The following is a 72,089-nucleotide window of genomic DNA, read 5'->3' as shown; positions in this document are numbered from 1 at the left end:
CTTCTTCTTACGGTCATGAGTAATGCGCATACCCAAAATGTGATTGGCTTCACCCAAATCTTTCATGTCAAATTGACTTTTTAGCTTGGTTTTCAAGTCAGTAATGTCCTTCTTGGAATGACCATCAATAAGCATGTCATTATATATATAAAATGGAATGCCACCTGCGAGCAGACAAATTTGATAAAACCCCTATATACGGCTTATATTATGGAATATGACCCCCCTTTCTACGCTTATACGACAATCAATGCAAAAAACTATCATACCCCTATCTTACGTATAAAATTTAGGTCTCACATGATCTAACTAAGTAACCACTACTAAGGAACCACTTATGTTGATAACTAGATGTACCCTCAATGTGTCTTAGTTTGACTTTCAAACTATGTGCCCGTTCAGCCTGCACTCTAGCTACTCATCCAATTTTGACCCATCTAAATTACTCAAAAAACATGGTTATAAAGTTGTGTTAGGTTCTTTGTGTAAATTTTCATCTATACAAACTCTTTATAGCTTTCATCCCTCAACAAATGAACTATAATCACAAAACAAGCAATTGATACAAAGCAGTGTTAGTTCTTGCATGTATCTTTGTAGCTGTTGACTCATAAGTTCGAGGGTAGACTCTTTTGGGAAGCCATAATTTTGAAACACAAAAAATTCCTCTCATTTTTCCCTTTTATCACTTCTCCCCCCCCCCCCGCCCCCCCCTTCCATGAATATGATACCCCCTCCCTTATTTTTAAGCTTGGGAGATAAATTATTGGGGGCTTTCCCTAACTTATACGCTTATGTAACTTGTAAAAAAAACCCCTCCCCTGCACTTACGTGGTGTGATAAGTTTTCCATGGTGAATCCCCTGGGATGTCATCTACATAAAGGATAAGCATAATAAGCTATCCCTTGGGTTGTCTTTTCACATAAAGACATGGATCCTCATTACTACGCTTATAGCCTAGGGAACGCATAAATGCATAAAACTTTTGATACCATTGTTTGGATGATTGCTTCAAGCCATAGAGACTTTTCAAAAGCTTAGAGACCAAATGTTCCTTGCCCTTTAGCACAAATCCTTCAGGTTGTTGCATATAAATCTCTTCCTCGAGATCACCATGTAAGAAATTTGTAATGACATTCATTTGATCAAGCTCCATATCTTTAGTGGCAACCAAAGCAAGCAACATTTTGAGTGTGGTTATCTTGATCACTGGAGAAAAGATTTCCTGGAAATTGACACCATATTATTTCTTGAAACCTTTGGCCACTAAACGAGCTTTGCAATTGCCAATCTTCTTCTTGTAAACCCATTTACAAGGCAAGGGCCAAAGCATGTATTGGAGGTACCAAAAAGGGGTGTCTTGTACACTCCTTTGGTAGCACTTTACAAGCCCCATCTTCATGTGTTACATGTAAAATAAACTAGCATGTTATATGTCAATGGATATATTTTTTCATGTAGAATCTAAAAGTATAAAGTCTGACAAGTTTTGAAAGTTTTTTGCAAAAAAATTCCGGTCCCCACTTTTTTAAAGGGTACCACCAAAAGGTGCAAAAAGTGGTACCACCAATACATGCTTTTACCTGCAATACTTTTTTACCTTTTGGCAACAAAACAAGTTCCCATGTTTTGTTCTTTGCAATACTGGACAACTCCCTTTTCATAGCATGGACCCACTGGACCTTATCATTGGCTAGCATAGCCTCTTTGTAACAAGAAGGCTCACAACTATCTGTCATCAACAACAAAACAAGATCCATGCCTGGAACAAAACATTCTAGTGAATGTGAGACTCTTTGAGATTTTTGTGGATAATCAAAACTCATACTAGCTTGTGTAGTAAGTGGATCGGGAGCTGTTTGGACAGGAGGTGATACATTGGAAAACGTCACTTTACGAAATTCAACCTCTTTCACTGGCTGTCTATGCATCTTAGTTTCATTAAAGACAATATCACTGCTACGGATCATTGGTTAACTTTTTGGATCCCATAAATGATAGACAAATTGACAATCTACACCATGGCCAATGAAGATGCATTTCCTAGACTTAGGATCTAGCTTAACACGCAACTCCTTGGGTACATGTGCATGCGATTCACAGCCAAATGTGCGGAGTTTTTCATAAGACAATTTATGTCTTGACCATAACTCCAAAGGTACACGAAACTATAATGAAGCATGTAGTGATCTATCGATAAAGTACACGGTTGTGTATAATGCTTCAACCCAAAACGCTTGCGATAAATTAGCATGTGATAGCATAGACATAATCCTCTCTTGGATGGTCCTATTCATTCGTACCGCAACACTATTCTGTGCAGGGATATAAGGAGCTGTAAACTCACACTTAGTTCCCCTACTTGAACAAAAGTCAGTAAACTCTTTGGAGACATATTCTCCACCATTATCTGAGCTCCAAGCTTTCAACTTATGTTCAGATTGAGTTTCAATACTAGATAAGAACTTCTTGAAGCAAGAAAAGGTCTCATCTTTAGACTTCATGGCGTAGACCCAAACTTGCTGTGTTGCATCATCAATGAATTTGTAGCATAATAGGACACACCACCATGGTATTTAGAAGGCATAGGCCCACATAAATCACTGTGCACAAGCTCTAAGGGTTTTCTTTATTTGTCAAAAGAATGTGTACGACGTGTCCGTGTTTGCTTCCATATTGAAAGTGCTCACAAAAGGGAAAATAAAAAAATGACAAAGACAGTAAGTAGCCCAAACAAGAGAGTGTCTCCATTCCCTTCTTTGACATATGTCCTAATTGACTATGCCACAAAGCAACGGTTGGCAGCTCGGTTACTAAAAGAACACTGTTTTTATTAGATACATAAAGAGGATAAAGTGAACCAACTTTAGAACCATGGGCTATGATAAGATGACCCTTCATAACACACCAAGACTACTGATGAAAAGTGATTTTGGAACCCAAGTCATCAAGAAGTGCAATAGAAATCAGATTGTGTGTCAAGGCTCGAACATGACGCACATTATGGATGATAAACTTCACCCCATTTGCCATATCATGGCAATATCACCTACACCAACAATGTCACAAGAGTAACTGTCACCAATTGTAACAGAGCCAATGGTTTCCTCTTATGTAGTAAACCAATGCCTATGAGGTGTGACATGCAACGAAGCACTTGAATGAAGAATCTATGTATGGGATACTTTACCAGGGACAAGGAGTTCAACTAACATAAAACTCTGCAAAGATAGAGTTTCCTGTGCATCATAAAAGACATCATTATTTTTAGTTAGCATATTAATTTCTTGTGTGCATCACTGTCATTCTGAACTATGTTCAGTTCTTCAATCTTAACCGAACTCTTTAGTTTCTCCTCTGTATCATCATGATCTTTGCCTTTACCTTTTCCCTTCTCTTTGTCACGCTTCCAAGCATAACAATCATTCTTTATGTGACCAAACTTATCACAATAATGGCATTGAATGTTACGGCGACCATGAGACTTTGATCTATCCTTTGATGCATCTCTATCGCCCTCTTTCTTGGACTCATGTTGCAAAGAACGTCCCTTAAGTTCCTTATCATCCCTTTGCACATAATGAGCTTCGCCATAATGCGAACTAGTCATGGTCTTCCGATGCATCTCCTCTGACAAAAGTACACTAGTAACATCATCGTATTTTAGCTTACCATTAGGAGAAGAGTTACTCACAACTGTGCAAAAGATATCCCAAGAGGGTGGCAACGAGCAAAGCAAAAAGATTGCTTTTATCCCATCATCAATGGTCATGTGCTGTGCACAAATCTGGGCAAATTAAAATCATTGATATGGTTGGCAACGCTAGCTGACTCCTTTATACAAAGGTTGAAAAGTTTTTGCATCATGAAAACGTTATTGCTAGTAGTATCCTTTTCGTAAGTGTCGCATAATTTCTGCCATAAAGTATGAGCAGTCTCACATTCTAACACTGAAAAGCACACCGACTCACTAAGGTGCAATTTAATCGTGGACTTGCATAGTTCATCAAGCTCCTCCCACTGAAACTGAGTCATGTGCATATCTTTAGTTCTAGTTGCATAGGCAATAGACAACTTTTGCTTATTTTGGACAAGCACATCATGCATTTGGTTCTTCCAAAGTTGAAAATTAGTGCCTTCAAACTTCTTTATGTCATAAATGTCATGGTCTTTGCTAGTAGACATGGTGACAAAACTACTAAAAGATTCTGGGTAAATTTTGATAGAGTCTCCTTTGTATTTGAGACTAGGTCAACCAAAATACGAGACAAAATGACCAAGTATGTCACTTACAAAGCATAAAAGAGAGAAATGCTTCTCAAAAGCACGGTTTATAGAGACCAACTGAAGCACATACACTATCAAATTGACCATATACCGCCAACTCGACGTCAAAAGCACCTATACCACTCTATACATGTCCTATGGCAAGGCCTCGTAAGGGATGCTCTAGCTACCTGTATCATTGAAGGTATCTCCAAATTTGAGAATACCCCAACTCAATGAAAACCTTATGCTATCGACCCTCAACAATGTAGGCTATGTAGCAAACGTATAGCCAAGTCTCAAAAATGACTATCATCTGGACCAAGTCTCAAAAATGGCCGGGACTGTGGTACTAGCCAAAAGATGGGTCCACAAAAGCGTACAATGGTAGTATCCACAAAGACGTACAAGTCTATCATGAAGCTCAAATAGGCACCAAAAGCATGTGCATGCAAAGAAATAACCCTACGGGGAGTCAAATTGCTCTCAAAAGAGCTCAAACACTGTCAAAAGTGCCAACATATGCATGTACACATAAAAAACTGCTCCCACTGGAACCAGAATATCGCAAGCATTGAAACCTGTAGTCTGTGAGTCGATGCCGATGCCATAGTCAAAGCCAAAATCGAGGCCGAGAAGCACAGAGGAAGCTAACCAATCCGCTCTATGTACCTTTATATGTATCTGTATCTGTACCTGTAGTCAAAGAAGACAATGCCGTCAAACTCCCACTCTATGTGTGTGCATGAGGCCACTCTGAAAGAGGCTACACACTCCTGAATGAGCAGTGGGCTCTCGTAGATGGAAGAGACTGCAACAATGGTACCTGTAATGGCTATAGAAGCTCTGTAGCACAAACTACCAAAAGAGAGCTGAAAAATGCAGCTCCATAATCCTAGCTCGAATGAGGTTTTTGATGGCACGAATGGCTCCGAAAGGGGGGTAAAACCTCAAGACACCTACTGGAAACGCTCTTAAAATGCTGAATTTGCCGATGCCAATGTCAAAACCCTGTTTGCATTCTTGAAATTGCGGAAGCGATTTTGGGAATGAAACAACTCTCATACCAAATGAAGGAGAGGAGCCGGGAGCACAACGGAAGAGGAAGATGAATATGCACACACACTCACACACCATCATAGCCACACACACATAGGTTGGAGGGGGAGAGCCAACACACACTGTGTGCTCCCTTTCTTTCTTCTCTATCTAAAGCTTATGCACTTAGGCACAACACACACGCTACTTTGTGTTAGTGGCTCACACAAGTGTATAATTGTACACTTAGGGTTAGTAGCATTTAGTGATGGGCGGTTGGCCACATGGCCGTTAAACCTAACAAAAGATGGCACGTATGGATTTTCCTACTTTCATTGGGGTGGAAGATGGAGAGGCATGGTTGCAAGATTATGGTTTGTTTGTGCTAGAGAGAAAACTGACAAGAGAAGAAGGTGCAGCCTGAGTTTTCTTGCTCTTGGTTCATGGAAAAGCAAAAAGATGGTATTAAGGATTACGAGATGAAGAAAAGGCGGACTAGATGACTTTGAAAGCAGCTTTTTGATGCCAATATGTATCAGATGTGCAAGTGCATGAAGTAAAGCAAAAAATTGGATGCTTTAAAGCAAAAGCTTTGATGGAGATTTTCAAGCATTTGTGTAAACCCTTTGGCGACAATTGATAGAGGTAGCTGCTACACAAAATGTTGATTATTTAAAATTGAGAAAATTTAAAGATTGCTTGCATGAGGAGGTGCGAGATAAGGTAGAAGCGGATGGGCCTCTGATGTATGCTAAAGTAGTTAATTTGGCAAGAGGCCAGACCAAGAAGATCTTGAAAAAGTGGGAAGCGAGACAAAGTTTGTCAAATGGGTGGGTGCCTAGGCTAGCCAAAGTGGTGGAATTGAAGCCAAGAGTGGTGCAAAGGGAAGAACCGATGCTAGAGGAACTGAGGCTTCTATGGTTGCAAAGAGATGGAGTGGTTTTGATGCCAAAGATGCTAGTTAGGGAAGCTCCAACAATGGAAGAAGAGCAAAGGATTCTAGGTTGAGCAAAAGATGCACATGCAAACTCAAGTATGGTTGATCAAGCTCCATTGGTGTGTGCTAGAGATCAAAAGGTACAGTTTGCATATGAAGTTGAAGGCGATGAAGGTAGAGGAAATCCCATCTCTTGGGATAGAGGAAGAGGAAGCTCATACTACATGGGAAATTGATTCTTCCCACTCAAGGTATGAGGAATTTGATCTTCTGCATATAGATAAAGATATGAAAGTTGCATTGGAGGAGCAGGAAGAAGTGCACACCAATGTGCTGAATAAAATCCAAGTGGAGGAATCCAGGCCTATAGAAGTGGACATGCAGGTGAAGATGCTATGTGGTGCCATGTTGATGACTATGATTGTTAAAGTTGCAGTGGAATGTGCCACCGTGGTGCAACAGGCATGACGCGTTGCTATGAATGAAAGAGAAAGTTTGGCTACAGAAGGAGACTAGAGCAATGTGGTAAAGGATGATCATTCTCTATCTCCTTTGGCTAAAGATGGAGTGGAAAAGCAGGCAGATGTAGTTGACAAAGCAGAGGATTTGGTCGACCTTGAAGGGGCGATCAATGAAGAAGTGCTTGATGATGTTGGGATTGAGGGTGCTATAGATGTGGAGTCAGCTCCACAGCATATGGTGATAGAAGAGCCTATGGAAAAATAGGGTCCAGTGTAGCAGTAGTGTTATATGGATGATGAAGGAGATTCTGAGGTAATTTCCAAGCTTTCTAAAGAGGTACACGATTCATGGTTAAAAGGTTTGCTTGTAAGTGTAGCTGTGCAGTGCATTATCTACCAGATATGGGGTTCCCTTGAGAGAAACTCTGCTTTACATGGTCAGATGTGTTTGTTGGATCAAATGATGTGCTGATAGAGTCAGATGTGTTCATGAGGCAAGATGATGCTCAAAGAGGTGCAAAGGTGCTATGGGCTTTTTGTGTACACGAATGGCTACGTGCTTGGGTGAATCACTATTGGAGGTTGATGCAGATGGATGGAAGAGAGGCAATTTGTTTGACCCAAGTGAAGGCTATGCTATGATGTAGGGGGTGGGGCAACCCACTTGAGAATTGGCGGTAGAAGCGTGAAGAAGACATTGTACATATGATGGTAGTGTTTTTTTGGTTTGCTCACAATTTTTGCTATTTTTGCAGTTTCTAGGTAGATAAAGAAAATTTGTGGTTGAACATGAATGTTCAACAAGGGGGTTGGGCAATGTTGCTACAACCAAAAAGTTTCAATTCCAGAAATCGTGAAAAGGAGTTTCAAAAGTGCTTGTAGATGTGTGCCCGAATGTCAGAGCATGTGTGAAGGTTGAGTGCCAATGAAAGAGTTTGTGATGTGTATGATTTATGTGGCTATGCGGACCAAGGTGGACATTTGATTCTTTAAAGAAGATGTGACAAGGCTCTTGGGACATGCAAAGCAAGTGGGAAAATGAAGACCATGTGATTAGTGGTAAGAAAAGAAAGTGGATGTGTGGCTCAATTTTCTTGCATAAGGACAACGAAAAAGTCCTATTCTGTAAATTTGACAAATTTACTCGTTTTTCAGAAACGGCGTGCATGCTAGTCTAAATTAAAGGAGAACATCGTTTCAAACATTTTTGCATCGACGCATGTAAGCGAATTCGGCACCGTTTGGAAGATATTTTAATTTAAACAACTATTTTTTTAGGTTGCGTGCATGAAAGAGAAGGAGACAGAGGTCTGAGAGATCCTTCTTGTGTATGCTCCACCATAACCATTCACTTGTTGGAAAAGACGAAAGCTTCAATTGTATCGTCTCTGGTGTCGTCTCCCCCATCCCTTCTTCTCTTCTCTCCTCTTGTGCAAAAGTGTCGGTGTGTAGAGGCTGTGTATGAACCCCCCGAACCAATTGGTGTGTGTGCAAAAAGGGAGGAAGAGAGAGGTGTTGTGTGTGTGATTGAGAATTGAAAGGCAATTGTGATGATTGAGATACAATAAGTTTTGCTTTTGTGTGTGACTGTGGGTTTGGGTGTGTGCAAATGAGTGTTTGCAGTAAAGTTTTGTTGTTGGGTGTGTTTCTTTGAGTGGATCGGGTTGTTGTGATTCCATTTGTGCTATAGTGAGGTGTGTGTGTGTGTGTTGTTGGTGTATGGAAGGTATTGAATTGAATAGTGCGGATTGATTGGGCTTGTTTGGGGTGTTGCAACGAGTGTGTGCGTAGTGTTGTGTGCAAACAGCGGTTTGTATGTGGATTGTGCTGTGTTTGAGGGTGAAATCTAATGGATTGGGGTGCTGTGTATATCCTAGGCTATAGAGAGGCGTTTATTTGTGTTCCGAGTGTGTTCCTGTTTCCCCCTCTTGAACATTGTTTGTGTCCATGAACATTGCACAAACTTTCGTCTCGGACGACTCAAAATGGGAAGGGGGAAGTAACAATTACTTTGGCAGCTTATTGCAAGATCCTAAGCTGTAAGAAGTTGATAAATTATGTATATAGTGTAAAAGAATATATTGCCATTTAAATTTTTGCTTTTTATTACTTTTTATCAAGATTTATCTCTTATCAAGCATAATAATGAGCCATAGCAACATTTTTTGATAGACATTATGCCTAGAGTGAGAGTATGTATATATGAGTGTATGGAATAATTTTGGCTAATTTTTGGCCAAATAATAATATTTTTCATTAATTTTCATTTATTTTTAAGCTAACAAGGATGAAAAATTAATAAACTAAACCAAGAAAGTCATAATCAAGTTTTGAAAGAAAATGTCAAATCTACAAAGCAAGAGCTTCAAGCAAACTTATAGGTCAAAATTTGAGCCAAATATCAAAGATATGATTAAGACGACACAAAGTATCACCTAAACCAAGAAATATTTGAGCCGGATATCAAAGATATGATTGAGACAATCATAGATTTAAATTAAGAGGCTTGTCTATGATGACATGAAATGTGAGGTTGATACACCATTGTGTCGGAGGGAGCTAGATAGTCTAGATTGAAGAAGCTCTCGGTCCTTCTCAACATCCAAGCAAAGTTTGGATTGAATGACACCAACATGACAATAACTTTTTAGGTGATTGTCTATGCTATGTTAACTTTAATTGTACAATGACCATTTTTTGAAAGGTACATTATTGCTATTTTGTATGTAGGCTACCTAAGAAGAACATATTGCTAGCTAATAATGTGATGTCAGTAGTTGAGAGATAATGCAAGAAAGGTCCTTTAAAATTTAGGGATGGATTATAACTCCATGCATGCTTGACCTAGTGATTGTATTTTGTTTAGAGGGGAGTATGTAGACATAGAGAAATTCCTAAGTGTGAAGGAGATATATATCGAAAAGATCTTCGTGAAGGATAAAATGTGCCACTAAAGGTGCTCATACATTTTCCTCTTTTACCTCGCATCAAGCACTTCTTAATTACCCTAAAACTAGGTGTAAAAGATAAACTAGAATTAAATAATGTCATGCCAATGTGAAAAGTCTCTTTGAAACCCCAGTCCTCTCCAAGTACATTGTCTGCTTTGATTGCGGGTAGCATTCTGTTCAACCACATGGTCTTTGTCCTTTGCAAATCCATAGATCTAAAACATATTACAAACACATGGGCTTGTATAAACCATTTTGAATTGTGATCTCGGACTTCAGCCTTTCTGCATTCATTTTCCTTTGTATATCATCTTTGATTTTAGCTTTAAATTTGTTGTCTATGGTACATGTATAATGAGGGGCTTCCCGCTCTCGTGATCCTAAAGTTGAAACTTGTAGGTCTTGGCATCCTTTCTAGCATTAGGAAATTTTGGAGGGCCCTATTGAAGAGAGAGAAAAAGAAGGCGTAGCCAATGAGAAGCAACCTTACGTAGCGTAGAAATACATGGAAAGCAACACAAAAATGAAAGAATTTTTTTTAAAATATTTAGTTTTGTCCCATTTTTGTAAGGTAACTTCCTGCTTTCACAAAGTAGGGCCCACTGCTAGTAGCCGTCAAGTTCATGACACCTGACTACTGATTGATAGCTAGCTCTCTCCCTTCATTAAAAGATATCCACTACCTTTATGAAAGGCTTTCAAACCTCATTCTCCTTCCATTTTACCTATGGCTTTGTCTTCTACCCACCCAAGAAGTTCTAGAGGTTGCTCTACACTGTCCCCAACTAGCCTCACCATTAGTGTGCCAAGAAGACCATGTACTAGCATAAGCACTATCTCAATCTCAAACTCTCTCACTACAGATAATAGGTGGCAAGAGTAGAGGATAAGAAAAGGTTCTTGGGTTCTTATGCATCCAAGAAGGAGAAAAAGCTCGAAAGCAACAAACATATTTCGTTTTGCATGGAAAGCAAGAGTTTTGGATTTCAAAGTCGAGGTCGGTGAGAAGACTGTGAAAGAAGTCTTTGTTCAACATGTTTTCACTCACTCTTATGTGATTGCTAATGGCGGTGATGTCTCCATGGTGCATAATCCACTGTGCAATTGTAAGTTAATTATTTAGCACTCCTTTATAAATGTTATCTTAATTTCAAATGAGAATCTGTTTTTTTCTTCTCTTATCACAGGTATATAATTAGGTTATACAGATGTTTGTATTTATTTCTATTCTATTACATTCACAGATGTTTATCCTTCGTCATATGAGGAATGGGAGCCATTGGAGTGCATTATAGGTCTCTTCTCTGTGACCCATGCTCATATTGGAGTCTTGCAATATGCTCACAGAACTAGCAAAAGCCTAGCAGATGAGGGTATTTTCTTCTATGACCATTTCTACCAACTCAATCAAAGGAATCAGAGAGGAGTGTTGGTGAAGGTTCCACTACCAACCAACTGGAACTCCGTGGATTGGCCCGTTCCCGACACAACAATGAGTGAGGCATTGAGGAGCAGGCTCTATAGGGATGTTCAGAGGTCTCTCCGAAACTCTGTTCCCACTAAATGGTGAAACTTGTAAATTTTTGTCCTATTGGTCTCTTTGTTGAGTTATTTCATACCTGCAAAGTACATGTTGCTAAAACAATGTTGCTCTGCAAATCATTGATTCCCTCTTGTGTGATAAGCTTCTTGATCGAGGGTGGTATGTGAAAGAAACAGATGGCATATGTTGTGAGATCGCTCTTGACACTTTCATTGTCAAGTATATGCTTGCGACACAGACATTAATAATCTCCTTTTGGTACAAGCGTTCTCACATTGTTGAAGGTTGCTATGTGCCTATGGATCAAGAGGCAGCAAGTTTGGCAAACAATGCTGTTATAGACGTAGAAGTGGTGGACAAAGGCCTAAATCTTATGACAATAATTACAATAAGGCAGCAATGCAATCTTTTGCAACTTCGACATAACATAGTGGAGGAGACTGCCGACATTGACTCCGTAAACTTTTCTTTCTTGCTGGACGGACGAAGAGTAATGCAACGAAGGGAGAAGCATTTTTTTGTGGAGATCTCTCTAGCCATATTCAAATTGTGCCCATGTAATCATCCCTGAATGGCTTCAACGAAATGTAACATTTTCGACTAGTTTAATCTTAATATCAAGTGTTTGCTCAAGGATCACTCTCTCTCTCTCTCTCTCTCTCTCTCTCTCTCTCTCTCTCTCTCTCTCTCTCTCTCTCTCTCTCTCTCTCTCTTTGAATATTCGAAACACATAGACAGATATATAGTATCAATTTAAGGTATAATCAATGAATTACTAAGTACATTTGTAAGGACAAATTTTGATGTGCTCAATGGGATTCAGTACATTGCTTGTAGTTATGGGACCAAAATGTCCTCTAGGTAAAAATCGTGAAGATGCCCTTCAAACAAAGGTGGGGATATAATAGTGCTGGATGGAGTAAGTAAACCCTTATGTGGTGTGTCATCAATAAATAAAGTGTTGAAATCATCATAAGGTTCATTGATCTGCTCAAAGGGCTTGTAGAAAAGTGGTACATTAGCTTTAGTTGGGTGGAAATGTCCCCCAATAGTATTACAATTTCTTTGACTATACACAAAATAAAAAGCCAATCGTCGCTGAATTTTAGCCAAATTACAAACTATGGAAACAAGGGGATTTAGGTTATGTGCCTGCATTGAAGACCAGATAACAACCCTAAACCTTGGAATCAAAAAATTCAAAAATTACTTTGTGCCTGGTCGAATTAATACTCTGACATTTCCCAAGTGAAAACTACGTAAATCGAAGAACTCTGTATGTACACTGTACGGCTGTCGTAGCAGTAGCAATCCATTGAGATCCAAGATAATCAGTCTCTATAATCATTGTGTGCATACATATAAGTAGTTAGAAACAAAAATGAATTTATTATTTAAGTACAATGGATATTACCGGAACAACCATATCTACTTGAAGCAAGACTCCATACTGGTCATTTCTAATGTTGACATTTTGTTGTTGAGTGTTGATGTTTCCTTGTGTATTGCCAAGGGTATCCACCTCTTGTGCTTCTGCAGTACATGAGTCTTGTGTTTCCATGGCCGAATGGTTAACCTGTTCTGTTGTCTATTCCTGACCTTGATTTGCAATATTGGCCTCCTCCCCTAGCACTCCCTTATCCTCCTCTGCTTCGCCTAGAACCTCTGTTGCATTCTTCGTCTTCGAGGAGCATTTTACATCTGTATTTTCAGGGGCTTGGTCTACTTCACATTGCTCAACCCCAACTTCGGATTCAGCCACTCCAACTGCAAAGTTTACCGGTGTCTTTTCCTCTAATATGGGGTCAGTTTGAGGAATTTGGTTTAGGGTGTTGGAAATTGACCTGACTACCTCTTCATCGGTCATTGTTAAAGCTATAATATGGTCATCGGCTGATCTGTCTTTTGCATCTAATATTCTTGGGGTTGAAAGAGATAGTAGATGTTGAATCATTGAAGCGCGGTACCTTTGTAAATATTCCAATGTATAATTTCCAGAGCATTCTTCAAAATTAGGTTAACTTGTGGTCAATACTTTAATTAATTATAGCACCAATGTTGGACCATACCATAACAAGGAAATACCTTTGACAAAAATGGATGAAGAGCAAAAAAACTCTAGAGTATATACTTTGCACGGAGAAGACATCTCCAACCACAGGAATTTGGACCTGTTTGATAGAGGGACTTTGACAGCTTTAAAGGTGGACTTGTACAGTTCATGATTTCCATAGAGTTTTCCATAGACATGAAGTAATCTTTTTATACATCTGTAAACAGTGAAGGTTATTTATAATTAACAATATTTAGGTCATCAACCATTCCCCAAATAAACACTAAAGGTTTTATCGACACTTACACTCTTATCTCTGAATGTGTTGCTTGTATGGAGTTGATAGTCCATACCACTTGTTTGTCCAATTCTATACAAACAAGGCTCCAATGATTTGCTGATTCGTATGGCAACACCAGTGTTGTCACATGGAGCATTGGACAGTGGACAAACCATCTCTCCAATGTGCCATGATGGGTGTTCTTTATTTGAAGTGGCACAGACATTTGTGGATCTAAAATATAAATTTCATTTTGGGTTTCTTGAGGGAGCTGGCTCTTTATTAAGCTACAATCACAAACAAGGATTTAATTAGAGGCCAAATACCAACAAAGAAAGATCTTAAAGGTAGAGATAAACACTTAATTTAGACATACATAAACAATAGAGTCGGTAATTTGTGCATTTGGATCTTTCAATATCCCAATATCAACACAGTCCAGTGCTAATTGCCTACTGCCATCAGCAAGGGGAATGCTTTCTAACAGTCCCTCAGTCATGGAGTGTAATACATTGTTTCTTTCATTTAGCTCCATGGTAAATTGCCCATAATTTCTCCTTTGGGCCTCTTCATCAGCAGCAGCAGATTGTATACTCTTTAACTTCTCTGCTTCAGAGTGACGTCTTTCTTCTTGCTCAACTTTGGCTCTTGTGTTCACCTCATGAGTAACCTCATGAATCTTAACCGCTTGAACTCGACGGCCTAGTGGTATTAGCAGTATATCTTTCAGTTTGGGATCAATAAACTCATTAGGGACAAGGAGCTTATTGTATTCCCAGCGCACTCTCTTAAGAGTCTCACTGTCCTTGTCCATTATTGTCACACGGTGAGCATGAGCAGCAACAATGGTAATATCATTAAAATACTCCAAAAGAAAATCTTCTGTTGCTTCTTGAAGACACAACAGGGCAACTGCCTTCCACCTCATTGTACCAGCACATGCTGCCTCATAGATTTGTGTCACTACTCTTTGAAAAGGAAGTTTAGGGACACGAAGCTCAATACATTTCTGAGCTTTCCTGATCTCCCTAAATAAACCCATGTTTCTTTGAATATTCTTCATTCTTGGGCCCTTCAATATCTTCATTGGTTTACCTGAAGTTTTCTTCTTACTAGCAAACTGTCCACATGCTTTCTTTGCAAGCCCTCGTCCTTTCCTTGCCTTCCTTGCTGTTGCCTTGGTTCTTGCCATGAGAAAAATGCAGCGCAGAGGATCACACACACACTCTCTCTCTCTCTCTCTCTCTCCCCTGTCCTCTTCTCTCTCTCTCTCTCTCTCTCTCTCTCTCTCTCTCTCTCTCTCTCTCTCCCTCTCCCTTTTTCTGGGATCACAGCGCGCGGGCTCAGATTTGACATGGGCTAATAGCCTACTGCGCGTCGTGATCCACAAGGGGAAGGAGGAAATTTAGAAACTTACTTCAAGCCTTCTAAACAACAAGCCCCAATTTTAATGATTATTAAATTGAGTCTCTCTCTCTCTCCTCATCTCTCTCTCTCTCTCATTCTCTCTCTATCTCTCTCTCTCTCTCTCACTCTTTCTCTCTCTTTTTCCCCTCTCTCCCTCTCTCCCTCTCTCCTTCTCTCTCTCTCTCACTCTCTCACTCTCTCTCTCTCTCTCTCTCTCTCTCTCTCTCTCTCTCTCTCTCTCTCTCTCTCTCTCTCTCTCTCTCTCTCTCTCTCTCACCACCCCATTTTTTGTGGATCAAGGCGTGCGGGTTCGTCTTTAAGCCAGACTAGTACCTGTCCGTGTGTCGTGATCCACAAGAGGATCGAGAAAAATTTGTAATCTATATTTTGCCTTGTAAATAACAAGCATCAACAGTTTTGTAGGATAATATCTCTCTCTCTCTCTCTCTCTCTCTCTCTCTCTCTCTCTCTCTCTGTATGGATCACGGTACGCGTACACAAAAGCAAACAAAGAGAACACTCTACCGCGCGCCGTGATCCATTTTATGACATCCCTCTCTTTGTCTTTATTTTTCTCTGTGAAGATTCTTTCAAACCGAGAAAAATTTCAAAAATACTATCTCTCACACTCTCTCCATCGACCTCTCTTAGTCTTTAGCTTCCAAACCTAACAGACTATTAGCAAATCTAGCTCTCTCTCTCTCTCTCTCTCTCTCTCTCTCTCTCTCTCTATATATATATATATATATATATATATATATATATATATATATATATCTTTTTGACTCTTCATCTACAAAAATCACTATGGAAATACCTTTCTATGTGGAATTCAAATGGAAGAAAACGTGTGTAGGAGCCTTGCGTCTTGGTTGCAGAGGATGTCTCGGATGTAGGTGTCTCTCTGTCTCTTTCTATCTCTCGCAAAGGTTAACTTTTCAGTTAGCTATCTCCTTCTCCTTCTCACAGAGGTCATCTATGCAGGCTTTCTCTCTCTCTCTCTCTCTCTCTCTTATCATGAAATCAAGTGTGCATTTGTTACTATAAATGTACACGTATTTTTGGGTAGTTAAAAATCACTTTTTTGGGTCTACCGCCCATTAAATGCATGTCCTTGTAACACGCGTTCAATATATGTGGCTCGCATCGTTAAAAACACTAACGGTAATATCTATTATTGCATGAAAAGGGGAGAGGAGAGAGAGAGAATAACGAGAGAGAGAGAGAGAGAGAGAGAGAGAGAGAGAGAGAGAGAGAGAGAGAGAGAGAGAGAGAGAGAGAGAGAGAGAAGGAGGGAGAGAAAGAGAGATTAACTGGTGTGGTCAAGCTAATTACAGACCTCGAAAGAGACAGAGATAAAGCCTTTAGAGACAGAGAGAGAAAGTGAGGAAGTGGAAAAGAGACACCTAAGAAGGCCTCTGCCTCCTTCAAGGTGCAGAAATCAGAAGCTTGAAGACTCAAAACTACATTCCCAGTCCAAAACCTCTACTCCAACAACAATGTCTGGTCCTGGCAAAGGTAAAGCCAATCCCTTCAGTTTTACTATGTCCTTAGTTTAGTTGTGTTTTGTGAGTGTGCTTCAAAATGTACGAGATCATTTCACCTTTCAAATTCCATAATTGGATCACGACGCGCTAGTTATGTTATGAAGATTCGTTTATATACACCGTGCGCCATTATCCTCTTCTAATATTTACAAAGGGATTTTTGTATAATAATATTGTAGGCATTTCAATGCATCAAAGCCTCCAAAGTGGATCACGGCACGCCAGCAGTGTTTTTAACATTAATTTACATACTCCGCGTGCCGTGATCCTCTTTTGACTTTGTAGAAACATTTTTTCTGAAAGTACAATTTCTTTGATGTATTTGTAGCTATTCTATTTTTTGAAAGCCGACTAAGTGGATCACGACGCGCCTATAGCTGCATGGATATTTGTTTATGTACTCTTCACGCCGTGATCCACTTGTATGGCTTTTAATCCTCACATATATAACCTATTTTGCCTAGTTTTGCATTTAATCCATAGTAATCATCTTATTTTATTGACTACATGATTAGTTGGTAACAATTGTGAGATACCTAATTATAGTTTGTTCAAAACTTATATGATCATTTGGTGCTCTTCTTTTTATATATACTCATTGAAACTTATATTTGTGATTATGAAATAAATGGCAAGTTTTAGATCACATAGGAGGAAGAGGCAAAAAATTGATCCCGAGTGCATTGTTGGCCAAGGAAACCTTCCAAGAAGACTGCCGGAGCTGTTAAAAACATCAATGAAGAGGAATGTAGACTTCACAGAACCTATTGATATAACTGCTCTGTAGAGCCTGCCAGTAGTTTAGAGGAGCCAGCTCTAGGTTTGGAGGAGCCTGATACTGACCCATCTGTAGAAATGGAGTCCCCTTCTACTCCAAAATTTAATGTACCCAACTCACTTAAGAGAGAAGTTGATTTTTCAACACCTACTTTGCAGAGTGCCCAATGTATTGCAACAATCCAAAAGAAAAAAGAGACAATTATTTATGAAGACCCTATAGTGATTGATAAAAGGCTTTTAGATTTTGCAGTTACTTTTGGGGCTGATGATAAGTTTGATTTGGTCTCCTGCATGTTTTAATGCTCCATTTAATCTTGATGTGTTTATAGCTGAACAGAGTGAACACTTGAAGCTGGAACGAGAGAAGTTTGATCTTCACACTCAAGAGGGCAGGGTTATTGTTGGTGAAATGGTGGTAGTCCATTTAAAAGATTGTGATCCTAAAAGACAGTCTTGCAAGAAGTATAATCAGCTGTCTCTTATGTACATGCCCCATTGGTGCAGCTTACATGATCGAGAGTGCAAGCTGATTCAAGAGTCCTTTGGATTTCTAATATTTTTAAATGGATTATTTACAAGTCTTATGAAAGATCCTAAGGAGGTCATGGAGGAACAAGATTTACGAGCAGTTGAAAAAGAGGAAAAGAATGAGGAATATATTGAAGTGATAGAGATAGAGGAGTCCATTGATCTTTCAGAAGAAGCAAAAGAGGTGAAATGAAGCAATCTTCTCTCAGTGAAAATGTCAAATATCAAGCTACCTCTAGATGTGTAAGGTTTCAATGAGCGGCAAGCCACCTTAATGCTACTAGGAGTGCCATAGTTTAAATTTGGAGATAGGTCGTACATTTTCCTCCATGATATACAAAGTATTTTTTGTTTGCGGGAGGACTTTGCACTGGCCATTATCTCCAAGTATCAGGAGGAGAGGAATGGATTTGTTTCAGATGACAGTAGTGATGACGAGGCAATGGAGATCTCCAGTAGCCCATTGGACTGCCTCAAACTCTGCTTTGAAAAGGCAGAAAAGTATAAAGAAACCCTTCCTGATGAAGCCACATTTCAAGCTATTCGAAATAATCTTAAGCCATCAACTAGTAAATAGGATATGGAGGATTGGTTTAAGCGACCATCGCAGGAGTCAATCGGATCAGTTTACCTATGGAAGGATGAACTTTTTTTGCAAGATGAGAGTTTCATGGTATAAATTCCTGCCCCCCCCCCCCTATCTCTGTCTGTCTCTCTCTCTCTCTCTCACACATACACAAACACTTCTTTTGTTTACAGTCATGGATTGTTGAAAAGGATGACTTTCTTCGTCATCGAAGAAGACAGTTCCGTGGTAGGGATGCAGCTCTAGGACAATATCTTCCTAGTTTATGCGAGGCACCCATCCTAATCTTCCACAACGGAATGTCACAAGAGGGGAATACTACAACCTATGCTTTCAAGACATTATCTTCCTTCTTCGTCATCGAAGAAGACAGTTCCGTGGTAGGGATGCAGCTCTAGGACAATATCTTCCTAGTTTATGCGAGGCAACCATCCTAATCTTCCACAACGGAATGTCACAAGAGGGGAATACTGCAACCTATGCTTTCAAGACATTATCTTGCTTCTTAGGTGGTCCAATGCTGCCACAAAATGCTGACAAAGTAATCCTCGTTGCGACAAGGTTTTTGGGAGAGAATGTTTTGCTTACTTGCCAGGATATACTGAGGGTCGTGCAACATATTACTACACATACACAACAATGGCATTATCTTTAGGGAAAGAAAACCCTACTGAACTCTTAGAGTATGGAAAACATTTAATGATTAGATAAAAAGGCGAGGTTCCAAATGATATTTGCAAATCATCAAAATGTTGAAATAGTTGTGGTACATATTGAATTTAATTCTACAGGCATTTGGGGTACATCGATCGTCTAAACTCTAACTCTCTTGTTCCACCAATGATTGGCATATTGCATTGTCTCTCTCCACAGGATTTGACTTTCAAGAGCACTTGAGTTGTTGAATGCGTCTACTTGCTTTCTTTTCTGAATTTGCAAATGTCTGATTGCCTGTACAGTTGCTGAAGAGGCCAATACTTGCTTTTGTTGCATGCGATGAATGATTCTGCGATAAAACCACTAAAATATCTCCTTTAGACTGTTTGCCTTATTTTGAGAGCCTCCATGTTGTGTGCGTCTGAAGTAGGCATTTCTACCCATGTAATGAGACTTCTCCAGGCCCTGGGTGTTCCATATACCTGGATTCCCATACTTTTGGATGAAGTATGGCAAATAATGTGCTGCAAAAGAAGAAATTTATTTAGAAATTTAAATACACACTTAGTACTAAGACTATATGAGGCGCTTTGAATTTACCATGTAATGAGTGATTTGAGTGTCAGTCCATGCTATCTTGAAGAATTTTTTCAGTAGCTAAAGGTTCTGTTTAAACTTGCTGAGATTATCCTGCGACCAATCATCATTCTCACACATTTGAAATAATATGTCAATGGAACGCCACACATCATCCTTTGCATTGCGAGTTGTTGGCTCTTGGTCTTTCACTGCTAAATGAAGTTTTTTCCAGTGCATATACTTAACTTTGCTAATGTAGGTAGAGTGATATACTCTCCCTCGCTTTGTTAGCTTCACATCTTTCATACCTTGAGGTTTAGATAGAAAACGGCGTGCCTTGACCCCACCTATGGATGGTTTGCAGGATACATCTTTCTCATTGGTTGACCTTTTTTCGTCCCGCTGTATTTTCACATTGCCCCCATGTAGACCAATATCTGACAAAACTAGTTCCAAAGCCTCTAGAGCAACTTGTCGTTCATATGACTTTTTGATTTTCCATGCAAACCCAATGTACAGATATACCAACTTCTCTACAATTCGGCAGAGAGCATGCATTGTACAAATATGGACATTAACAAGTGGTATATTCAGAACTGGTTGGAAATTAGAGTCTTGATTATGAAGAGTAGGAGCCTTTCGCCACCACTTTGGGTCCATCACTTTTGCAGGTTCCATGCAATACAAGCATGGAGACTTTGCCATGGCACCCATTCCACAATTATACATACACTTCAGTATTTTGAGGTCACTTGCAAGATGCCATTGAACTTGAAAGTCTCCTCTCCCATCTACAACCAATACCTCTCCTCGATTCATTTGCCTATCAATGATATCTGGAATAGGGGCTGGATGGAACACCCAAAATAAAATGTCACGGTCTTCTTTCTTTACCTGCAAGATCAATCCTTATGAGATACAAAATTAAATCTAAAATTTAGGTACAATAGAGGGCTTGCTAGAGCTACAAAATTGGAGATAACTTGATTACCTGAAATGTACCAAGCCACCATATGTTTGTTTCTGATTGAACACTGAAGTATGAAGGGTCATCAGTGGGACATTTGGAAAGGGCCCTATTCATTAATGTGATTGTAACTCGCTCTAGCTTCTTCTCTTCAAGAATCTCACACTCATCTAGCTTCAAAACAAAATGTAGAACGCCACCTGTCTCTTCGAACGTGATATTGTAGAACTCTACCATTCTAGTTTGCAGCAAAGTGAGGTCCATGAAGATATTGTTGTAGTCATCATAAGTGACAGTAGTTCCCTGTGAGTATGAAATGGACATCCAATGAATTCTGTCTGCTCATTATTGAGCTTTCATTCCAAACACTTGCAGCTATTGGTAAAGCTTAGACTTTATTCCCTTCTTCACAAACATGGAAGAGATAGACTGTTGAATAGCTGAGTAACCTCTTTTACTAACTTCAAGGGAGTCCAATGTACCCTGTATATGCTTGCTAGGCACCGCATTCTTTGAAATGAATCTGCCAACGACATCTCGTGGCAAAACCTTAAACTTTTTGTCATGCATGATATCCTTTGCAAGACCACTAGTTATCAATGGCTTTAAGTGCTTTCCTACATTGGCCTTCGGGTCTATGTTTTCTTTGTCTGGATAGATGGAATCTCTACAAAGAAAGCATAACTAACATAAACAAACACTTAGATTAATTTAAATTAATTAGATAGTTTACAATGCTCACCTCAATGCTTGGATTCTTTTCTTAAGGTTGCCAAAGCCTACCTTCAACATTTCAAGATTCCATAGTTTATTCTTTTGCACACGAGTGCCTCTTTGTTTTGTAATGACCGTACCTTTGTTCGCAAGACTTGTGATTCTTGTGTGTGCTGCATTACAGTCTTTTGGTCCTCATGATGCAAGTTTGAAAGTCTTTGAATCTCATTTGCTTGGCGCTTCACAATGTCTTTATATGTTTTTGATTTGTTGTTTAGAGCTTTAGAGTAGCCAAGCAATCCATTCTCTCCATTACTTGCAAAGCTCAATAAGTTAGTGGGATTTGAAAATGCTGATAAAGCATTTGTCATGGGATTCAATGGATACAGTGAGCCTTTTGTCCAAATATCTAAGTGTTTTGCTCCCTCTGCTCTGAGTCTCTCTGTCATGATCGGTGTCACTTTGATGTTAGTTTTGCCTCGCTTACATAGTGGCGTATATTGGGGATCCAGGTCAATGTGTAGATGATAGAAGGGTCTTTTAAGGAGGACATTTGTCGAGGTGGAAGAAGAAGCCATGTGTGCAACATGGCAAGAAAGGGAGGATTTCTTTAAGGTCAGCGCACAAACAATGCGAGAGTAAGGAGAGAGCAGGTTTGGAAGGATATTTCCTTTACTCATACATTCCATGTACAGGAAACTCCCTCCAATTCTAGGACGTTCATGAAATGCAACTAAAAACGATTTATTCTTCAATCATCACGGCCTTATGACACTGTGGCAAGAATCTACTTGTAAGTACACTTTTCAAATGGTTATTCCAACTTTACATTTGCTTTGACCACACCTATTTTCTAGAGAGAGAAATTCAAAATTCTATTTTTCTTAGAAGGCCCTCCAAATGACCTTCGAAATTTCCTAATTTTAGAACCTTATACGTTGGGAAATAACAAACAAAGAAATCTATCTTGTGGTTTTTACTTCATCTTGTTTGGTCCTCTTCACAATGTGTGTACCTTTACAAAATGGAAGCATGGTTCCTCAATTATTTACACAAAAACACATAGGTTGTCAAAGTCCATTTTCTCTCATATTGTGCAAAACACAAGAAGTGATGCTATTGAATGGATGATGGAAAGAAACCATTGAAACTCAAAAAACACAAATAGGAGCTCAATAAGAGGAGTGAAAAACCATCAAGAAATCTAGATGTTTGAAGAAATGGAGAGGACCTCTCTCATTCAAGTTTCTTCATTAATGGTTTAGTTTTTAGTACCTTTAGCAAAATATTTTGTATTTTCAAGGTCCATCACATCCAATGCTCAAACAATTTTACCAAATTCAATTTAGGACTTATTTTAGGTGTATAGAATATGTTTAAGTCAATTTTTTCAAGTTTTGCAAGAAAAAGTTGACTGCTATAAATAATCGTGATTATTTACTTTTTACAAAATTTTGGTATGAAAATGGTATCATCACCTCACCTATCACTTGTACACACCTATTATATGCCAAATTTCAAGTATGAGCCAAATGATCAATTATAACTTGGAAAATTGACAAAAAACACAAAGAAGTCCTTGCAAGCCAATTTTTGAATTATGAGTCACATTTTTTAATCCAAATCACCTCATATCACATACACAAGGTCTGCACCATACCTAGAACCAAGTTGCACCAAAAAATGTTCATTTTGATGAAAAAGTTAATAATCGCGATTATTTACTTTTTTGCCAAGATGGGGGAAAATTGCAACTTTGCCATCATGGGACCAAAGTACATGATGTCCTAAGCCCACTAAACAACTTTGAACAAATTTGGAGCTCAAAATCTCAAAATTGCTTTGCATCTATTGTTTAAGAGAGGTAAAGCCCAAATCTGACACCATTTTCAATATCCTGTGCACCCAAATGAGCCCACACTTCACTCAGAGTATCTAATTGATATATACTTCAAGTCTATAATGCCACATTTGCAAAAAGTTGACAAAATCACTCAGCTATAAATAATCACGATTATTTACTTTTGTTGCAATTTTTTGTTAGGACTTCAAGAATTTGATCTTTACATGTTTTTATGCATCTATGCATGTTCAAAAATTGATTCGAAGCAAATTGGACTCAATTTGTCAGCATTTCAGACTGAAGGACATTTCAGGGAGGAATTTGCCAAATTTTCTAACTTTGACACTCTATTCACTTAACAAGAGCCATGCAAGCAACAGAGAAGGCCAAGAAGAGGGTTTCTCAAAAGGAGAAGTTGAAGAGCTACCACCATATCAATTGGACCCCAGTTCAGTAAAAACAACCAAAGCGACCTACCTGTCGAAAGAACAGCTTGAGGGGAATAACACAACGGTTTTCACAGGTAGATTCAAAAGAAATGTAAAAATTACTTTGTATTATGTGCTTAACCTTTTGTGTTATCTGTAAAAATGACCAACCGCTAGTTGATTTAGCGGTTTTTGATATTGAAATAGAAGGCCATATAAATGTTTCTAACCAAAACTATTTTAAAAAAGCTCAAATTAAAGAAGACAAGAATGTCATATTTATGTGTATATATTCTATTTGCCTATTTTCAATGCAAGCTAGTAACAAACAATCCTTTTCTACGCATTTTTTGGCCCTAATGTTGCCACCCAATAACTGTATATAAGCTTGACTAGTGGGGGATTCGTCAACTAAAAATATAGGCACACCGATTCTCATGGAAGCATCTACAATATATGGTCACTTTGAGTCAACATGGCGAGGGAGGCTTGCTGGGATTTCCTCTCTCTCTCTCTCTCTCTCTCTCTCTCTCTCTCTCTCTCTCTCTCTCTCTCTCTCTCTCTCTCTCTCTCCCCCCCCCCCCCCCTCAAAAAAAACACACACACACACACATATATATATCTGTGTGTGTATATATATATATATGTGTGTGTGTGTGTGTGTGTGTGTGTGTGTGTGTGTGTGTGTATGGGTGTGTATATATATGTGTGTGTGCATGTGGGTGTGCATATATATATATGTGTGTGTGATTGGGGGGGGGGGGGGGGGGTTGAACTACGTTGCATTTATTCGATCAAATAATGTAATTTATATCGAATAACTCATCATTATTTGTGTATTATCGTAAAATACGAGGTATTTTTGAATAATTTGTAATCTATCGATCGATACTCTATTGATCGATACTCTATCGATCGATACGCTAGATTTATATAGAAAAAAACGCACATCGTGCTTCGATACGTTTTCGATCGATACGGATTTTGGAGCTTTCTAGTTGTCTACAACTCACACTCTCTACCTCATACTCTCCAGCAGGTCAGCTTCACGTACTGGTAAACATCTTTTCTCTTCAAATTCGTTTTTTATACGTGAATAATATAAATTTTACTTTCATGTGATTATATTACTGTATGTGTCTCTGATACGCATTCGGACCCTCTTAGTCACATAACAGTTTGAAATTTATAATATAGAAATTACTATGGCTTGTCTGATTTTATATCTTACTTCCATAGTGATCAACAAAAAAAGAAAAAACATTGACTCTTGTTCTGATATGCTTTGCAACACTTTTACTTGAGTCAATGTTTTAGGAATTTAGATAACACCCTACATTGTTTTGATATGTTTGTCGGCACTCATACTTTGTACGGTGTTTTAGGAGACCATTAGATAGCATGTGCATTTGTTTGATATGTCTCACGACACTCTTACTTTGTACGATGCTTTAGGTAAAATAAGTTCCAATGAAATGTGAGTTTACAAAAAACATACTTCTTCCTGCGTCTGAGTCTTGGTTCTTACAACGGAAGAAGATACTCCTAGACACGATCTCTGCGAATAAATTTTTTATCTAATGAGTCTTTAAGCTATACACTTTTCAATATACGTAGTCATGGACCACATGATTCGTAGATCTACATGGTAGATCTGTATAATGAAAAGTGTAATCTTTAAACTACTCCCCGCGTCACGATCTTCGGTTCTTACAACAGGAGGAGTTTCTCTCAGACACAATTTGTGGAAAAAAAATCATTATTTGATGAGCTACTGATTTTTATAGTGTAATCGTTCTCGGCGTCTGGATCAAATGTTTATCCTTTGCTCTTACAATGGGAATAAAACCCCTAAGTTTGGTGCTTAGGACTTGCTTAGATCCTTACAATAAGAAGGATACACACGTGACACCATATTTTACATTAATCTTTGTAATTTGTAAAATAATGCGTATTTCTACGACTTCGTCACATTCCTATTCATAATGTCTCATACATGCGAGGTTTTTGATTCGAAAAATCATAACATATTTCTTTATGATATGAAAAATCATAATCAACATCATGCATAATCGTGTGCATGTTCTTGTGTATATTAATCATTCATGTAAACCTGTGGTTTAGGGTTTAGGTGATTGCCCAATGGTTGTGTTGTAAAGAATGACTAGAATATGTTGTATTACATGTCACTTATACTGCTGTGAAGTTTTGATTTTTGTTTTTTTGTTTTAGCTTCTATGCACATCATGGGTACTACATGCAAGATAGCAAAAGTTGAGTGCAAATATGTCAAAGAATTCGTATGCACTCATCTTTATGGATTACGAAGTGATCGCCTCCATGAAGTCTTGCAAGAGTCCTCATACAAATCATTTTTGGATGAATTATGTAGTGCTACATATGCAAAACTAGTTGCAAAATTTTGTGGTGCTTCAGGTGGGATCTCCTTACAGGTGGTCAGTTGGGCCACGACGTGAGTCGAATCATAGGGCAAGTTTGCAGAGTTGCAGAAACCCTTGACAAGCAGATTAAAGGGAAGTCTGGCCTCATGGACCACATGAAGGAAGTAGAGGTCCTCTACAAAAGCATGAAGCAATAGGGAAAGAGACCAAGGATCAAAGGAGAGCCCAAGGATGTACCCGAAGTGCCTGCCGCTTCGAAAGTACCAATCTCTAGCAATGATTGAATGCCGCCCAACATGGAAAGTTTAGACCCATGCAACCTTGTCATCATGCGCATGGCTTGCATTGAATTTCCACAAATGGAAAGCATTGGAGAAGGTAGATACGGCATGGTCATGAAGGTGAAAGTCAACCATGAAACCTTCACAGATGAATTTTACGCTGGCAAGCTAATCAAGGGTGATGGCCAGAAGAGTGCCAATGACAGCGCTGCATGAAGCCACAATTATGAATATCACTCATAGCGAAATCATTACTGCTCTGAGATTGGTGAGACACGCCACACAAGCGCCCACACTCATCTTCAAGATGTGGAATGGTGAAAACCTCGACCACTGGCTAGAGAGATTCCAAAAGGAGGGGAAGAATGTGGCCATGAGCAAGGGTTTCAGAGACACCGAGGGGACTGCTGAAGGTGTCAAGAAGAATATATGGCCTATCATTAATGGATTGCTCCGAACCTTCATCTTTTTGCACGCAAATAACATCACTCACAATGATGTTCATGGGAGTAATATCTTGCTGTTGCATTTTGGATGGGCTGGAGTATATGTAGGCGTATGTGATTGGGGTAGTGTAGCCTTGTTCCCCACAGAGAATACATTTCCAAAGTTGCCAGATCTTCTCCCATCGATAAGGGAAGCCTGGAAAAGCGATATTGGTGGGTGGCTCCCGAATGTATATCAACAAATCCTCCAGGCCACGCGCAGCCAAGATATCTACTCCCTTTGTAAATACATTCAAGAACTCCTTAAATATTTACCTAAGGATGATGACACTAATTATATCGCTTTCCTCATATGCTTTCAGGAAGTCCCGTGCACTTGTGTGTCTACCAATCCCACCCAGCGCAAGTCCTCACATGATCTCCTCACCATGTTACAAGGCATTAAGCGTGTTGGTCGCACACTCCCGGATAGTGCAGGCTTGAGGCCATCCAATGATTGAAATTTCAAATCATACATTATAATTTGGAAACGTGTCTATACTTTGCAATGATACAATTTTGTCTTGTCTCATGTCCATTAATTTGAAATTTCATGCTATTTTATCACATTGCTGTTGTCAAAATGATGAGAGAGATGTGAATTTTAAAATTTTTTGAATGTTAACATTGATTGTACCATTGATTGTAGTTTTTTAATCAATGTGTATCTATTTTTTTAATCTAATTATTTATTGTCATGTGATTCGACAAGAAATGGTAGCCCCATACGCTCCTCCGAATGTCAACAGTAAGCTCGATCACGAAGAGTCTCAACGCATCCTCAGAGAGGAGAGCACGCCTTATGGGGCTCAAGACCTCTCCGCATTCTTTGTTGAGGCCGCAGAGCCCAAAGGTTTGGAGGGTAAACCAACGAAATTGGAAGACGTACGCAAGTGTTGTCCCTCTTCTTTTGTGAAAGATGTATTGTTCAGGAGGTCAGGTCGTGCCAAGGCAACGACACCATTGAAAATCTCAGATTTGCAACACAAAGGGCTCGCGCGTGTGTTGCTCCTATGCTTCATCCAAAAGGAGCATAGTCTACCTAACAATAATCAAGTTGCCATGTACTTCATCCAGCAAGTCTTCGTGCAAGATATAATGAAGAAGCGTGTCCTTTGGATAGACCGTCCTTTCAACGCTGGTGTCAAACTTGGAAGAGCTAAAGAAAGGGCACAAGCACATCGTAGGGAGGCAGATCCACCTGCACGAAAGAGGCCAGTTGTGCTCCTACCAGATGAGCATGAACAAATTGTTAATATTGTGTCTCAAGGGGCTACACTAGCCAGACAAGGAGAGAGCATTAACTTCTCTCTACAAGAGAAGTTGATAGACAAAGAAGAAGTAATTGTTTTAAAGAGAAAACTTGCCAGATACGAAACGCGGTACGGTCCTCTCTCTCCCTTGCCTGGGGAGACAGGACCAAGTCACGAGGTAGATATTCAAGAAACGTTGGATATACTTGAGGCAGCATTGAACGCAGATCTTGAAGAAGCGGTGGATATCACAATTTCTTAAAGACATTGTAAATTGTAGTTGAAAAGATTAATGGCAATTTATCCCATCCTTTTTGGAGACGCATTGTATTCTCTCTATGTTTATGGCAATGAATTTGTTTTGGAGTTGCTAATTGATGACTTTGTTGAGAGTCAAGCAATGTCTTTTTATTTGATTGCCAAGGAATGTCCTCAATACTTATGTTTATGCAAATTCTCTTCACAATACTTGACTTCGTTGCTACTAAATAAAAAAGGTGAGATATATAGCTCAATAGGGAGCTATAGTGAGAAAAAGTGAGATACATTATCATGAAAAGATGTTCACATTTCACCATCTATCACATTGAAGGTCCACAGTATTCTTGATCTACACTCACTTCTTCTATGTTGACAAATGACGCACCTGTCATACGCTTATGTCTCTTAGGAAGAAGTCCTGCCTGTTTGCATTTCTTTACATACCCTGCAAAATGGACCTATATGTCGTTATATGGTGCTCCACATTCTTTCACATTGTTGATCAGTGCCAAATAAATGTTCTTTGATGCGAGTTGCATTGCGTAGCATGTTATGCCCACAATGTTTGCATTCCAAAAACGAAATTCCCTTGCCTCTCTTTTTCCTCCACATACGACCACTCTTTTCCTCGCACCATGCTTTCTGACTTCAACAAAATATATCCTACAATCAATAGATGCACTATGATTATAAATTTTCACTATAATAGCGCAATGAGAAAGATAAAAGGTTATAGATATGATTTGCTAAATTAAAATGATGAATGAACAGTGTTAAGATAATATTTTAGGGAAGATCACCAATGGATATATCATTCCTGGCTACTACTAGGTGGTAAAGAGCGTTTGCTCAAGACAACCTAAGTGAGCGATGGAGTCATCTCACATTCCACTATCTATGTCTCTTGGAGGTAGGAGCTCGATAACATCCATGTGACTCCCACGTACTATGCATGACTAATATTCACTAGGAGGTAAGAGCTTTCGCTTGATCACAACCTAGTGAATTCTATAGGTAATTGTAGCGCGGATAATGTGTTGTGCTCTCTACAGTGGGTGGTCCTCAGTGCAATGTGCGTGACAATCTCACTCAACAGACTGAATCTCTCCCACACAGACTGAAGAGAAAGGAAACAAAAGACATCAACAGAGCTCACAAAGACACAACAGTAGACCAGAACATATGACTCGACTATCTCAAAGACTGATACAGACTCTGGCGTGGCAACACACTCACCTCCAGCCCAGGACTCACATGTACAATGGGGGTGTCGAGGCTCAGATGTGCTGGGATGGTGAAGACGTGCTCTGTGTAAAGACCCACTCTAGACGACTACATGCAAGATAATGCCACTAGCCCAAAACGACTACTCATATGTACAATCATCAAGAGCCACCAACGGCTCATAAAGAACATCATCTAAGTCTATCCCCACTGGGTGGCGGTGGTGACCTGGCCACGATGTCCACTAGACCACCCTACCACGTGTCTCTGCCCAAGTGTGAACCGACCAGACCAAAGACCAACTGACCAAAGCCCAACTGTAAACTACTATCGTGTGAAAGTGAAACTGTAGTAGGCTACAGGTTGCCCGCCACAAGACCGCTTCCCGTCCCGGAGAGCGGAACTGAAGAACTGAAATATCGGCGATCTACTGTTGGTGGTCGGATGATGGAGGAGGAGGAGGCTGATAGTAAGGTGGGTAAGGAGATGGAGTCCAAGTGTATGGTGAGGGGTAGTGTCCATGAGGAGGGTACATCGGGTATGGAGTAGCCACCCCATGAGCAGCAGGCTGCGTCATGTGAGACGGTTGAGGGTGAGTAGGTGGAGCTGGTGGAAACCCAGGAAAAGATTGTGCAGGCTGCGAGGGTGGAACAGGTTGTTGGAATCCCAGGAAGCTGTAGAAGTGCTGAGGAAAGGATGGGGACTGGGAGGGGGAGGCCATAGAGGGACCCTAAAATTGTGATGAGACTGATCCTGTCGGTTTAGACTCCATATTGGTAGGATTTGCTTTCTCTGCTATTTGAGAATCCCCTGAGTGTGCTTTGGAAACGTTCGTCTGTGTCGGTACCTATGTTGCCATAGCAGGAACTTGCTAAGAAATCGGGGTTGTAGTTGTAGTTGTAGCTGGATTTTCCTGTGAAGTTGCTACAGCTTGGTATTTTGCACAAGAAGGACATAGTGTATGTACCACCGGAGAGAGGTCCTGAACTGCTGCGGTCATATCATTTGCCTCTTTTAACTTTTGTTCTGAGTGTGGACAATATGTTTGAGGTCCACTACCTGTTGAGTTAAGATTCTTATGCGATCTTGAGCTGTAGCAATGAAATTGTCCCTATCCATCGCTCGTTGAAGATGAGTTTGCACTTCCCTTGTCATATCGTCATAGCAAGCGCGATGCATACCGTTGGTACCTTGCAATGAGAGGGCTGCATTGATAATTGTCAAAATGGCTCTTCTGTCTGCCTCTAAAAGTCTGTCGTCCTGAGGCGCAAAAGTATCATATATGTCATGCTTGTCAGATGTAGGCGCCCCAGAGCTAGATGCCCCTGCAGTATCCTTCGGTGCCCTAGCATTAAGAGTAGTACGTGGTGCTGGCGACACAACTGGAGGTTGTGTTCTAGTGACTGCAACACTACTCACAAGAGGTGGTGTGAAAGTGGAGGTGTCCACAGAAGTAGACATACGCACTGCTAGTGTTGTAGTATGGACGTCATAGATTTTGACTTGTGATTCTGAGAAAGGTAGTGTTGCCAGCTGCTCAAATGAATCTTTTTGTACCTTTGCCCTCTTGCACAAGATGCCTTTTCCTTTGGCCATTTTGGAATGTTCTTGCTCTTTTGGATCATCTTGAAGGGTGAGAACTGCTTTTGCATCTGTCTTTTGCTGCATAATCTGTACTACCCAATACATAATAGGCGCTACATAGCAATTGAACCTTTCTGCTTTGCCTTTACGCTGAGTCCGAAAATGCTTTACCTTGTCTTGTAGCGCTTTAAACAACAAATTGTGAAATGGGTATGGTAGGCAGTGGTATATACAAAAGAGAGCATTGCATATTTCTGGAGAACCTGGAGAAGATGGAACCCCTGTTCTTTCAGGTGCTCGCTGTAAAAAATAATACTGTAACACTGAATACAGTTGCTGACTCCTGTGATAGTCTGGATGTGAGTCCAGTAAAAGTTCCTGACAAGCATTTGCAGTTTCTTCTGGTGAGAGATTCGAGAAGGTTTTTGTTGCGGGCAAAGGTGCCAGCACAATCAATATTCCCATAGCCTGTCTGATATCCTCCGTTGTAAGTGCAGTATCATTCAGCTTTGGAAAAGTTAGCAAGAGGGAACATAGGTTGGCAGTAGAGATATTGGCAGACAAATCTGTCTGAGCCAAATTTTGAAGACCCAAGTGTATCAGTTGCTGCTGAGAGAACACATCCTTGAGTGCTGGATTCGGAGCCTATAGATGATATATCATTATTAAAGGTACCTTGGAGAGTGCACCAGATGGGCGAGGCACCTGGAGAGTGGTGACTCTGTCAGTAGTGACTGACTGTGGTGAATCTTCCTCTAAAGATTCCTCTGAAATCTGCTCTGAACTAGGAGTATAGTCTGATTTACTGTCAGAGCTATCCCCAGATGCAGAGGACTCTTCCTCTGATTGCAGATGCTTTTTCCTATTTTGAGTACGAACCATCTTACTAAATTGTGCAGGGACTTCCAACGAGAAATTGGAGTAGCAGGGCGCAGGAGCTTCTGAGGCACCTGGCGCTGGGAAGACTGTGAAGACTCTTGGCGCTTCTGATATGAAGAAGTGGAGACTGATTTACTTTTAAGTTCAAGCTAAAGTAGCTTTCTAGTTGTTTTTTTTTTTAAGGTGATTTTTAGGTTTTTGCTTTTGCGCAAGCCAAAGTTGGGGGCGGTCGGGCTAGGACCAAGGCCGAGAGTGGGCCAGGGCAAGGGGCTAGGGCGAGGAACATGCACTACAAGAGGCTATTCATATTAGCGACGCTCACACAGCGACGCTTAAAAAGAAAATTCCCGGCGTCGCTATGAGCGTCTCTATGAGCGTCGCAAATTTCTTTGTAAATTTGCGACACTCATAGCGACGCTCATAGCGACGCCGGCTGGGCTAAAAAAATAACCGAGCGTGCCCAAAAACTCAGATCTCAGATCTGAGTTTTTCGGCGCCCTCAAGCAAGGAGCAGGTAACGCTCTCCCTCTCTCTCTCTCTCTCTCTCTCTCTCTCTCTCTCTCTTTCTTCTCCACACACACACACACACACACACACGAGGAGAGGAAGGAGAGCCAGGTATGCTCCTTCCCTCTCCTCATTCTCATGTTCCCTTCCCCTCTTTCTCTCTCCCTCTCTCTCTCTCTCACACACACACATAGTGTTTTTGAGAGAGAGAGAGAGAGAGAGAGAGAGAGAGAGAGAGAGAGAGAGAGAGAGAGAGAGAGAGAGAGAGAGAGTACAAACATAAACAAAAATGCACACACACATACATAAACAAAGAATGCACACACACATTGAGAGAGAAAAAGAGAGAGAGAGCATGCATAAACAAAAAACGCACGCATTGAGAGAGGAAAAGAGAGAGAGAACATGCATAAACAAAAAACGCACACATTGAGAGAGGAAAAGAGAGAGAAAACATGCATACGATCCAAAAAAACGCACACACATTGAGAGAGAAAGAGAGAGAAACTAATTTAACGTCGTAGGAAACTAATTAAAATTAAAAGACCTAAAGATCTAGCCGACGAGGAGTTGAACTCAAGACCTATTATTCAAGAGGGAAATGGCATAATCAATCTATCATACTTGGCATGGGTGATAGAAAGGTTATACCATTTATCTCTTTTTATTGGCACACACATCCACACACGCGCGGACACACAAGAAGAAGAGAGTTATAACGTCGTAGGAAACTATCCTAAAAGACGTTAAAGATTAGGTTAGATGTAGACTTACGTTAAATTAGATTTAGGTTTATTTAAGTTAAATTAGATTAGATTTAGGTTTATTTTTAACTAGATTTACGTTTATTTATGCTAGATTTAGATTTACGTTATATTAGATTAGATTTAGGTCTCCATAGACTGCGATGCCTGCATGAAGCGGGTGAAGAAAGCCCTCAATGGAATATAGGGTATTGCTGCCTTCACTCATGGTGGGCTCCGTCGATCCAAAAGTACTGGTGAAATGTCTTCAGAAGATAGGGAAGAAGGTGGATCTTCAGGGCGGCAAGAGTCACTACATCCTCGACACAATGACCATCTAGACAACCTCTAGTCATTCAACAGCAACTTCAAAGTTAGTAACAAGAGCAAGAACGGTCTAAAGGGCCAATTGCTGTCGTCAGATGTGGATGGAGATGAGGCAGCGTCACCGCCGGAAGTTAACTCTCACATCTTTAGTGATGAGAATGCCAACTCTTGCCGAGTTATGTGAAAAATTATGTGTTAAATCAGTTTTAAGGTTCTTATAATCCCTGTTAGTTTAGTTCTTTGTTTTTAATATAACATAATTTACGTTAGATTTAGATTTATGTTATATTAGATTAGACTTAGGTTTATTTAGGTTTACCCACACACACACACACACACACACACACACACACACACACACACACACACACACACACACACACACACACACACACACACACACACACACACACACAAGAAGAAGAGAGTTTTAACGTCGTAGGAAACTATCCCAAAAGACGTTAAAAATTAGGTTAGATGTAGACTTACGTTAAATTAGATTTAGGTTTATTTTTAGTTAGATTTACGTTTATTTAGATTTACGCTTATTTATGTTAGATCGAGTCCACGCAAGAATTACTTACGGTTTAGGGTTTAGAGTTAGACGAACAGTGAAAAGATCTACTGTGAAAAGATGTTAAGATGCTGTGAAGTGCTACAGCTAGAGAAGAGGCAAAGGGGTTTTGTCCACTACATGCAGTATCATGTAGACGTGGGTGTGTAGATTTCTTGTACCCACAAATATAGGTATTGACCAATAAAGACGAGATTATAACCCGATGGTTCTGATCTCCGTGCACCTCTAGACCGAGGTGTGCGGGGATTGGACATGACTAGAGAATGTGAGGTAAAGAGAGAGAGAGAGAGAGAGAGAGAGAGAGAGAGAGAGAGAGAGAGAGAGAGAGAGAGAGAGAGATAAGACGAAGAATGCCAATAGAATATTAAATTTGTTGTCCAGGTTATAAGATTTTTATCCTCATTATGAGTAGTGACGAGGATGTGGGACCGTCCAACCGAAACACCTATCTCTCAACGAGGGTCTTATGTCCTTGTAATCAATGCAAGCATGCTGTGCGACGGACAAGACGTGTTTCTTGCAGCACGTTTGCGAATTTGGCGAGTTCGATCCATCTATTATAGATCGAGTTGTTGCCAATTATAACTCGCCGGACTCTGACGCTGGCCAACAAGCAGCAATCTTGCAACCCAATAGACGTGTTTGTAGGCGCTTTGGTCAAGCAGCATATGTGAGGCCACAAGATGTAGCCTCTGACAGCTCGGGGGATGATCATGCAGAGCACATCCCAATGAGGCAATGTTTGAGCCCGAGATTGATGAAATGATCGAGACGATCATGGATTCAGAAAGGCTTATCTATGATGATATGAAAAGTGAAACCGATACGCCATTGTATAATGGAGCACGTATGTCTAGATTGAAAGCACTCCTAGTTCTTCTCAACATGCAGGCAAAGTTTGGATGGAGTGACACTAGCGTCACAGCGCTTTTCAGGTGATCTATTACAATTAGTTTACTTTAATAAAACTCTAAATGTATAATGATCTGATAGATTTTTACACGACTGTATCGTATTTTTATGTTGTGTAGATTGCTTAAAGAGCACATACTACCAGCTGACAATGTGATGCCAGATTCCCGAGATGAAGCAAGAAAGATTTTGCGAAACTTGGGGATGGATTACAATTCTATCCATGCTTGTCCTAATGACTGCATTCTTTTCAGAGGGGAATACATAGACATGGAGAAGTGTCCGAAATGTGATTCCGAAAGATATCGAGTAGATCTCCACGAGACAAAAATTCCACAAAAGGTTTTGCAACATTTTCCTCTGCTTCCTCGCATCAAGCATTTCTTCGAATGTAAGTCCATGGCCGCCCTAGCATCATGGCATGAGGAGAATAAATCTTCGGATGGTGTGCTACGAATTCCTGCAGATTGTGCAGCCTGGAAACATATAGATGGAACATGGTCGGATGTTGCCAGGGAAGCTCGAAATTTGCGCTTAGGCGTGGCTATGGATGGCGTAAATCCATTTGGTCAAAGATCAACATCTTACAGTGTATGGCCCGTTGTCATCGTCAACTACAACATTCCCCCGTGGTTGACTATGAAGAAGGGGCACCTATGGCTAAGCTTGATTGTGACAGGGCGATATAAAGTGGGGAATATGGATGTGTATCTTCGTCCACTATTGGAAGAGCTACAGCAATTGTGGATTGGCATAGAGGTGGTGGATATGAGCCGACACACAGGACGACGGAATGCTTTGATCAGAGGCATTCTAATGTGGACCATGCATGACTATCCCGGGCTAACAGAATGCTCAGGTGATCTATTGACACTCCTCACTCAGACAATGTAAATCTTGTTTTTTCCCATAGTTGATCTATTATCATGTGTATACATGCAGGGCTTCAAACAAGCGGATACAGAGCATGTGTCACATGTGGACCTAGACTGAATGCACGTAGGGCACCCTCACTGAAGAAGCAAATCTACGAAGGTCATCAAGCGTATCTTCCAGAGAATCATGTGTTACGCGACGGCTTTTTGGGAAGAGAGCCACCAAGGATGTCTGCACAAGCATGGTTAGAGCAGAAGGAGATGTGCGATGACGGATTGCCTCCAGGGATGAAGAGACTATCTCTATGGTACGAGTTACCATACTGGCCCCGACTCATGATCAATCACTTGCTCGATCCAATGCACATATTCAAGAGTGTGGGTAATCTACTATGGGACCATCTTACCGGCAAGAAAGATACTTTGGGAGCCAGAGTTGACCTTAGAAATGTGGATCGTATGGAGCAATATTGGCCGCAAACAGCGTTTGATGGATCGATTAAACTCCCTAAAGCACCATGGATTTTCACAGGAGCCCAAGAACGCAAAGTAAAACAGACCATTCGATCTTTGCGGATCCCCACTGGCGTAATGCACTCGCTCCGAACGTGTTTTACTAAAGAAGGAAAGCTTACCGGTTTGAAGTCATACGATTGGCATAAAATGTGTCAGGTACGTTCATAGTGGACTTTAATATCATTGCATAAAATGTGGACTTTAATATCATTGCTGCACATACTTTACAGTTTATTTTACCGGTTGCCATTGAGGGATGTTTGTCTCTCGACATCCGTAACACAATCTACAAACTTGCAAAGCTGGTGCAATGGATCTCACAAAAGGAGATCAACGTAGACTCCATACCATTCGCCAAACTAAATGCTGCGGAGCTTGTGTGCATGTTTGAGAAACATTTTCCTACTACAAAGGGCTTGTCTTACTTCGTCGACTTCAGGGGCGGCATCATCATGGATGATGCCGGCAAGAAGGTGATCTCGCGCATGCGTGGTCTTTGCTCTCAGCTGTTTAGACACTACATACTAAACAAACGGATTGAAGTACCAAGTGATTTAAAAAACAGAGTCATCAGCATACTTCATGATGAGTTTCCCGTTCCAACACGGGATCAACGCTTCAATGAAGACCTGATGAAGATTCGAATGCGCGAATACTGCAAACACAAGCGTTCCGAAGTGCAAAAAGCAATCAAGAATGGGTGGAGCAGGCCAGATTGGCTAGCCAAAGAAGATTGGAAGAATGCGAAGAAAGCAGCGCGCGAGAATCCCGACAAGTGGAAGCAACAAAAGGATGCAGCCAGAGCGCGAGTAGAGGCAGGGAGCTCGCACCACTTGGGGATCGGTGGATGGGCATCATTTGAGGCCGATTTTGTAAGTGTTTTCGCATTGCTCTTTATGTTCGATAGTTTAGGGTTTATGAGTTTTTTAATTCTAACATAATGAAATCTTTGTATGTTTTAACAGTGGTCGATGACAGGATGTGATCCCACACCGTACGAGCGCGAGTACGCAGGCAGGAAGGGCTTAAACGCCCTGATGGACATTCTCAGTTCTCGCGGCGGCATGGTTAGTATTAGGGTTTACTCTTTTCTATTTTTTGTATTGTTTTATAAATGTCGTTATATGTTTATACTTACTGAAAGCTGTCTTATTGTCTTTTTTTGCAGAATCCGACAGATACGCCGCTTGGACGCGATGAGACGTCTGACTAGACGACGTCAGTTTAGCCGTAGCTAGATAGCATTAGTTTAGGGTTTCTCATAGCTTATGTATCATGAGACGGATTTTATACGTCTTTTTGAACCATGTATATTATTACATTTGTCACCGCAGTTCCTTTTGCCAATCAATTCTTTATGCCTATGATGTTGTACAATTGTCATTATTACATTTGCCAATCAATTCATTTTGCCTATGATGTGTACAATTGTCAATTTTGCAAACAATGCGTCTTGTGGGTGACTATTTTGGGTCTATTATCTACCCTGGCACTTTTTTTAAAAAGTGAATCAAGTACAATATGGTTGATGGGTGACAGGGCATTCAATGCCCTGCCACCAAAAAAAAATTCTCTCGGGCGTCGCTATAACCGTCGCTATTTATGGCTCTGTAGCGTCGCTATGAGCGTCGCTATAGTCTTCTGTGTAAACGTCGCTATAACCGTCGCTATGACCGTCGCTATGAGCGTCTCTATATAGCGACGCATATAGAAACACTTATAGCGACGCTCTCGTAGCGACGGTTTTAGCGACGCCGGGGGTTATAAAAACCCAGTGTATTTCCGTCGCTAACAGCGTCACAAGAGCACACAACCTCTTGTAGTGATGGCAGGGGCGAGAGGATGGAAAGGGACTAGGGGCAAGGGAAAAGGGGAGGGAGAGGGGGAAAGGGGCGAGGACGAGGGGGAAAAGGCGAGGGGGTGGGAGGGTTAGGGCAAGGGCGAGAGAGAAAGGGCGAGGGCAAGGGCGAGGGGGAAAGGGCGAGGGGATGGGAGAGGGAGAGCGCGAGGGGATGGGCGAGGGGGTGGGAGGGTTTAGGCGAGGGCAAGAGGGTGAGGGGGGGGCGAGGGCGAGGGCGAGGGGCGAGGGGATGGGAGAGAGCGAGGGGGTGGGAGGGTTAGGGCGAGGGCGAGAAGGTGAGGGGGGGCGAGGGCGAGGGGGAAAGGGCTAGGGCGAGGGAGAGATGGTGAGGGGGCTAGGGAGAGAGGGTGAGGGAATTTGGCGAGGGGATAGGCAAGGGAATTTGGGGGAGGGGAAAGCTAGGGTTAGGGGCTATAGGCGAGGAGATGGGAAAGTTAGGGCGAGGGCGAGGGAAAGGGGAGGTTTAGGGCGAGGCTAGGGGCTAGGGAGAGGAAGGTAATGGGTAGGTTTAGGGCTAGGGGAGGGGGTTGAGAGGAGAGACAAGCTGGAAAAAAACAGGTAGCTTTAATGCTTCAGAAACTATCCAGAGACCTCAAAGATTTAGCTAGACCAAAAGAATAGAAAGCATTGATAAAACCGAGGTACCAAAAAGAATCAACAATTCCAGATAAAACGCGAAGTCTCATCTTACATAAATACCCCACTCAAAGCATTTATGCATCTCCAAGAACTGAGTTTAACTTGAGAGCAAAAGCTGAGAAAAGGAACTTAGTCAGATTTAGGAGATTAGGTTATGTCCAAGAAAGACAAAGATTGAAGACAGAGAGTGAAGGATAGAGTTGATCCAATTCCAGAATCAAACCCATTGAGCCTAACAGAGTTTGCAGAAGGGGATCTGTCTAATGAGAGATTGTAATCATAGGGTGTATGAGATAAGATGAAAAGGAACAACAAGATGCCGATGAGTGATTCCAAAGTGATTTACAGGTTTAGGTTTAGGAATCGGCGAAGCTCAACACTTGAATGTAGCTTGGTTAGACCCTTGAGTGGCAGCTTAAGCATGATAGCATTTTATTCGAGATCCATTGACTAAAGGCAATGGAACTCCTTCGAGAGTGGCTAACTGTACAGCGCCGTGGGGTAGAATCTCCATCACCTTATATGGTCCTTGCCATGCTGGGACCAACTTTTTTGCTTTTTTCAAAAACTTGGCCTGATAAAGTAGCACTAGTGCTCCTTGCGTTATTTGCGGCTTTGCCAGGCTTTGCGATGAAGCTGCTCTGCTTCTAGAGCTAGTGAAGACAAACCTCGGCTTTCCTCTAAAAGGAAAAGACGAGAGACAGATGCCGACCCCAAATTTCCATTGGCATGAAGACTCCCCACTCGCGGGGATCCTGAGTTGAATTCGAAAGGTGCTATCGCTTCCAAACCAAAAGCCAATTGAAATGGGGTGTGATTGGTTGTGGCTTTGAAAGAAGTTCGATAAGCCCAAAGTGTACCGTGGATAGCTTGAGCCCAAGTCGAGGGATGAAGATGACATGCTTTCCCGCAGGAGTGCTATCAGAAACTTATTAGTGCTCTCTGCCTGCCCGTTTGCTCTAGGGTAATAGGAACAAGATTGTCTGTGAAAAATCTTGTAGCTGGCCAGCAAGGTAGAAATTGTTTCATTCACAAAGTGACTACCTCTGTCTCACTGGTGATTTCCAAGGGACATCCTAACCTGCACAAAATATTTTCGTAGAGAAACTTGGCTACTGTAGTGCCAGTGCAGTCCGTTGTTGCAAGTACCTCTGCCCACTTTGTTGCATAGTCGGTAGCCACCAAGAGATACTTTCGATTGCCTGGTTGGGCAGAGGGAGTAATTGGGCCTACAAAATCTATGCCCCATCTCTCAAAGGGTTGCCATGCCATAGAGACCTGCAGAGGACGGTTTGACTGTTTGCTTGGTTTAGGGCCACAACGCTGACATACATCACATACCTTTACATAGGCAATTGCATCGCGGAAAATATAGGCCACCATAAGCCACATTGGAGAATCTTTTGTGCAGTAATATGGCCAGGGTAATGGCCACCAGTGGGACCACTATGGGCATCCTCTAAAATATACTCAACTTCATGAGGGGAGACACACCGCCTCAGAACACCATCGTGCCCTGATTTTTATAGCTGGCCCCCAATGAGAGTGAAAGGCCTAGACTTCAGCAACAGGCATCTCTTCTGCAAGGGAGAAGCATTCTCTGGGTAGAGGCCACTAGAAAGCAGATGCAAAACATTGCCGTACCATTCCGGTGTGGTATCTACCTTAAAGAGACTGCTATCAGGAAAGTCGTCAGCAACCCCTGTTGCTTCTTCACCAGTGTGAACGCGAGAAAGGTGGTCGACGAGGACATGATGTTTTTCGGGCCTGAGTACCACTTTGATATCGAACTCTTGAAATAAGAGTAGCCATCGCCATACTCTACCTGCAACCTGCAGCTTGTTGAGCAGATATCGCAGGGCATGGTGATCAGTAATAACTGTGAAGTGGACCCCTAATAAGTAGTGCCAAAACTTTTGCAGAGCATACACAATAGCTAAACCTTCACTTTCTGTGGTGCTATAGTTGCACTCTGCCTTGGTGAGTAGGCAACTTGCATAGTGAATAGGGAGATCCAGGTTATACTCCTTACTAGGTTGAGTCAGCACCGCACCCATAGCCACTTGACTGGCATCTGTATGCACATGAAAGGTGAGAGACCAATCAAGAGCTACTAAGATAGGCGCTTCAGTGAGGTGTTTTTTAAGGTATGCAAAAGCTTTAGCCTCTGCCTTTGACCATTGAAAGGGAACAGCAGCATTGGTTAGGCGGGTCAGGGGTTGAGCCACCTATGCATACATGCGTATAAACCTGCGAGCGATGTTACCCTGTGTGGACTACAAAGCTCTGTACCCCTTTTGGGTTGATGGGAGGTGGTAACTTTAAGATTGCCACAATCTTCTCTGGGTCAGGCGCTAAACCTTTAGCAGACACCACATGGCCTAGAAGCGTGCCTTCAGTAACCAAAAAATGACATTTGTTAGGATTTAGCTTGAGGCATGCCTCTCTGCACCTGAGGAAGACAGCAGAGAGTTGAGCGAGGTGTTCCTCTAGGTTTTCCACTGGGGTTGAACATTGAGCACCTAAGAAGGTCGAAAAATCGTCCATGAAGATGCGAAGATGATCCGTAAGCAGAGGACAAAAGATGAGATATACCGCCCTATTGAAAGAAGGTGGGGCATTTTTCAACCCAAAAGACATTCGAGTGTATATAAAAATACCCCAGGGAGTCACAAAGGCCGTTTTCAGCTGATCACTTGGATGGATGCCCAACTGATTGTATCCACTAAACCCATCCATGAAACTGTACAATACATGCCCTGCTACATCTTCGAGCACACGCTCAGTGAAAGGGGTTGGGAAACCATCTGGGATAGTTACCTTATTTAGAGCACGGTAATCGACGCACACACGGATTTTGTTGGATTTCTTCTTAGGCGCTATCACCATAGGTGATAACCACTCAGAGTGCTCCACAGGTACTATGATCCCTGCCTCTTGCATTTTTTCTAGCTCTGCCTTGACTGCCTCAGCATACTTCGGGTTGAGCTTGTAAGCTCCGCCTCTTACAGGCTTAGCCCCTTCAACCAGAGGTATAGTGTGGACACCTAATTCTGGTGGAATCCCCTCTAAATCCTTGTAGGACAAAAAAAAAAATTCTTTAAGAGAGTATGAAAGAGACTACCTGATTGAGTAATGCGAGATGCTCCCATAACCAAGATGCTAACAGTACGTGCTCAGGGTTGTCAGGATCTCCCAGGTTGACTTCTCTGACCGGGTCTGGGGGTGTAGCTGGAGAGGGTGCTTCTGAAGATGAGAGGTGGTCTGCCTCTTGGAGCTTCAAGACATTATGTGCAGGTGTTTGATCGATTGGAAACTCTGCATACTCTTCTTGTAACCATCCCTATGGGAGCTCCTCGAAGGGTAAATCTTCAGATGCAGACGACATGACAGAGTGCTTTTGAAGGGGGTCTGACTTGGGAGATGGTCCAGGAAGGGGGAAATCTTTGGCGAGTGCATGCAGAGGAGATATCTTCCCCCTTCGGTGATGTTTTATAGGTTCCCCAAGACCGAGGGCTTCCATCGGCGGGTCATTCGAAGCGTGAGAATTTGGGGTTGACACACTTACTTCTTCGACTGTTGTACTGTCTGCTCTAGGACTTTGGACATCTGTGTCCTCCTAAGGATTTTGAAGAGAGAGTGTTACTGGCGGCACAGGTAAGTTTTGAGTAGAGACCATGTAGCATGGCATCGAAGTGGTAGCTTCCAACCACTGTAGCAGGTCCTTGTTAGACCCGTCAGGTGGGATGGGCTGCTCAAGGTCAGGGTTGGACTGTACTGACAATGAGTTGTGCTAAGCCAATGGATCCATCCCTCCTTCAAGCCGTATTGGTTGCATTTGGGAGCCGGGAGTGTGTATCCACATGGCGTCTTAGTATGCCGCAACCATGAAGTGCCTTAGTATGCCGCAACCATGGTCTACCAATCAACAAAGGAAATCCTCCCTCCACCTGAGGAAGACTGACCACCACAAAATCCAAGCTAAATGTGAAGTCTTGTACCTTCAAAGGCACCTTCTCTACTATGCCCACATGATAGACTGTCCTCTGGTTTGCCAATGTAACAGTGAACGGAGCAGGGCAAGTAGGCTACAGACCTAAGGCTGACATGGTAAATTCAGGAATTAGATTGATTCCAGACCCACCATCCACTATGACGCTTGAGAATGACTGCCCAAGAATAGATACAGTAAGTCGTGGACTTTTATAGTCAGTGAGGGGAGCAGCTGGATATGAAATCATGTAGGACTCCAGGGGCTGCACAGGTAGGTGCCCGCCACTAGGCCCTGTACCAGGGTACAAAGACTGAATTATAGAGAGGGTGTCACTTCTCAGGGTTGCATCTAGCCAGAGCATCTCATAAAGAGACACTTGCTGAAAGGTGTTCTTTAGGATTTCTTCCACTGTGGGCCTAGCTTCTACAACCTGGGCCTCCTCGAAAACTTTGACCTGTTCAGCTATGCTGCCAGGAAGGCTCCATCAATGTCCGAAAGCATAGAGATTGACCTATTCTTTGCACCACTTATGGGTGCGACATTTTGAACAGGTTGCTGAAGTGTTGGACCGGATGGTCCCATTGGCAAACTTAAACCCAAGGTTGCTCTTTGTGCTGTAGTGAGCACCCCAGTAGGCTCTGCTGCTTGTTGTGGCTGAACTGTATGTGTAGCAGGTGCTAGCTGAGGGGTGGTGTTCACTATGATCAGATTGATTTTTGGGAATGTAAACTCTTGTTGATTTTGATTTGGGCCTGAAGATGAGGATGCCCTTTGTTTGGGACAATCTTTACTGTAGTGGTCCTTAGACTCCGAACAATGTCTACAAGGAGGAGACCCTTCAGGTAAAGGACACTTACTTTGGTAATGCCCATATTCACCGCATCTGTAGCATAGGATCGGCTGATTAGACGGACAAAACGGGGGATGAGATGGTCGCTGCTCTTGTTGTTGCATGGTGCTGGAGGCTGAGGTGTAGAAACTTTGGGGAACTGAGGGAGTACTAGCATGATAAAAGCTGCATGTGGGGTGCAAAGTTGTTGTGCATACCTTGCTGCATAGGGGGTGTTGTCAGCAGAGGAGGCAACGGGTTTTGATGGCCGTAGGGTGAGACCATGTTGGATGCAGGTGCTAGCCCTTGTTGGAGAGAAGGACCTAGAATTTTTTGTATTTGCTGCAATCCTTTGATATAGTAACAATCCTTATCTTCGTGCCCAGATTTTTCGCAGAAGTGGCAATAAGCCCGAAGGGGACAGTCCTGTGGAGGATGTCCAGGAGAGCGACAAGAGCTACACCATACCATAGCTTTGGTCTCCTGCTGAGACCGAAGCTCTTCTAGTTCTCTCTTGATTTGATCGAAAGACTCCAGGTGCGATGGTTTCTCTTGTCTCAGAGAGATTGATTTCTCTTCTTGGAGGGCGCATTGTAGTTTGAGGGCTTCGAGTTCCCTGCGCAAGGAAGTCAGAGGATCAGCAGGACTTCCTTCGGAGAACACAGAGGAAGTATCTATGTGAGGAGAGTTGTTGAACAGCTTCCTAGCCCCCTCTATTCTAGTAGCAGCTGCGATGAATTCCTCCAGAGTGGCATCAGGTCGGAGTCTCTCCCGGAGTTTTTGCTGAGAGGTTTTTGGAAGCGCCTTCTCCACCCACTTCTTAACCATGAATTCACCAGGTTGCTCGGAAAGCTTGGCAACTAGAGACTTGGTTTTGGTCATAAGCTCCGCAAAAGTCTCCTCTGGCTGGACCACCATGTTGGCCAACTCATCCAACACTTTCTCTTGGTTGTTGCCCGGCCTGAAAGCTGCACAGAATTGTTGTCTTAAGTCTGCCCAAGTTGCAAAATGATTCTTTGCAAACTGGCTGTACCATTTGTCTGCTAAGTCATCCAAGGTGGATGGAAAAAGTACCAGATAAGCATCTTCCCTGTTAAGACCACATCCTCTACAGAGAGATACGAACCTCCGTGTATGGTCGTTCGCATCTTTCGAGGAGAGTCCTTTGAAGGTGGGGAACTTGATGTTTACCTTGGCCAACACGCTAGCCAACGCCTCCATGGCCCCTTGTTGTAGCAGAATAGGAGAGAGCTTTACTCGAGAAGGTGATCTGGAAGATGTGGAACCGGATGAAGGAATGGGGGATGGCGTATGTGGAGGTAAGGTTGATGAGGTTAATGGACTTCTACTAGATACCATCGGGCGTCTTCTGTTATAGTGCTTCAGAGGGCTCAGTAGTGCGCTTTGACGCTCAACTGACCGCCTTGTATGTGTCATGCAGTGAACAGTGAACAACACAGGTCTAACACAGAACAAGTGAGGATAGTGGCGGTGGTGACCTGGCCATGATGTCCACTAGACCACCCTGCCACGTGTCTCTTCCCAAGTGTGAACCGACCAGACCAAAGACCAAAGACCAACTGACCAAAGCCCAACTGTAAACTACTATCGTGTGAAAGTGAAAGTGACACTGTAGCAGGCTACAGTAATCCATCATATTCACTAAGACGTAAGAGCATAAGCTCAATAACAACCAAGTGAATCCTACTTCATACCTTACACCTCACTTGGAAGTAAGAGAATCATCTCATAACAACCAAGAGGCACTAAGTGGACTTATTCTATGCAACCAAATGAATCCTACTTCATACCTTAAACCTCACTTGAAAGTAAGAGAATCATCTCATAACAACCAAGAGGCACTAAGTGGACCTATTCTATGTCTATATGGAGGTAAGAACATTTGTTCATGACAACCAAAAGACCCTACATGTATGTGTATATGTTCCAAAATGTATGAACTAACACTATTATTTGTGCACATATTATAGCTATGATAGATTTTAACCATCAAACACTATGGGAGAATGTTTCTGTTACCGCACAACATTACCGCATAAGAGGAGAGAGAGAGAGCTTCAAGAAAGAGAGAGTTGTATGGTGCAGACCCGCCGGTGCGTTTCCCAAATTTTCTGCGAGCATTACCGCAATAATAACCGCCCAGATTAACGCAGCAGGTAAAGAGAATCCACATGGCCCATTCCTCTCCCACTTTTCCCTTTTTATAAATCCTATTCTATTTTGTTACTTTTCAGAAATTGGTACCCCCTTTTTGCATGGAGTGTAAGAAATCCCATTCTCATTGGGATTTTTAGTACCTCTCTTCTCTTTGCTTGCCTCATCTATTGGTATGATTCTCCTACTCTACTCATTTATACTCCATGAAATTCTATATAAAAAAATATTTTGTTTCCACCTCAAAATCTTATGTGAACTATGCATTCATATGGAAATGGCAAGCGAACGATGATCAAAATTGTATTGTCTTGCGTTCATAAACAAATAGCCCTTTTGTATAGCATAAGTAGAGAAAGAAGTCAAAATCTAAAAGATATTTATTAATTTTCATCCTCCAAGAGATCTCTACAAGTGCTTACATCCATGTCCAACCCCATGGTAGCTAAATCAACAAATAAATCTATTGATTCATCCTCTACAGCCTCTCCTATTGAATCATCATCATCCTCTCCATCCTCGTCCTCCTCCTCACTATGGTTGGTTATTGGGAATGGTTGGTTCTCCTCGACCTCAACTACATCATCGTCATTGGTGTCTTCTTGAGATGGTATGGTGGGATTTGCCAAAGTCTCTATGTTTGTATCTGCAAAGATAGATCTGCTCCGTGGTGTGACTGGAATAACATACCATAGTCGTCTTCGATCCATACAAGGCACATAAAACACCTGTAGGTCATCATAGAGCAAACAACAACATGAATGTAGTTTTGTATGTATCATATAATGTTTTAGTGAGTTGCACATGGACTTTACCTAATCACAACTACTAGGTTGCACCAAGTTATCGGTCTTCCCGCGATGAAATTGCCCGGAGTCTACCATATAGAGTCCATTCTCATGTCTCTTAACCTCACCCGCAAACCATCGGTAGTCAAAGAGATATTTGTGAAATGTTCTGAAATCCACTTTGATTATCCTCTCTATTGTTCCACATTCCCTCACCTCTTGTGTTGTCGTGTCAAAGTTGCCCATAACTCCACTATCGTGAGTGGTTCGACGCTCATCTATCTTGCGGGTTCGAAAATGACGTCCTTCGGACCACATAGAGTTGAATGTGAAGGCTTGCAAAAACCAATCGAGAGAGAGAGAGAGAGAGAGAGAGAGAGAGAGAGAGAGAGAGAGAGAGAGAGAGAGAGAGAGAGAGAGAGAGAGAGAGAGAGAGAGAGAGGTGACACACACACACACACACACACACACACACACACACACTCGCACACACAAGCTAAACACATTGAGTATATTACCCTTGGTAGACATCCTCGCGCGTACTCCCATTCTTTAGGGCTTATTTGTTCTCCTTGTGCCTTGACCTTGGTCATGGCATTGTGTATCCACCCAAATGGAATTAGATCAGGGTATTTGGCAAGCTCTTTAGGAAAGGGAGGTGCTCGCCTACCGCCATGCGACCTCTTCCATGCTTCCCTCTCCCTTTCTCTCGTTGTACGCACCTCCACATACATATCCACCCATTTGCCCATGATGGGACCATTGAGTAGACAATGGTTGTTGACTATGGCTTGAAATTCCCTATCCAAAATCAAGAGAGAACCTTTCCCACTTGGAATGTTTGCGTGTTTTTTTGGATCCTCTTCCTCCGTCTTTAAACGAGGCAATGATGGGTCTATTGTGAAAAGATATTGAGAGACATACACAAAAGCCTCTTGTACAATCCAACCCTCTGCCATGCTTGCCTGAATTACACATGTACATGAAACCATTAGTGATTAAAGTAACCAATAAAAATCATTGTGAATACAATCCAATCCTAATAAGGTTTAAGGCTTAAGATCGATGAATACCTCTGGTTGTGATCATAGCCTTACAAAGTCTTTCAAGGTCTTTAGGAACCTCTCAAGAAAGAACATCCACCTGGAGTGAACCACACCACAAATGGCTATCTCCTCAACAAGATGGAGCAATAGGTGAACTTGGCTAACAAGGATAGAACGTGGGAATGCATCCTCAATAGCACAAGTTGCTTCAATCGCTAGAAATCGAGCTGTTGGAATGGCTAAAACTTCGATTTCTTTGGAACTCACAAACCTGTAACCAAAAAACCCTTCATAATCTTCATTGTAAAGTTATTCTTCAAAGTAAAGTTTAGGAGGGAGGATCAAATTTTCTATACCTGACAACTTCTCCCACCTTGAATATTGCAGTCTTTACCTTCATGTCTGCAAATCCACTAATGCTAATTGGAAGCACAAACTATTGCACAAACAAAAAGACTTTTTAGTATCCAGAACCCTAAACCACATACACACACACTCACACTCACACACACACACACACACACACACACACAGACACACACACACAGACACACACACACACACACACACACACACACACACACACACACACACACACACACACACACACACACACACACACACACACACACACACACACACACACACACAGACACATTACCTGAAGAATCTTGTGCCAATCATGGGATTTGAGCCCATACAGTTGTGTGGATCCTCCTTTCTTAGTTTTAGTGAAGGCACCCTTGAGCGAACGCATATAACCTGTTGTAGTACGGATGGATGCAATGACTTGTTTCATCCGCTCTTGATCCACCCTTGATAGAATCCAAGGTGCCTTTGGAAGAACCATCTTCCCCCGAGGCCCCATGCGAGGTGTGGCCGAATGAGGGAGCCTCCTTATGGCCCTCATGTCCTCTCTAGCCCCCAATGAATCTTTCTTGCCTACTATGTGTTCCCATATAGCTTGCCCAACATTTTTGAACACATGCATTGGATCCAATAGGTGTTGGATTTTTAATGAAGCCCAATAGGGTATATAGTGATAAGAAAATAGAGTACCTAAACATACCCCTAGGTGGATCATTGGGAGGAGGCAATGTGTTGTGATGCTCGTTCCAATGTCTTGCCCAATCGGCCATGGTCCAATGGAGTGGATCCATCCCATTGCACGATGGAGCATAATATGGATGTGTGGGCGGCAAGAAGCGATAGTTATTTGGGTAGATCACCTTACCAAGTAGAGTGGGTCTCTCTGTCACGAGTGAGGGTCCACAAGTTGGGCATGCCCTATGTCCAGATGTCGATAGTCCTACAAAAACAAAAGACATAACCGCATATAAGTGACCAATGCAAAGACATTAAAGAGCGTCACAAAGTATAAGCTTACCAGAAATCTCTCTAAGCCCGGGGTAATCATGCATGGTCCACATGAGAATGCACTTGATCATTGTGCGCCGATCACGAAGTGGTCTTAATACATCAAAAACATCTATGCCGTTCCATAGATCTTGAAGCTCTTCAATCAAAGGTGCTAAATATACATCTATGTTCTTCACCTTGTGTTTTCCTGGGACTAGAAGAGAGAGCAAAATGTTTCCCTTCTTGGTTGACTCCCATGGTGGAATGTTGTAGTTCACAACAACCACTGGCCAAGTACTCCATGAGGTAGACCGATGCCCAAATGGGTTTACCCCATCACTAGCCAGACCAAGCCTCAAGTGACGAGGCTCTTCTCTAAACTCCGGCCATGTCTGCTCAATGTGTTGCCATGCCGGCGAGTCAGCCGGCACTCTCACAACCAAATCGATGGAGCGATTTGTCATATGCCATGTAAGAAGCTCGCTTGTTCCTTTGGTGCTGAACATGTGCTTGATGCGGGGAATGAGGGGGAAATGACGAAGAACCTTGCGAGGTATTGTGGTTCCTTGCATTCCCTCTTTGTACCTTGATTCTCCACACTCGGGGCAAGAATCAAGCCCTACATGTTCATTGCGGAATAGCACGCAATCATTGACACATGCATGTATGCGATCATAGTCCATCCCAAGCCCTGTCACCACCTGTCGTGCCTTCCTTCAATTTTCTGGAAGATGATTGCCTTTAGGCATCATCTTGCCTAATAGCCTATGACATAATTAAAGAACACTCGTTATTGCATATAACCACGAAAAAAACTCACAACTAACACTTATTACACTTAAACGTACCTCAATAGTGCATCGACTCCTGCATTGCTCTATCCAAACATTGCTTGAATATTCAAGATCTCAAGAGACGCTCGTAATATGGAGTAGGAGCATTCCTCATAAAGAGCGATGTGTGCTGCCTCTAGCAATGAATCTTTGGTTTTTTGGGCAGCTTCTTCACATGCACACTCAGGCTCACACTCATTCACCGCCTCACGTGCAAGAAGATCCGCAACCATATTGTGCAAATGATCTTCCTCCACCTCCATGTGGGGCGGGGTGGTGGGGAGATCCCCATATGTGGTGGATGTAGGATGCGCATGCGCTCATGTGGACCCACCCACATCGGACGGCGGGTGTGACCCCCCTCCCATGACTGCTTCCTGGCGCAATCGCTCTTCCGTCCTCCTCCCGCCTCCGCCCCCGATCACACTCCAATGGGAAGCGACATCAATGGATGCCAAAACCCTCGGATCGCTAGTTTCCATTCGAGCGCGTTTTCTCGGATCGTCCCATAGCCCATAATAATCCACGTGAGTCAAGCATATACACCGAAGCCGTGCAATTGCACGCTTACATCGCGTACATGGGCGTGGTAATCGCTCGCTCAACCATCGAGTTCGTTCCGCGCCAACCGACGGACCCACGCCATCCCAATCGTCTTGCACACACGACCACACACTAAATAAGAAAAAATTAAATAAGAAAAAGAAAAATCAAGAATGTTGGTACTGACATGACTGAAACTCATTAAAGATAGAGGGGAGGTGGGTACAAGAGGTCATGCAGTCGGCGTAACCTTAATGTCTCATCAGAGATTTTCGCGGTAATACTGGCGGTAATACCGGTGGTAACAGGCGCGGGAATACTCGCGGTAAAATCCCAAGAAAATTTTTTTATATAAAGGGGGCACCTGCGTGCCCCGCGAAATTGAATGCCAAAAATTCAAAAACGACCTCCTCTTCTGCGCAGGCCTGTTTCCCTCTCCATCTCCAAGCTCTCTCTCCTTCTTCCTCTCCATCTCCAACCTCTATTACTCTCTTTATCTCCATCCCCACCATATCCAAGCGATAGAGGTCACGAATGTAAGTGCTCAAACTCTCTCTCTTTCTTCTTGTTCTTCTATACACACACACACACAAACACATACACACATACATGCATGCACACATAATGCATACACATTGCGCACACACACATGCACTAACATGCACACACACGCACACACACACACACACAATTTTGTGCACAATCACACACTAATGCTTGCATTAGTGTGTGCATGCATTATACACACACTAATGCTTGCATTAGGGTGTGCTTGTGCGTGACTTAGTGTGTAAACACACTAATGCATGCACAAGCACACACTAATGCAAGCATTAGTGTGTGCGCATTAGTTAGTTTTTACACACTATTTTGTGCACAAATTACACACTAATGCCGCACTAGTTAGTTTTTACACACTATTTTGTGCACAAATTACACACTAATGCCCGTATTAGTGTGTGCATGCATTATAAACACACGTATTAGTTAGTTTTCACACACTAATTTGTGCCCAAGCATACACTAATGCAAGTGTTAGTGTGTGCATACCTCTCAGTACACACTAATGCTTGCATTAGTGTGTGCTTGTGCACTAATTAGTGTGTGCAAACACACTAATTTATGCACAATCACACACTATTTTAGGCACAATGCATGCATTATACACACACAATGTGTGTGTGTGTGTGTGTGTATAATGCATGCATTGTGCCTAAAATAGTGTGTGATTGTGCACAAATTAGTGTGTTTGCACACACTAATTTGTGCACAATCACACACTAATGCAAGCATTAGTATGTGCATGCATTAGTGTGTTTCCACACACTAATTTGTGCCCAAGCACACACTAATGCAAGCGTTAGTGTGTGCATACCTCTCTAGCACACACTAATGCTTGCATTAGTGTGTGCTTGTGCACTAATTAGTGTGTTTTCACACACTATTTTAGGCACAATGCATGCATTATACACACACACACACACACACACACACACTAATGCAAGAATTAGTGTGTGCATACATTAGTGTGTTTCCACACACTAATTTGTGCCCAAGCATACACTAATGCAAGCGTTAGTGTGTGCATACCTCTCTAGCACACACTAATGCTTGCATTAGTGTGTGCTTGTGCACTAATTAGTGTGTTTTCACACACTATTTTAGGCACAATGCATGCATTATACACACACACACACACACATGCACTAATGCTTGCATTAGTGTGTGATTGTGCACAAATTAGTGTGTTTGCACACACTAATTTGTGCACAATCACACACTAATGCAAGCATTAATGTGTGCATACCTCTCTAGCACACACCAATGCTCACAATAGTGTGTGCTTGCGATCGCACCATCGAGTTATCCGTCACCTACACCACCTAGCGGTTCGGGCTCGGGCCAGCACTCTTCGGGTGGCCAGCGCTCTTCCCGTAGTGGTGGCTCACGCTCTCGTCGAGGTAGTGGCTCGTGCTGCTTTGGTGGTGGAGGAGGCAATGCTATAGCCCAGGGCCAGCTGGAGGACGAGAGAGCGGCAGGTGCTAGGGCGCACACTCGGCAGGTGGAGGCGAGGGCGCAGCAAACGACCACGCATTACGGATCGGGCGGAAAAGCAGCATGGAAAGATAAATTTGTGAGTGTGCGTATTTTCATTTGCATTGATTTAATTTGTGGTAATAAGGTTAGGTTTGTGATATTTTTTAATTGATATACAACAAAATATTACTATGACTCGTCCAAGCCGAGAGATCCAGAGATACAGAGAGAGCCACTCCGAATATTAGACATGGTGCTGGCTGTATGAAAACAACAAAATCAATCGCGAAGAATTTGAAAATGCATGTCGTACACTACAGCCTGTAAGTGTGAACTTTTTTTTAAAAAATCATTGCATGCAGCTTTATGTATCCATTTGTATTAATTAAAGGTTTTGTTGTTTTTTTCTTTTCCAGAGTCAAGGAGTCCCTCGAGAGGTCCCAGGATCCGAGTAGCTCAATCCTCCAAGTGTTTTTGGGTCCGCGCGTCTTCTTTTCGCCACATTTATATAGCCCCTATGTATCGCCTATTTGGGCAATTTTGTAGTATCCAATATAATTAAACACTTGATTTTGGCCCAAAGTCTTCTTTTGGCCACAGTTGTATAACCGCCATGCATTGCCTATTTGGACAATTTTGTAATGAACAGTTTCTCCAATATAATTAAACATTTGATTTTGGTCCAAAGTTTTGGTATAATGAAATTGTTGTTTTTTTATTTATTAAATGTATAGGAAAAAAAGGCAAATGACCATTTGGATGGGTCCTACCAAGGACCATCCAAATGGTCATCTGCTTGTTTTTAAAAAAATACTCGCGTGTGCGGTAATGGTCGCGGTAATACTGGCGGTAAATACGGCGGAAATAAACGCGAAAATATAGCCGGGCCGATTACCGCGTGCATTGCTGAAGAACCATTACCGCGAAGATTGACTCCAGCATTACCGCTCCCGAGATTTTTTGACTTGAACTTTTCCTTTGTTTTTGTGCGTCTATCTGAGCGGTAATTATGTGCTCCAAATGTTATAGTGAAATATCACTTTTAGTATCTATTCTAAAACAAATAGAGCTCAGAGTATAGCTTCTAATGTTTAGAGTTATACATTCACACTATAGCTAGAAAAGTAGCCTCTAATGCGTACAAATTATTTATTTATCTATTCTTAAACAAGTAGAGCTAAAGTATAGTCTCTATTGCTTAAAGCAATTTATTTAAACTTAGCAATAGAGTTAAAGAATAACTTCTATTATTAAGAATTATAGCTTATTCAAATCTATATAATTCAAACAACTCAACCCTTTCTATGTCGGAGGTAACCTGACACTTTGGTGAAGGGAATTGTAGCTAAAACACGCAAATTTGGGCTTTATATACTACTACTATATCGATCGAAAACATATAGATCGATTTCATCTATCGATCGAAAGCGTATCGATCGATTAAGCAATAAAACGTTTTTTTTAATAAAACAAGCTGACGTGGCAGCGAATAATACGCATGAATAAATCTTTAGAACGTATTAATCGACCGTTATTCACGAATAAAACGAATGTCGAATAACAAATCATGCAACCTAGGGGGTGAAAGCATGTTAATGTCACATTTTTTCATGTCCCGGACAATGCTAGCTAGCACAATTTTGACATATGCTAACTAGTACAATAACATGAGCTACATCTCCAAGATCTATGGCGTACGTATGATATATCAGTAGAAAGCTCTTGAAACAAAGAATCCAAATGCACAACCTCTAACAAATTGTGATATTATTTATAAAAATTTTACCATATGCCCACCTTTTTTAAGATGTGCTAACTAGCATAAAAAGTGTGACAGGTTAACATGCTCTCTCTCTCTCACACACACACACACACACACACACACACACACACACACACATATATATATATATATATATATATATATATATATATATAGAGAGAGAGAGAGAGAGAGAGAGAGAGAGAGAGAGAGAGAGAGAGATGGTTGTGGAGGCTGGCCCTATCAAAGGAGCTAATGAGCAGTGGCACACAAGAGGTACACCAATCTGCGCGCGCGCGCACACACACACACACACACACAGAGGTACACCAATCTGCGCACACACACACACACACACACACACACACACACACACACACACACACACAGCGCTATGGAGTCTAGGAAGTGACACAAAGCCTACACCAACACCTACATAGTCGATCAACTTCCCCTTTACCCATATCATAAAAGAGGAGAGAGAGAGAGAGAGAGAGATGGTTGTGGACGTTGGACCTTCTAAAGGAGCTAATGAGCAGTGAGTACACAAGAAGTAAAACAATCTGCATAAACGAGAGAACAAGAGAGAGAGAGAGAGAGAGCAGATTGTAAATTATTGTAATATAAAGAGCAAGTTTTCCCAAAAAAAAAAGAAAAAGAGAGAGAGAGAGAGATAGCTTGCTCTTTATATTACAATAATTTACAATCTGCTGTCACACTGACAGCTTTTGTATGATCCATACCACTTTGTCTCTGAAGGATTGATCTGTTAAAGAGAGAGCATCTTCCATCATCCTATCTCTAATAACAAACATGGGAACTGTATGATTGAGAGAGAGAGAGAGAGAGAGAGAGAGAGAGAGGCTATGGAGTCTAGGAAGTAACACATAGCCTACAACAACACCTACATAGTCGATCAACTTCCCCTTTACTCACATCATAAAGGTTCCATGTTTGAGTTTTTGAAACATTTATAAAAAAAGACTTTTTAAAACCTAACAATCATTTTAAATTACTAAAAGATTTCTATTTTACCTTTACAACCTTACTTGAAAATATGTGTTTTCATGCACAAAAATCGGCAATACCAATGTGGTGTTAAGGACACTCGTTGTTGCACCACCAAACCATGCTATGAATCCACAGTTCCATTTTGTTTAATGATCATTGAAGAATTCATTAACCATCAGATGCTGGCCATCATAGTTTTGTTGCAACATACCACCATACAAGCTCGAATAAGAAATTATTAAGAGTAGTGGGCACCCATGGAGTGCAAGATGAGTAAGTTTAAGGACATGTGGATACCTTACTATAGGCAAGTAAGATCCTAAGTAAAAGAGAGAAGGAAGTCATGTTGTGGGGTTTTGCATGAGGGAGAAGAAGCAACGCGGAAGAAGAAGCACTGATATCCCATTTGAAGGGTTCTTGTTGTGTTTCGTTTGATGCTAATGGGTTTGTACCGTGTATTGTGATTCGGGAGTACTAGTGAAATTGTTGATTAACTATATGATTCAGACATCTCAAATCTATATTTATTCTCTTAATCTCTCACTTACATATTTATTAGTTTGTTATCTGGATTGAAGTTGTATAAGATAGTGATTGAGTTTTATAGTTAGAAATAGGGAAAGGTAGTAGAGGTCTCTCTCTCTCTCTCTCTCTCTCTCTCTAAACCTAGGTAATTTAGGGTAATCACACCTAGTTATTTTCTAAATTTAATCAATATTGATGGAAGATGAGAAAACCTACAAAATCTAGTGCAATAAAAGTTTTGATTAGCAATTGGTTAGATAAGGGTTTATTTCGAGCAGAGCTCTCTCTCTCTCTCTCTCTCTCTCTCTCTCTCTCTCTCTCTCTCTCTGTGGATAGTTTCCTACGGCGTTAAAAAAAATTCTTCTTCTCTCTCTAGTGTTCACGAAAAATGTGTCAACTTAATATCGTGCCGTTTTCAATTTCCAAAATGCCGGAAAAGGAGAAATTCCACCGCTAAAAGGAGAAAAATAGTGTAAAAAGTAACCTAATTTTCTAAAATTTCCTTTTCGCAAAGGAATTTTTTATGTTTGGAAAAACGATTTTTCCCGAACACTGTAGACTCTCTCTCTCTCTCTCTCTCTCTCTCAACCTTATAAATTATGTCATGTCCCTTTCGTCACAAACGGAACCATCAGCTGCAGTCGCCCGCCACGCCCAAAGCGTACGAATTCTGCATTTAATCCAAATTCAAGACTGCAGATTGCTACCGAACGTGGTGAATCTCCTTAGTGAAGTGCGCTGCAAGCTAGCCAGCAACATATGCATGCAGAGCATCCGCATTGGCTTCTGCAGAGAAAGCAATATCGACCCATTGCTCTCAATTATACGTCGTTGCAGAAGATTAGGGATCGTCCGCTACGTAATCATCCCTAGCTGCAGCAGTTCACCTCTTCCGTGCCCGACTGCTGCATTCTAGTGGCGCTACTGCTTCCGGGAATTATTAGCTGCGTATATTTATATGACTTTACATGATCATTTTACATATCATCAATCCTCAGATGCAGCTCGTTGATCTTGTCTGATCACGTCGTAGTGCAGAGACATCCCACGCCATTGATGCAGATATGAAGCTCTATGGCGGGTTTGGCAGATCAGGGTTTTATAGCGGTGCAGAAACAGCATCTGCGCCTCCATACAGATCAAGTTTAACTCTTGACGATGATCATGGCGGGAGTACTAGCTTCTACGATGCCATCCCTGACTTATATCCAGGCGGGGGTGCTGGAGCATACTCTGCAGCGGCTTGCAGCTGGATCACAACGTCGTCGACCTGGTCGCCCGTGTCTCTATACTCCGCAAACTGCAATCTTGCGTACAGTACAAATACTCTGGTAAACTTTGCTCATCCTACGATTAATTCCTCATTAATCTCGAAAATCAGGCCTTGGCTGAATTATCGGATTGAGTATCAAGGGTAATCCATTATTCTACGTGGAAGACGTGGGTTAAGTGGAAGTTGTAATCTCGATAGCGCAACGATAAACATAAACACTTGTGAGCGAGAACCAATGTGGAAATGGATCAAATAGTCTATATTAATTATCTTGAAGGATCATGCAGCTATATGATTAAACAGAGCGCTCGTTTTGTTGCAGGCCAGTGAAAGGATAAGATCGGAGAGGCGGGCGTTAAGAGAGATGGAGATTAACGAAGATAGTAAACTGACTGATCACAAATCGATGCAGCAGAAGAATATCGAGAAGCCCAAAGCTCGATTGATGGATGAGGTGGAAGCTAGAGTTAACGCAATGGATCATATTGCAAAGCGATCTTCAATGCAACTGGCTGCAGCGTCTATGGAGGAGGAGAGTTGCAGTACTTTTCCTGAAGCAGGGGCTCTGGCGCGTAATAATAATAGGTCCTCAACGGCGTTAATCAATGCCCACGCTAATGAGAATGCGGGGCAGGCTGTGCATGAGGAAGATCGCCGAACTGCAGGTGAATCAGAGCATGGGCCCTTAGTTGGCTGCCAGCTTGCGCCCAACAAGTCGAAGAAACGCGCCACACGCCATGCCCCTGCTGTCATTGCTCATCTTGAAGAGTACTCTCTCTCTGTCCCTCTCCCTCTCTCTCTCTGATCAATGTATGTCCCTCCATGGGTGCGTGTGTGTGTGCGCCTATGTATCTGAGAGAGAGAGAGAGAGAGAGAGAGAGAGAGAGAGAGAGAGAGAGAGAGAGAGAGAGAGAGAGAGAGAGACGCTATGTCCCTCCTCTGTGTACATCGACCATTTGCGTTATTGTAGGCAAGCAGCAATATAGGCCTTGCACACTCGTATTATTTGCTTTGCTTCTCGCACATTAATCACAATAAGAAGGCATGCAATTAGAGACCGGAAAATTCTTAAACACGAACTTGGACATGCAGTCTATTCCAAGAGTGCCCAAACCCAAACGAGGCACAGAGGTTGCAATTAAGCGGACGCTTGGGACTGACAGTTGAGCAAGTCAGATATTGGTTTCAGAACCGTCGAACGCAGCTCAAAGTAAGATCATGGCTTCCCCATATACTCGTGATTTGACAGGTTTTTGCTATGAGGAATTAATGTGCATTCTTATCCACGTTGTCAAATTTCGTCAGTCTGAAAACAGCAGGCGTGAGAATACTCTCATGAAAGATGAAAATGATCGTCTGAGAGCAGAGAACCTCATGCTTCGACATGCCATGGAGAATGCAATGTGTCCTTGCTGTGGTGGCCCTGTCTCCATGCAGAAGTCCTTTGAACTGCAGCAAATTAAGCTCAACAATGCAAGCATGAAGGACCAGGTTTGTCTCTCAAATAAAATGACTTCTGAGTTCTGGTTGCATTAAAATGTCAGAGAGAATGCATGGATAAACTCTGCATATTTGAACATGGTGCATGCAGATGTGAACATGCATCTTTGAACATGTAAGATGTGTAAATATGCATATCTGAACATGTTAGATAGGAATAGATGCATATGCTTCATATGTAATATGTAATATGTATACGAGCAAGGTTACACATTCATATACACATGCACAACTTTACACACATAATCGCACAACATTGTTATCGACTGACTCATTGTCTGCACCACGAGACTTTAGTCTCGTAGTGTTGCAAGATTGAGTTGCTCTTTGAAGATCTCTGAGAGTTACATCTTACGATTAGCCCTTCACAGCTCCATGTAGCTGGGTTACATCTAATGCACAGCTCTTTGATGCAGCTGGAGAGATACTATGGCCTTGGCAGCACGCTTCTTTCAGACAAGCGGGCAGCTACTGGTGGCATCAGTTCACTAAATCGCCATGCATCGACGTCAGTAGGCGGTGATTATGAAATACAAATTGGTGGTAACCTTGGAGTATTTCAGAAAAGCAGACGCCACAATGCACAAAAGCATCTACTACCCGTAACTTCTGACGAACTGATGGTAATTGAAAAGGACATGATAGCTGAGCTTGCCCTAGTTGCATTGGAAGAGTTAATCACAATGACATGCAGCAATGAGCCCTTGTGGGCCATCTCCCCTAGCACTCACAAGGAGGTATTGAACTTTGATGAGTACCTTCGTCAGTTTCCTAGAGGGATTGGTCCATTGCGGGATGGGTACCAGTCTGAAGCTTCTCGAGAGACGAGTATGGTCACAGCTGATGCACACTTTGTCGTGGAGTCTTTCCTAAATGCGGTAAGTTGATTGCCGACTAATTACCTTACTGATAAACAAGCTTTGTGTAATCAAGAAGAATCTGCTTCGATAGTCTGATCTTCATGGCAAAATGTCAGAAACGCTGGATGGAGCTGTTTCCTTGCATTGTTACCAAAGCTGACATGGGAGAAATCATTTCTTCTGGCAGCCCAATTACCCGAGATGGTGCCCTCCAGCTGGTATGCAATGTTCTATGCATATCTTAGCCTTGACAGCATGAGTTGTGTATGGAAAACACACTGCAAAAATGTGTATGTGCAGAAGCAGTTTGTGTATGCAATATGTCAGGAAAAACATAACTCATATTGGTTTGTGTCTTAACATGCAGATGTTTGCTGAGATCCAAGTGCCTTCCCCAGTTGTACCAACTTGCCAAGTCTACTTCCTTCGCTTCTGTAAGATGGTAAGCGGGGGTACTTGGGCTGTGGTCGACGTTTCTGTCGACAACCTGCGAGGAGATTCGCCATCAACAGCACACAAATGTCGGAAAAGGCCATCGGGTTGCCTGATCCAGCAGCTACCTGATGGATTGTCAAAGGTGAGTCACTCTCAAAGGCAAATTCTAATGTATGCTAGAAAAGTAACAATACAGCAGTACAAACCAGGTACTATTCCAAGCAGAAAATGTCATTCTAACAATCTTTTCTCAGATAACTTGGATGGAACACTTTGAATTTGATAATAGCATTCATCAGCATCCGTTTAGACCATTGGTGATCAGTGGTATAGCTTTCAGTGCTCAAAGATGGTTAGCAACCTTGAAGAGGCAGTGTGCATGGCATGCTATTCTTATAGCCAACAGCTTGTCAAGCAGAGGTGAGAAGCACTAAAAGGTTCAATAGGAGGTGTAGCAATTCAGCTACCTGCATGGTATGTGCACATAATGTGCGTGATGTGTGGAACCCAGCTTACAATGTGTTTATATGAATGCAGGGCTTGGAAGTGAAGAAGCAGGTAAAGTAGCACTCCTGAAGTTGGGGCAGAGCATGACAAAGCAACTCTGCTGCAATGTGAGCTCCTCATTGGGGTGGGTTACTCTGACAGGAAATTTCAAAGGCAAAACTGAGGAAAGAGTAATGACGAGAGAAAGTGCTCCTCTTATGAGCCCCTATAACACTTTCAGCATGATCCTCAGTGCCGCGTCATCCTTCTGGTTGCCTGTTCTACCGCATGTCGTGTTTGAGTTTCTGTCCAACCCTGATAGACGCAAAGAGGCAAGTAAAACGGCGTTTCGAGTTTGCATATTGTGGTGGTTTATAATGGAAGCCGTAGAATGCATGTTAAAAGACCATATTCGCTGAAGAACCCTCTTTAACATATCTGGTAACCTGCGGCATCTTCAAAATGGTCATACAAGCTTAAGACATGCCTACATACTGCATTCCTGCTTTTGATAACCTCTTACTGGATATAGTTTTCTTCTTTTTTCGTATACCATAAGCTTAGGGCTTGTGTGTGTTTTGATAACTTTCATGTGTTGTGCAGTGGGATATTCTGTCACTTAATGGATCTGTGGAAGAGCTTGTTAGCGTCTCCAAAGGCCAAGATTGTGGAAACTATGTCTCACTATTGAGGGTAACACACTTAACCTCAGCTGTGGAAACTTAATCAAGATAGAATTACTTCTAGCTCATGAGCTAGAAAGCCATGAAGTTGTTGTACAAGCACAAGCTGCATGCTGTTAATCTAACTTGACAAAAAACTAAGTGTACCTGTGCGCATAATTTTGGAGGAGAAACCATAACGGGCTTAACTACTGAAACTGATGGAAATATGCAACAAGCAGAATGTAGGAATACTACTATCCGTTTTGTTGATGCTATATATGTGCATTTTCTTCACTCAAAAGAGAATCACCAACCAACTCTTTCTTTGTTTCAGCCAAAGCTGGGCGATAGCAAAATGCTCATTCTCCAGGATTGTTGCACTGACGCTTTGAGTTCAACATTTGTATATGCACCTGTCGACATGATCGCTATGAATGAATTAATGAGAGCAGAAAACTCATTTTACCAGGGCAAGCCAATCATTCCTTCTGGTTTTGTCATTATGCCTGATGGCAGGACAGATGAAGAAATCACTTCAAAAGACGAGGCCAGGAACATGAGCAATACAGGGGGGTCGCTGGTAACGGTGGTGTTTCAGCTTCTTGTCAGCCGTAGAGAACAATCAAAGATGGATCTGGAGCCTATCAAGATGATGAATACTCTGGTCTGCAACACGGCGCAGAGCATCAAGGATGGGATGAAGCTCAATGAGCTAAGCAATCAGGAGGAGGCACAAAGCTCTAAAACCCCCTCATTAAACAAGCTTTAGTAGCACAAGTTACAATTGAAATGCTCTCATTTCTGTAGAAAATGCTCAGCAGGAGAATACTCCAAGCTGAGTGGCAGTTTTGCAAGTTCCCAAAGAATATTTTACGGAAAACATTAAACGGTTCTATGTATCACCATTCCACAGCATATAGAAAACATGCTAAAAGGAAACCTAATTATTTAAGCATAGCCACATTATAGGGGTGTTAACACCTGTAAGCTACCAATGACATCTTTCGAAACTCTCTCATGAAAGGTACCATAGCTAGAAATGGAATTTGTACAGGCTTATACACACAAAAAGTTAACAATAGATCGGAACTATACACAAGCTACCAATAAATTCCCTCAAGTTTCAGACCAGATGACTATACCCACAATTACCAAGAGCACCTTCTTGTTCCCAAGATGGACTTCAAAACATGCTTTTGTCCACTTTTTTAATGCTTCTGTTACGCTTGTTGTCTTTTATTTAGTGTAGATCATGGCTACTTCATGTGATTGGTTTTGTTATTATGTCTTTTCAGTATCATCATTTCTTAGTGAGGACAAATTAATAGCTGACATAATGACAAGTAATAATAATAATGGAAAATGACGAGTCAGTACTTCTCTTGTGCGAGGGTGATCAGCCTTCATGGGTGCTCAACAGAATTGTATTTTACAACCTTGATGCACTTATGCCAGAGCCAGAAGACGACCCAAAACAATAAGAATAACCCCAATAGCCCAATAGTACAGCCCTTGCCAAGAAAATTCACCAACTCAACCTTGGTAACTATGGCCTACCAGATGTTCTTGGCGGCTACTGCAGGCCTTGGTTTCCCGAGTTAGGGCTGTGTGTTTTACATTCTTCTTTTGCCCACCCATTTTCCTCGCAAACTACCTACTAGTCACCAGCTAGCTAGTCACAACAGCCCGCCTATAAAGGGTCTTTACACACTGGCAGTGGCAGCAGTGCTCGAAAAAAACCTAGGTTTAGTGTAATCCCACCTACAAATTTTAAATTTACCTCTAAATTTTATTTTTGAAGGTGAGAAAACCTACAAAATTTTGAAAAAATTAGTGTAATTTGGCGTAAAAACCTTCAAATTTTGAAATTTACCTCTAAATTTTATTTTCAAAGGTGAGAAAATCTACAAAATTTTGAAAAACTTAGTGTAATTTGGTGTAAAAACCTTCAAATTTTGTCAATTTACCTTAGTTGTTTCACATATGTAGGTTTGCCAAGTTTTTGGAAAAAAGTTTTTTTCGAGCACTAACCAGCACACCAATTTTGACGCTTGTACAAAAAAAGGCTGCCCCTTTTTGGTGGTGGGGGGCCAGAAAAATACTTTTTCCCTAACCGGTAAAAATAAGGACAAATTTGAAATTCTCCCAGGTGTAAGGTCAAAATTTAATGCTTTTTTCGGTAATTACAACCCACTAGCCATCGACCATAGACCTTGTGGCCACCAACTATCGGCCATTGACCATTATCCATAGTCCACTTGCCAACGACCATGTATCTACCTCCCGGACAATATATTGTGGCAAAAAAGAATCTTTTGGTGAGTGATTTTTCTCATGCACGATGGCTTCTCCTCATAACGGGGCCTTACAATGTGTGTTTCTGGAAGAGAAATTACAAGGGTAAATCAAGCTCCATAACACATTTACCACTCAGTTCAAAGTTTTGGCTATGCCTCAATGGGCGCAATGCTTGGTGGAATACCTCTCAAGACAAACCTTTTGAAAATTTACAGCAAGCGAAGACAAATAAATTTTAATAGAGGCTCAAGATTATACTCTTATTTAAGGCCTCATATATATACAAGGTAAGGAACAACAAACCTCGTTTATGTGTTAGTGATGATGAATATATTCGTATCTTAAAACACGCGTATGTAGGGCTAGTTATAAGATAAAATATTTCAACTGACACCACCTCTATGATGGGTGGTATTTGGTGGCCTAGTCAGTTTTTGGATGCTAAAGAGTATGTTAAATAATGTGATGCTTGGTAGAGGGCAAAGATGTCGTAAAAACGAGATCATATTCCATTGAGACCAATGATGGTGGCCAAGGTTTTTGCCAAATGGAACATAGATTTTGTAAGACCCATTCAACCACCACCATATAAGACCCAAGCCCAATATATCATTGTGGCTATTGACTATTTGACAAAATGGGCTGAAGCACCACAGGGAAGAATACAGCAAGGACTACAGTTTTATTCTTGTGCGAATATGTCTTTACAAGATATGACTTGCAAGTTGAATTTTAATTTAACACTAGGTTGGTAATGGGACACTTTTATGTCCTGTTAAGTCACCATTTTTCTTGAATTATTTGAAGAGTTTGAAACTATATTTCTAAGTGCTATATATCCACAAAGTTGTCTTATAAGCTGAACAAAACTCGACATTTTTTTAGAATATTGATATCAACATTAACCTTACTCTTGCACAACATTTCTCAACCTAAACTGTGTGGAAAAACGGGTCCTATTTTTGGTTTTTTTCCAAAGTTTTGCAGCTATACCACTCTAAAGTTCATGTTTGTGAGGTTTAGATTGATAGAAAATTAGCCTTCGTAGTCCTCAACATGTTCGGATGCTTCTAGTCTAGGAAGGTTTAAGTGTAAACGTTGAAAGTTATGATCAAATTACAAGAATTGCCTAATCCTGTTTTTTGGCCAAATTTAGCACTTTTATGATTTTTTTGGTGGTTTTCTTGATATCCAAATGCAGTCTTGATTGTGTAAGTGTCATGTGTAACATAAAACTGATCTTCCTTGAGTTTTGGGCCACCTAATATGCTATATAGCATAGTATACGACAATGGTTGAGTTTTTCGATTGCAGAAAAATATGAGACATTCTAGTATAGCAAGTATAGCTTTCTAAATATTGTTATTTTCTTAGTCCAATTGTGTGCATTTTGTAGGTAGTAACCATATCTTATTGTAAACTTCAAATTTGGCTAGATATTGAGTAGTTTCTATGGGATTCTATAGGTCATAAGGTTAAACCAAGTTTTTTCATGTTTGCTATTTTTAGCACTTCATCATTGTCCACAAGGTTATACTTGGTAAGAGATATATTATTCTTTTGACACAATCCATAGCTCCTTTTTAATCGGCCAAAGGTCCAAAGGAAACTAAGAAGACATGAATATAGTACATGTATTGAGCGTGACTATAGAAACTTTGATGGTAGGTCTGCAGAATGGTAAAAATGCAGCTTTTTTTACCAAATTTTTGTTTGCAAAAACGAAAAATAGTGAGGCAAAATCAACCATATGAGTTGATCACCAACCATTGAAGTTAACGAAGAATTTTATCTCATGTCCTACAAAAATCCCTACTCTCATTTATATGCAATCAATCGTAAGAAATGGCTGTTTGGGGCAAAATGGACTGGTCCATCAACTTTGGAGACTTTTTGTGACAAAGAGATGAGAACTTTTACAAGTTTCTCATTTTTTTCCATATGTAGTAGTCCTTGAGCTACAAGCTCATGAAAGGATTTTCCAAAATGCCTGGATCTACTATGGTTTTGGAAGTTTTTTCAAAACCCTGAAAGGACACTTTTATGTTCTGTTAGTTACCAACCTAGTGTTATATTAAGTGATAGGGGCATTCAATTCCTGAATAAATTGATTGAAAACCTACTAGATGAGTGAATCTTGATCATTGATAGAAGTCACACCCTATTATCTACAAGCCAATGGCAAGTAAAATACGCGAACAAGCTGATATTGAGCTTGATCATAATAAAGATAGTCAAATCAGCAAAAAGTGGGTGGGATATGCAATTACATTTTGCATCGTTAGCATACAGGGTGGCTTACAAGACTGCATTCAATACTACATACACCATTCAATCTCGTATATGGATTAGATGCTATGTTGCTGATTGAATATTAAGTATTACATTGAGAGTGGAAAAAGCACTAGGATGGATGGAACATGAATTGTCAAAAAGAGTAGAGGAATTAGAATAGTTGGATGAGCAAAGGCTGACACAATAAAAGAATGAATAGGTGCTACACTAGCAATGTGGTAGCTATCAATAATAGAATTCATCAAAAATCACAAAAAGAGTATGAAGAAGTCATCAAAAGATGTTCTTTAGCACTTGATAGAACAAATAACAAGTGTGTAATAGTGTGGTCGTAACCTACTTGCCAAAATATTCTTGCAATAAAAAAATACCAGGATGATAGTAATGTGGTAGTTGCATGTCCACGACACAGGTAGTTGTACTACCTATTCATGCACAAACCCGACAACCATTTCACACATCTGTGCACGAAAATAGTAATTGAAGTAATTCTTTGACACAAATCTGATAACCAAAGATTTTAAGCAAGGGGACTTAGTGCTATTATACTCCCTCAAAAAACATATCCCAAAAATGAAGAAAAGGGGAAACAGACCATTTGTTGTTATCAAGGAAATATCACCAATTGGGCTTGTTAAGACTTCCACTCTAACCATGGGGATATTAAGGTCAATTGGATCAGTGGTTCTAAGATAATGTAGCATTTTCTATCAAACATGCACATGAAGCAGATCTACTAAGAATCCTGCAAAGGACATCCTTGCAACAACAAGAACACCTAGATGTAGCAGATATATATCAGATCCAATGTGAAGAAGATCTACAAGGGGATACGGGCTCTAGGATCTTAGTGGGATCAACCATAGGATACATGGAGAGAGAAATAGTGGATATAAGAGGTCGTACAAACTTGATAAACTATTCTACTTTTGTCAAGATGCACACATATATTATGAAATGGTTCACATCAAATTCCGTACCGCCAATAATTTTCTCTTACAAACATGGGTAGAGCTAACAATAACATAAAAGTGGATGGCATCGATTGTCTACATTAATTCTATGTAGTCGTAGATTCTAAACTAGGAGAGAAAGTCATTTGAGACTGGGAGAACAACTCCATCACCACTAGAACCCTTGAAGGCTCCAAGGTACTAATCTTCTACAAAATGATTTTCCAGCTAATTAGTAAAGACCAACATAGGTATTTGGGTAAAAATCCTACATTATGGGAATCTCCAAATCATCAAATTTATGTAATTTGGGAAGTTTACACTTAAAGTGGGCAAAAAAGAGATAAGCAGCTAATTGATGTATGGTTGATAAACAAAGTGAAAATCTTATAGGATTGTGGTGTTGATAAACAACAAAAGTCAAGAGTATGCACAATTACACATGAATTTGAAGAAAATCTATTGATCAAATAAGCAAAGAAGATACAACTAAAGACCTATAGAAGTTTCACATAATTAATTGTAAATTTGATACCATATCCAAACTTTGATCCAAGCATGGTTGATGTGCACGATGTCAAGAAGTGCGTAGTGCGACTAGGAAAGCACCGAGCCTCTGACTGTGAGGATTTATAGCAAAATCAAGCAAGGCACTGATGATTTGAAACCAATAACACACACAGATAGAACAAAACTCCAGCCATGAAATCTCCACTTTGAAAAAGAACCAATACTAACTCAAAACTCTTGTGTGTGTGAAGATTATGTGTAGCCTCGCTCCCAATTGCACAAATGCAGTGCTCATTCGACCTGTTAAAAACCCTAAAATGACGCTTCGATTCCTTGTTGTGACCATTTGATGGAAGCTTCAATACTTAATTGGAGAAGCCCAAGTAGTTATTTGAGGAGGGGAAACCCTAATTGGAGGCCTCACAGCCTCAAACATTTAGTGGAAGCAACATAGGACTGCACTAGCACCCTCCCTTGGAATGATTGTATCTCCTTGCTTATATGCCTAAATGAGCTCATTCTTGGCTCTAAAACTTCCTCCTCAGCTTGAGAAATGATGGTATTGTCATTGATGTGGACGCTTTCAATCCATGCTCCTTATCCTCGCATATGCTGACCCATCGTCCATCACCTTGGTTTCCATGCGAGCAACAATGATGTATGGCTGCCCAAGGATAAGAGGGTACGTAGACATCTCTTGTACAAAGAAATTTTGGTCATCTTTCACATCCCCTATAGTCACCTTTACATTTGGACAAAAAGATCCGTACAACTCCCCTGATGAGTTGTTTGCTGCACGCGCGAATCATCCATCCATGATTTATATCAATTGGCCATTTTCCTTTTTGATAAAGACTCTTTGACATAAGGTTAATTTTTGACCCATGATCTATCAATGCAATGTATGGCTCTTCTAAGTCTCCCACTTTTACCAGGGTCTCAGTAATTGCTCTTGCCCAATGACTCTTCAAGTAGTAACTCTTGTGAGTGGTCTCGACTTCATCTTCATCATCCAACAAGAGAACGTGTTTTACTCCTCCCCTAGACTTGTAGCACCCAACAATAGTTTCTTCACCTTGATCTCCATAGACCTGTATACCCTGTGCATTTAAAATCTCATCTTCATCTTGTACATGGATAGATTCAGTAAGAGACTACCGCTTCCGCTTTATAATATCAATTATTTCTTTATGAAACTCTGTCTTTGCTATTCCAAGGACCTCACCCAGGGTAAATTCCACCTTACTATTTAAAATTCTCTCTTCCAAAATCTTTTTGAGATCGGTTGCCGCCTCTATGTCAGATTGGAGTTTGTAGGCCGGACCCTTTGATTTAGATTTCATTGCATCCTTCTTCTTTTCTTTAGAGGCTTCTTGCATAGGCACTTCGGGACAGGCATATATTGTGGGGAAGGTGATCTTTATGGGACTCTTAGGAACGCTTGGGGATTGAGCAGGGTTAACTATCATCTTGTCTCTCCATCGTTGTCGCTTGGCTAGCATTGAAATTGCATTTTCAACCTCATTCCAGTTAGTCTTTCAGCCCTGTTCGGCATCCTTATCCTCAAGTAATAGCGCTAACTTCTCTTGAATCTCTTTACCTTCGGCCTGCAAAAATAGTTGTATCTTCTCCAAGTTTAGGGTAGCCTTTTTAGTCCTTGAAAGTTGATCATAGCACGCTCAAATTCCCTTAGCAGTTTGGTAGGTGAAACGGTCCCTCTTTTGGCCAAACTACCCACTCTAAAAAAAGTCCTCTTTGTTACCCTTTTGGAGTCTTCCATGAAATAATCTTCTTTTAAGGCTAACTTGAATGCTTCCCATGTTGCCCCATGCTCATTTCTAATTCCCCTTACATGCTCTCTGATCTCAAGAACCACAACTAGCTCAAAACTTTGTACCATATCTGCTTTGGGCACTCGATGAAGCTCCATCTCCTTTACATATCCACAAAGATACTTTGTTACATCTTTACCTTTAAGTTGGTCCATTTTCTTCACCACAGACTGAAGCGCTTTGATTGATGAAAGATCCCTCCTTTCTGCTACTTGTTGCTACTGCATAAACACCACAAAAGCTTAAAACATTTGCATTGTGACTGGATTAAATCAAACTCCCTGTTGCTCTTGTTGATTTATAGCTTTAATTTAAAGGTATTAGTGCAGTCCCGTGCTATATCTCCTTGCTTATATGCCCAAATGAGCTCCTTCTTAGCTCTAAAACTTCCCCCTCAGCTTGACTAATGATGGAACCATCGTTGATGTGGAATTTTGAGCCCCTTTTTGCTATTTTTGGGCTATTTTTGACTATTTTATGGCCATTTTTGCCCCAAAAATGCCCCTTTTTATCCGTAAAATGTCCAAACGAGCTGGTAAAAATCCTTAAATTAGTGGAAAAATCCCATTGGGCTCAAATTTCATGTTGAACCTCATTTACCACTTGGTAAGCAATTTGGACATGTCTTTTATGTCCGCACATGAAACATGCGCCAAGATCGTCCTCCGCATTGAACTTTCTAGGCAAAACGAGCGTGCCACTTCAAAACACTTGACATTTGTACATTCCTAAAGAAAATTAGGCCTGATTTAATTTGGTAAAACATGCAACGGTGCCTCATCCCTGGCCACGCTTGCCCGACAAGGTATGTACACGCCTGCAACCATGGCATCCATTTTCACATATATCACACTATGTACATTGTAGCATTTGGTGCCACACATCAAAAACTTTAAGAGTGAGATAGATATTTTTATTTTCACAATATGCATGAAAACAAGGGAGGCATGCTTTGGATTTTCGAGCCTACATTTTTGGGAATTTATTTCTAGAAAATGGTGCTTCTTTGTTAGGTCTCCAGGACCCTAAGTGCATTATTCGTTATACGAGATACAATATACGAGTGAATTATATGTTACCCTATATTATATGGACGTATTATACGATACCACGTCAGCAAAAACGGGCAACCATATATTTTTCTAGTTTTTTGATCGAAAAAACTTTGATCGATTTTTTTTCTATCGAATAATACTTCGATAGATTCAAAGTATTTTTTGATCAAAGAATACATTGATAAAAAAAAAACTTTATATAGCAGGAGTGCATCTTGTTGAGGCCATTATTCATCACAAAAGGTATTCTTTATTATAATTAGAGAAAAAAAAAATTATGGTTCAAAAATCATTGAAACCTAGAATAGTTTAAAATTATTTTTGTTCAAAATCAACTGATTTTTTTATTAAATTTGATTGTTCTTTTTTCTTGGATCAAATTGTGTAAGCTTTGTATGTTGTGTAGAGCTCAAACTCTCACTCATACAAGGTGTTTATTGCATAGGAGTCACTTGCTACGTGCTCAATTTACTTACATGTGGAAGTGAATTAGTGATATAATTTAGAGGTTGCTGTTGTGTGCAAAGCATACTCTCACATGAGTTAATCAGTTTGTAAATATAATAGAAGAGAGGCCACTTTTATTTAGGTCTGTTTGATTTTGACATGCAGATATTTTCTCACCTCAAAGTGAACAAATGTAGATTATATTAAAATTGTGTAGCGCCATCACACTATGCTTTAACTAAAATTAAAATTTAGGAATCTCATGTCCAAATACATTGATATTTAATTATCTTTATTTCAATTCTTATGTCTATCGTACTGTGTGGTCGTACATGTGTAGCAGTTACAGATAGATGATCTATCATGGAGTGTGAGAACTTCATGTTCACACTTCAAATAGATATGACAATTGTGAAGGTTTGTAATTAATCATCATGTCACAATTGCTACAAACTGGAGCATGGCATCCCTACAAAATACCCAAAATAAAATGCTGCAACCCATAAACAAACAAATCTGCATACCTGACGACTCGCACAAATTCATAATCGAGCTAAACGCGAGCAGAGAGAGATAGAGAATGAGAGAGAGCATGTGGGCGCACGTCCTAGAGTGGAGTGCTATGCCGGCACAGTGAGAGAGAAGAGAGGAGACTAGAGAAGAAAACACAAGCATTGGGAACAATCTCCCCCTGTGCGAGAGTGCACATTTTCCTCTTGCACGTATTTACTTATAGATTTCTTGAATGCTCAAATTGATTACAAACTGGCTGGCCAGTCATAAATGGCTGAAGCTCATAAGAAGCACTTGAATAAATAAATATACATAAATTGTAATATTCTTTTGCATAATCCATTAGCTGCTAACTCTTGTTCCACCTATCAGCTGCAGTATATAGATGATTATCAATTACCATTACAACAATGAGAGTCAATTGCAAGATTTAATTAATGTGATTGATTATCGTAATGTGTGAAATCCATAAGCTTCCACTTTAGATAAATTGATATAGTGCAACATGATGATGATTTTTTTATTTATTTAATAGGTGATTAAGATTATTGATTATCGTGATCTATAAAAGCGAAAAGCTTGTACTTTAGATAAATCGATATAGTGCAATGCAAGCATTGTGATTGAAATGTTTTGTTTTAAGTGATGAAGTTATTTTGCATTTGAAAAGATAATTTGATTAACATGAGTTTATGCATAAAGAACGATAAGACTATCATTGCTTATTGTTAATTGATAATGTAGTGTGACTCTAATTGATAATGAGGACAGATTTTGATCACTAGATTGATTGATAGAGAATTGCTTGTGTAGTTTGTTGCTTCGAATTGTTTTTAATCTCAAAATTGAAAGCTAGTGTTGTTGTTGCTAGCAAAATTAAATTCATCTATCAGCATGGTAAAAGGACATGAGTAGAGTTAAGTCCACGAGCTACCTGTGTTGCATTTATACGCCCGTACCAAAAAAATTATACGTATAAAATGCCATTATACGTCGATCCCGTATAATTATCGTATAGCCATTTTATTTTGTTTTTGATCAAAAAATATTTTATATAATAACCATCGTCGGTTTCGATCAAAAGCAGTGCCAGAGCTTGAGGAAGATTTTGGGACAGGCAGAGCCTGAGGTAAAATTTTCAACTTGTGCTCTTCTTTTCTAACTTGTTTTTGT

At 41.1% G+C, this 72,089-nt stretch overlaps 1 protein-coding gene and 1 pseudogene across 1 annotated transcript; one reads left to right on the top strand and one right to left on the bottom strand.

Annotated features, from left to right (window-relative positions):
- Window positions 1-19,191: 19,191 nt before the first annotated feature.
- LOC147442026 (uncharacterized) lies at window positions 19,192-26,359 on the bottom strand (annotated as a pseudogene).
- A 30,174-nt stretch (window positions 26,360-56,533) lies between these two features.
- Window positions 56,534-62,179, top strand: LOC147442025 (homeobox-leucine zipper protein PROTODERMAL FACTOR 2-like). The gene is made up of 11 exons (XM_086529566.1): window positions 56,534-57,125; window positions 57,390-57,835; window positions 58,160-58,277; window positions 58,373-58,558; window positions 58,984-59,445; window positions 59,544-59,645; window positions 59,795-60,004; window positions 60,117-60,282; window positions 60,400-60,680; window positions 60,952-61,041; window positions 61,348-62,179. The coding sequence occupies exons 1-11, from the start codon at window positions 56,859-56,861 to the stop codon at window positions 61,780-61,782; spliced, it is 2,763 nt and encodes a 920-aa protein (XP_086385692.1). The 5' UTR covers window positions 56,534-56,858; the 3' UTR covers window positions 61,783-62,179.
- Window positions 62,180-72,089: the final 9,910 nt, after the last annotated feature.

The sequence above is a fragment of the Adiantum capillus-veneris genome, chromosome 14 (assembly GCF_014529385.1).
Source record: "Adiantum capillus-veneris isolate H3 chromosome 14, ASM1452938v2, whole genome shotgun sequence".
Taxonomy (NCBI): domain Eukaryota; kingdom Viridiplantae; phylum Streptophyta; class Polypodiopsida; order Polypodiales; family Pteridaceae; genus Adiantum; species Adiantum capillus-veneris.
The sequence above is the reverse complement of the archived record's forward strand: the minus strand, read 5'-3'. Positions and strand labels throughout refer to the sequence as shown.

Coding starts and splice junctions, on each gene's coding strand:
- LOC147442025 (XM_086529566.1), top strand. CDS start 56,859: ATGAAGCTCTATGGCGGGTTTGGCAGATCAGGGTTTTATAGCGGTGCA. Junction 60,283..60,399: donor CAACAGCTTGTCAAGCAGAG/GTGAGAAGCACT, acceptor ATATGAATGCAG/GGCTTGGAAGTGAAGAAGCA. Junction 61,042..61,347: donor ACTATGTCTCACTATTGAGG/GTAACACACTTA, acceptor TCTTTGTTTCAG/CCAAAGCTGGGCGATAGCAA.